This window comes from Excalfactoria chinensis, chromosome 2, assembly GCF_039878825.1.
Source record: "Excalfactoria chinensis isolate bCotChi1 chromosome 2, bCotChi1.hap2, whole genome shotgun sequence".
NCBI lineage: Eukaryota > Metazoa > Chordata > Aves > Galliformes > Phasianidae > Excalfactoria > Excalfactoria chinensis.
Window position 1 is genome coordinate 92,600,676 of NC_092826.1, and position 72,089 is coordinate 92,672,764.

Here is a 72,089-nt window from a genome sequence, read left to right on the forward strand (position 1 = left end):
TTAAGCACCCTGCAGCCCATGGCTGCTCCTTGCAGAGGATGCAGGTGCAGTGGGAGAAGCCAAGAGCTGCAGTAGCCATGAAAAGGAGAGCAAATGTCTCAAAACCACCAGCAGCTGCTGAAAGCACAAATAACATGGTTTAGTGGGAAGCAGTGATGAGAGGTGGACAGACGGTTGGACTGGATGATTCTAGAGATCTTTTCCAGCCTTGGTGGTTCTATGATTCTATGAACTTCAAGAGTGCTCCTAGGCACCTCCCTTGCTTATTATCTTTTCCTAAAGAACACTGGAGCAAATTAGGTTGCTTTTTTTCAAATTTATTTTAAATTTGGTAGATCACTGGAGCTCTTTATGTTATAATTACATTAAGTTGCATGTCACTGAACAGCAGTGTAGACAATTGCTTCATTTTTAATCCAGAAAACATTCATCTTTTGATAACAACTCCCCCCCCCCCCCAAAAAGAAAAGAAAAGAAAAAAAATAGTTTAATTTCATATAGAAAACTATTCTTTTCCAATCACAGAGCTGTTAAGGTGAGAAGCCTCAAGAGATCTCTTTGTTCAACTGCCTGTTTCTCAGCAGCTGGAACAGATTCCCTGAGAACCTCCAGCTGGGTTTTGAAGATCTCCAGAGGGAAATCCACAGCCTCTGGAAAATTTGTTTCAGAGTTCAACCATCCCCACAGCAAAAAGGACTTTGCATCTATTTAAATAGAATTTCCTGCACTTCTACCCATGCCCATTGTCTCTTGTCCTGTCTTAAAGCACCACGTCCGGCTCCACCTTACTTACTCTTCTCCACAAGTATTTGTGTACAAGGGTAAGATCCCCCCAAGCCATCTCTTCTCCAGGGTGACAATCACAGATCTTAGTCTCATCGAGAGCTGTTGCAATCCTTTAATCACCTTAATAATTTTGAGCATTAATTTCTTTTAAATTGGCTTGAAAATTTCTGTAGATCCTTTTCTGTTTGTTTGCTTGGCTAAAATACCCATCTTCCTTATGGCCTTTGTTGGATTATGTTCGATTCTTACTCTCTTGTTTGATTTTAGCTTCTGGCAGGCAGTCATCACTCTGAGGAAAACCATGAAGTAGTCAAGCTGCTGAGGGCAAGGACCTACTTACAACTGAAGAACAACAAACAAGCAGTGTTTAGCAGTTACATCACTTGCACCTAGCTGAGTTGGATTTGATGAGTACAAAGGGGCTGTATATACCCCATGTGTTTTACAAACAGTAGTCTGTCTCATGGAGAGTAAGCAGGTCAAAACATTCTTTTTCAGGCATGCTTCTCCACTTATAATAAAATTTTGGCCAACTCACGAGCCTACCATTTCACTCTAGCTTGGGCAGGTATGTTACATTGCACAGGGACTTTGAGTCATTTTGGTTCATGTTCCACACAGAAACAAGGATGTATCTTTCACACCAGTTCTTTTCCACCATTTTCCTGCATCTTATCCAGTTGTCAAAGCAAAAAAAGTTTTCTGCAAAGAATCAATGCAGTTAAGTTCCCTGTGTTTACGGGAATAAAAATATAATCCCTTGAAGTAATTCAGTTTTTTTAGGCTTTGGGCCTAATGCTGCATTTCACTTTGAAAAATTCTAACCTATTCTTAACTGAGAGAGATCTTAATCACACCTATTTTGACTCAGCTTCCTCCCCCCCATTTTATAGAACTTTCAGGTTATATTTTTATGGAAACAAATTTTACAAAGCAATATAGTTGCCGGTTGTCTTGGAACAGGAACGATTAGTGAAATTACATATCACAGAACCATAAAGATTGAAAAAGACCTCTAAGATCACCAAGTCCAACCTCCCACCTACCAACAATACTGCCCACTAAACCACGTCCTTAAGTACTGCATCTACCCTTTCCCGAAACACCTCCAGGGACTGCTACTTCCCTGAACAACCTGTTCCAATGCCTAACTACTCTTTTAGAGAAGAAATTCTTCCTAAAATCCAACCTGAACATAGTGGATTAATGCTGATCAGCACCTGCTCCACCATGTTTTGGACATGAAACTACCCCAAATTTCACACCTTTAATTGCCAATTTAACTACCATCTTTCCAGTCCTTCATCTTCAGTCACCTGAAGATCAGACATCTGATGTAACAGTCCTAAATTTAAAAGCAATGCATTTCTAGGTTTAGTATATAGCAAGAAAAAAAATATCAGAGTTTACATGGGTAATGTAGCAATTAATCCCAATGAAAGATTAATTCAACATCTATAAATGATGCATCATGAAGATGACTACAATGTCCACTCTAAAGCAATATTATATTGCAATATCACTGGCTTACCGTATGGACCAAATGTAAATTGAACAAATACTTAATACAGAAAATTAAAATATCACCTATGTGGCTGCCAAGAAAAATAATTTTACAGAAGTTCTTACAGAACAACTAGGGCATTAGTTTGAACGGGAGACTCCATGCTATGATCCAGTTCCACCAATGTAATGTACCTTTGCTTCTTAGCTAAAGCCAAGCACAGGCACCAAGCACAGAAGAGTTTAAGTTGTAGCAGCTTGTAATGCAATACTTGAGCTTTAATATTGATTCCAGTAATATTCCAGTTCTGCAGCAGAGGCTTGCATACCTTTTGGAAGTCCCTTGGAAATCAGTGAACGCTGACTTGCTGTGGAGTCCAGTAGGGTGAGGGCTATCTTTCTCACTGTCTCTTGCCAGCACCACCAGCAGAGAATGGAGAATGGGCATTTCTTAACAGCTGTCAAGATTCACCTGGTAGATTACAGGTTGGAATTTGTGTTTTGAACATTGGATATTCAGATTGAAGAGGGCAAGAAACAAAATGAATGGCAAAAAATTCCACTCCAGAAAAAAAAAAAAAAAAAAAAAAAAATTAAAAGATTTTGTAGAAGATTTGTAACAATGAACTATAGACTTTCTTTCTTTCTTAGTGGTGAACAAAGCAATGAGTGAAGACAAAAAGCTGCTTTCAAAACAACATTCAGTGTTTATCCCAACAGCTGCAATGTGGACAGACATGCATACTTCAGTCCCACTCCTGCTGTATGTATACAATTCACACCTCTCACATCTTAATGATAGAATGACAGTTCTCCAACCATGCATGAGAGCATCTGTACTTCTCTATAACGTCTTCCACCTTCCTGCATCCAAGCACACAGCAGTCATGCTCCCAGCATCTCTAAGGCAGCCCACATGCTGCTGCCCAGAAATCATGTCTGGAGATCTGGAGAGCAGAGACTGAAACAAAGAACAAAGGCCAAGGAGTTGACTCCTTTCCCTGTCTCCTCTCTCTCCAGTACTATACAGCATAAGCAGCTTTTTTCCTGAGGAACGGTATGTACATGAAGTCATTCAATTCCAGGATGTGCAGAGGATCTGCTCTCTGAAAAAGCACTTGATTTGCTCTGTCTGAGCATGTTGACTCTAAGTAACTAAGTTTCTCAAAAAAATTAGTCTCAGTACCCCATTTCTACAATGTAGGGAAGGAGTGCCTCTCTTACAGCTTTATTCAAGCTTAGAGAGGAATGCAAATTGCTTCAAATGTGTGGGAGTGGCTGACAGTCTTGCATAATACATCAGAGAAATTTTCCAGTTGCAGGGCTATCTCCAATGCCTTGCTTATACTATTAAACTTTCCCAAGTTCATATAAATTCTTAATGATGCTACAAACACTGTACAAAGCCACATTAAGGCACAAAAAGATAAACAAAAAATGCAGCCCAGTGGAGGTCTCAAAGAGCCAGTTCAAAAGAAGCTGGCCTTCTAAAAGTGCATACTCCATTTATATATATTAAGTTTCTTTGTTAATACTTATGTAAACACTCAATGTGCAACTCCACAGAAGATTAAGCCAGATAAAAGACAGTTTAACTCAGGTGTGATTTTTCAGATGTGTGCCTTTCAAGTGGTGACAACCAGACTCCTGTCAGTGAAACATCATGGAAAAATTCACATTGCCCCATTTCACGTCACAGTGCTTCTTATTCAGATTTCTTCTTTCCTAGATCTTTTTCCTACTCCCCCCTTACAAGCAATGCTAGCCACATCACAGCAGCATTGTCTTTGTTATTAAATACGCTGTTCTAATTTTGTGTGAAGAACAAACTATAACGACAGAGTGCTGAATCTTCTGTTTCCTATAGTTAGAACATCCCCAGTACATTTGAAATGGGAAAGTTTGCTGCAACAAAAAAATCCCAAACACTTTAAGAGTTTCTATTCATTGTTTTAAAGCAAGAAAACTTTTGTCAGAGTTTATTATAAAGGAATGGCACATGAAAACCAAATAAATAGTTGGATGGTTAACAGTATGCAACAGTATACCACTAAATTTCCATTACATAAAAATTAAACTTTGGAACAGCATCAATACAAAAGGTTTCTTAGAAGACCAGGACTCAGTCCAAGATCCTCAGATGTGCACTGCAAAACCAGCCAATTCTGATGCCTGGTTTTATACCATGAGGGACTGTGTCCACTGAGAAGTATGACCCATCCATACTGCTCCCTAGACCAACTCCACACCATCGTATACGTATGGTTTTTCCAAGTGTCTAAGGGGAAGTGATTAGGAAGCATGAGGTATGAGTTGTGCTTCATTGTTTCAGAGCTTATAGCATCTTCTTCCTCGTTTGATAGCTACACTGAAAAAGGTTATGCAATTTAGCCTAAGGATGCTTCTTTCTTTCTAAAGCAGCAGTTAGAACAAAACAAAAAGCAGGCAGTGACTGACCATGCTCCCAGTAAAACCTCAGCTGGGTTTGGGAGGGCAGGGAAGTAGGGGCAGAAATTAAGGGCCGATTTGACATTAGATGGACAAACTGCCTGAACTAAGAAGTTGAAGCAAGGAGTGAGAACTTCAATCACTGCTGCTAATGACTATCTCATTTTCTTTGTTGCCCACTCATCAGCAATGTGCAGACACACTGAGCTGGGTTCTGTTAGTGCACCTTGCTCAAAATAGGAGCATCAGTCTGTGGGTTCTCACGAGACTGCCATTGGGAAATTTACCACTCTCCAGAGTAGAACTTCACTGTGCTCCCAAAGTCACTACTGTTTCTGGAATTGTCTGATGATAAGATGCATCTTTACCTGTAGGACATATGCATTGTTTGCTAGAGAAGCCTAGCTCACTCTTTAACTACACACTAAATCCAAGTCTTCAGATGTGATGAAAATGTAAATAAATACATGGTGTAGTTTTGAAATCTGTCAAACCAGTCGACTTATATCATGTATTTTTGTAGATCAGTAGATACATCCACTGAAGTCAGGATTGCTAATAAATATTTGTGGAAAACCCAGCATTAAATATTTGCATTGCATGACAAAACGTATCCTAAAATACACTTCTCTTGACATCTGCCACTGAACCTCATCTAATGTCAACTTCTCCAGAACATCAAAGCAATTAACAGAATTTGTCTGCTATCCAGAGAAAGCAAACAAACAAACAACACAACAGAAATAAAAATTACAAACAAAATAAGCTTTCGTCTTTGTTAAATTCCTGCCAGCCACTTGAAATCTTTTTTATTTCTTCCACAAAATTAAAAACTTCTTGGCACATTCTCCCTAGATGCCACCTATCAAAGTTTTCTTTTATCTAGAACTTTCATTGCATATTAGAGATTCCCTTGGCTAGGATATTTTTGCTTAGTAGAAAACACTACTATGAAGAAACGCATAGTTCAATAAATGAATTCTCCTGGTATTTTTTGCAGCAATGGTTCCTCAAACTTAAATCGTTTAGAAATGGCTTTCTGCTCAGTTGCTTTTTCTTTTTCTGACTGTCTACATTGTCCCAGAGTATATGAAGCCACTACAATTAGCTCTTCTGTCATCACCGATTCTTCCTTTTCAGCTTTCTCAACATCTGCAGGTTTTTCAGAGGCAGAATCCACATTTTTCTGGATGACATCACTGCTCTCCCCTCCTGCACTCTTGCTCCAGGTCCTGCAAGTAGGTTCATCACTTTGTTCTAACCAGGGGTGCTGGAGACACTCTTCAGCAGTTGCCCGTTCCCTGCAAAGGAACAAAGTGTTTAAAGAAATGTCCCAGTGAACTTAAAGTCTAGTAAGATATTCATAGTTTTCTTCCAAGGAAATGAATGTACTAGACTGATTGAACTACTGAAAATGTTCTGAAAACTACTTTTTACCCCAAAAGTCCAACAGTCCAAGAAGACAAACTGTTAATGCTTGAAATAAAGGAGTTCATAGAATCTTAAATACCACAGTATACCAACATTACTGAGCAACTGTCTTATTCCTTAAATCTATGAAAATCATGCCTTATTTACATTTAAGTATTTCCATGCCTACCCCCCCCTGCAAAAAAAAAAAACCAACAAAAAAAAACCAAACAAACAACAACAACAACAAAAAAAAAACACCAAAAAGCCCCACCCAATTAAACCACCAAGATACAGTAGGCAATAATTCTGGTGGTTGACACGCCATGTGCACAAAAAGTACTACTTCTGTTTTGAGAGCTGGAATTTCCAATTTGCCTTCCCTTAGAAAAGCACACTAATGAACTACGGAAGAGTAAGGTACTCTACTAATACAGTAGAAACAGAAGGCTCAAAGCACAGCTCATATAAGAGACACCATCAGGGTACACATATTGAAAGCCAGAATACTGTACCACACTACGCTGCATTTACACAATCTTCTGAAATTTTCAGTTCTAATTGCTATAGTTGGATACATTCAGAACACACAAGTCAGGAGGCTAATGGAAAACTCTTTTAATATGTATGAAAAGTAATAGTGCCCAAAGTTACCTTACACTTGAAAAACAAAAATTCAAGTATTCACTTTAAAATGTCTATGCTAATGCGTAGGACTGGATTCAGCTGTGTATTTTACTTACTCAGGCTTCTTCACCAGCAAGGTTTTAATGAAATCCACAGCAGACTCTGATATGAGGTCAAAATCTTCTCCAGAGTAACTTACATTCATTTGAGATATATTTAAGAATGTTTCTTGTTTATCATCCCCTAAGAAGGGTGATATCCCTGTTAGCATGATATATGCCAGTACTCCAATGCTCCTAAATTGAAAGCAAAAAACACAAAACCAGGTTTTTTTTTGTTTGTTTGTTTTTTGTCTTAGTTGTTTTCTTTTTAAGCATTCCAGCAGTGTTATTGATGATCATTAATTTGTTCAACTTACTTACCACATATCAGTTGCTGTACTGATTGGGTCATAACTTAGAATTTCAGGAGCTATTCAGGGGAAAAAAAAAAAAGTTACATTTTTTCCTCATACACAGACACAATACTGTATTTACAGAGTGCAAAAGCAGGCATGTGGAAAAATTTTCAATAAAAGACCATCACACTTCAAGTGACTTATAAATAGATATTTATAGTCAAGTGTTTTGAATTATTACCATCATTGGTTAGTTTCAGGTAAAAAGAAAACTGATTTCTTTTTATTGTAATCTTCAGAAGCAATGATCATCTCTTCACCAATTAAGAATGCTCTATACAAATCTACTGAGAAATAATTTCAATATCCAACATTCTATATTGCAGCATGAAAACCCATACCTACAAAGAATACGTTATATAACTTAAGCTTATTTTCAAGCATATTTTCAAAGCCTGAAATGATTTTTCTTTTTAATGAAATGGATACAAAGCCTACCAGGCTAGAATACCATATTCAGTAAGATCATGTATTTTTCAATCTCTCATCCAAGTAATACTTGTCATAACTGCTTAGATTCGTCTAAAGTATGTACTCATTTTCAACACAAGCACAAAATTGTCAGTCACTGCTCTGGTGATTCCAACTTTTACAGAAATATCACGTCTAATAACTTGATCTTCTGACACCATAACTATATAGGCAGTTTGGCATTCATCAAATTTTGAGACAATTTTCCATTGTTGATAGTACCCTCCTCCTCAAAGCTACACCAATGTCATAGTAACAACTTACCTACATATTCTGGAGTTCCCATAATTTCCCTTAATTCCTCACTGTCCTTCACTATCCTGGAAAGGCCAAAATCCACTATCTTTATGTCTCCCAGTGGAGACTTACTGGTTAGTAGAATGTTCTGTGGCTGAAAAGCAAAGCAAGCAGATGTTCAAGATCACCAAAATCTTATATCTACGACACCATAAAATTGCATAATTATTTTAGAATAACAGTGATATGTTGTAACATATACAGTACCTTGAAGTTCTGGTTTTTATTTTTTAAAAAAAGGTGAACTTGGAGAGAGAAACTGGCTCAACACAACTGCTGGATTTTCATTTAAGAACTGAAAATTAAGCATCTACTTTTCTTAGCTTAGAACTCATACAACAGACATGCCAGCAGCTACCATTTAGCAAAAGGACATGAAGATCTCCACATTTGTGCCTTTAGTCCTTCATACCACCTTTCTTCCCTCCTTGTTCCTTCCAATGTTCCCTCCCTGTTACTTAGTGTAAGATATTTCCTGTTCATGTTTTTTAAATGTTTATGAAACTTCTTTTGACTATACCTGTTTATACCTCTGATGCAACTGACCTCAGTCTTGTTCAAAGTACTAACAACTATATTGCGGACTATCAACTAAAGAACAGTTAAAAAACCAAAACCAAAACAAAGCAAAAAAAACCCAGCAGCCTGAAAAACAGGTTTTTAAGACTTTTGGATAAGCTTGTTTGCTCTGTTGTTATTAGATCTTGGCTGTCATTCCTCATCACAAACTCTGCAGTCATTCAGAAGTCCCTTTCCTTCTATTTTGAATGGCAGCTGCTGAATTTAAAGATATTTAAAAATAAAATAAAATAAAAAAATCTTTAAACTATCTTTAGTCAGTAGGTCTTAGTTTTTTGCAATTGAAGCAATTCATTGCCAGACCAAGTCCCTGTCTCCCCACACTGGGCCAATGATTACACTGTGCTCTATCATTAACTTCTACAAGCAGTAACACCAACAGTTCATGCGATGTTCATGCTTCTGGTAAGCTTGACTTCCACGAAAATGATGAAGGCTTTATTTACTGAGAACTTCGATTATCACATATTAGTAGTGGTTGAAAAGGGAGGACAAATGAGTATGAACACAGAACACTGAGGGATGCAATCCAACTGAATTAACACCAACATCTATCTAGGAGAAAACTATTCTCCTATTCACATTTTTTCATTCCCAAATTAACTGTGATGATGCGATTTCACATTAACATCCTTCTTCTTAATGACATAAATAAAACTGTACAAGAATACATCATAATCTTGGCCCAGATCTTCTTGCTACAAGACCTGAATAAATTCAAGTTCTTTCATTCCTGTAAAGTTAAGCCACATTATTTAAAAGGAACTCCAAGACATCTATATATTTTCTGTTTGTAAATGGATGTATTAACAACAGCTTATTTTTGCTTATAAACTAGGATCTGGTGGCCATACAAAGGATTTTGGAGCGGTATATATACCATATTCACATTTTCTATTCTGCATTTGTATTAGAAAAGCAAACATCTGAGGAAAAAAAAAAAAAAAAAAAGTGGCCATGCCTCCCTAATTATCCTCTCAGATGTTCTTCTCAGTGGGAAATTTAGTTCTGTTCTGAAGAGGCAAAGAGAACACAAGAGAAAAGCACTTGCTCTCTATATTTAAATGAGGAAAAGTTTTTAATGACAAGAAATTGTCTACAGTTCAAAAAGACTCATAACCCTAAATCTATTTGTACTGAAATAAGACCAGTTTTCTTCTTTTAAGGAATGACTATATGGTTCAAATGAAGCAACAGTTCAAACCCAGCTTTAAATCCTGGAGATGCTGTAGCATTAGAACTACTATCACTTCCAGCTCAACACTCAATTACTCTCATACTTAAAAGAAAAGGAAGAAAAAATTATTAAACCTATAAAGTGATTTCTCTCTCTTTTTTTTTTTTTCAATATACTGCTGGGCTTTTTTTCAATATACTATCTGGGCTTGACAGTACATTGTACTCCTGCAAAGAGCAGAGATACCCACCCATGCTAGAGTCTCTCCTAGTAGCCATTTTGCAGAGGGCGTTGCACTCTTACTATCAAGCAGTAATGACATGGCTAATGTAAACTGGCAGATTTATAAGCCTTCCTCCCTACTGCAGAGAGGCTTAAAGGTTCCAGTTAAGATCCTTGTATGATGTATACTGAACAAAAAGACTAAATGGACCACTTTACAAGATTGGTATGTAGACAGAGTTCACATTATATCGTCACCTATGTCCACCCTAATGCCACATTAGCACCACTAGATACACGTACCTCAGGAAAGACGATAAAAAGAAAATGAGGCATACTACTAGCATCAGAATCTTGGCCTTTAGGAATCTGAGACATTAGTTGTGCCTCTAGCATCATGTACAAGTAACAACAGTGAAAAGCATAATTTGTTATTGCAAATGTTGGCCAAACTTACATTCCTCATTAAGTTAGATTAAACTTCTGTCACATGAAAGGGAGCACAGCTCTGTTGATGTTCTGAACTTCAGTGGAAAGGACAAAATAAGACAATACATACAAAGATCTGTTCTCTTCTAGCAATTTAGGTAAGTTACACAGATCATTTGTAGTAAGTGCACTTAGTAAAATGGACACCCTTAAAACCTACCTTGTAAGTAGGTTTTGAAGTTTTGTAAACTGATGATATAATGAAAAAATCCATATATTACAATTTATCCATTATTCTAGAAGTCTCTATCAAAGTTTGGCCACAATATTTCTTGTAAATTTAGCTGTCTTTTAAAAGAATATGACTAAGGATGCGTAATTAAGGTTATCTCTTTAAGCTAAACATCTCACCATAACCTGTAAAATTAATGAAGTTAACCACCTTTATTCTACATAGAACAAATGATATGATTCTTTCACAGTATATTCTTAAATGAGGATTTTTTTTTCATGAAACCCTTGAGTACTGTATTACATTTTAGCAGACAGTAGTTGACAGAAGTTTCACTGTTTCTACACAGTTGTGCGGAGAAAAATGTACCCCAAGCTTCCTGAAAATGGGAAGTACCCAAGAAATTATGGGAACAAACTGGAAAAATAGGCCGGTTGAAATATTCTGACAACATTGTGTATAAAAATAGTTAAGCAGGCTGATCAGTGTGCCCTAAGAAAAGGTTTAAGGTCTCAAATACCTTTAAGAAAAGGAGAATCTGCTTGGGGAGGTTTACTTTTTATGGTGAATGTATTCAAGTACAAATAAAAAAAAATGTATCACTCACTAAAGAACAGACATAACAGGGTCTAAGTTCATGATTTTCTGTTAAACAAACTATGTATTGCTTGATAGAGGAACCTACTGGTAGCTTTGTACCAAAATGCAATGAAGCATAAATAAGGATTCCAGCAACAGAAGACAGACATATGTAGTGCCTTACTACTCAGTAAATAATAGAGGAATTAGACATGTAGGAGAATTAGAAGATTTTAACATAAGATTCTTTTAATGCTGGTTTGCTTAGAAAAGTTAGTTCAGCCTCTGAATAAAATTGCTTTATTTCACAAGAAGAACACTTGGATGAAAGCTGTATAAAATTAATTTTAGCATACTAAAAATGGAAAGCAATTTTCTGTATCCCTAGGTTACAACTTGCATCTTAGCTATACATAATACTCTGGATTTCTTATGACAAAGAAACTGATTTCTTACAATAAAACTGTGTATTTATTACGATGTGACCAGTAAGGAAGCCAGAAGTTTAAAAGTAAGAAAAGTACTGCAACAATTTTACCTTTAAGTCAAGATGAACAACATTGTTTCTGTGCAAGAATGAAACTCCTTCTAAGATCTGCTTCATAAGTTGTTTCACATCTTTCTCTTTGAAGGCCTCCTCTCTTTCAGCAACACACTGGTCAAAGATTTCACCTCCAGCAGCACTATAGAACAGTACAAATGTTATTATTTCAAAAACTAAGCTAAAACACCCATTTTATTACACTAGCATAAAAAAAAAAAAAAAGCAGGTGGAATCATCCAGTGGTGATATTTTCAGTTATTAAACATTTTGCAAGCTCTAATGGCCAAGGAAGGCTTCCATTCAGTATGTCAGCTTTCAAAAGAAGCAAAGATTAATATTCCCTGACTTAAGTAAAATAGATTCTACAGAAACTGTTGAGACTGTTTCGGAAAAATTAGTGACTGTGCTCAAGAGATGAATGCCACATTTGTTTAAGGGCAGTGCTTATCAAAGATGTTTCTTTTGCTATTTCTACAAAACTATATGGAAATTTGGCCAAAGTAAGCTTTCATAAACACAATGCAAAATAGCTCTGCCTCTAACTCTCCTCACTTTGTTAAGAACTCAGAAAAGCCTAAATATAAAGTTTATAATTGAGTTGACTGTGAAAAATCTGGTGTACTGGAACACATTAAGTTTCTACACAGCTTTCATCTCGAAATATCTTTGAAAATTTTAGCTCCCAGAGCTTGAATCCTTATCTTTTGCTTATGTATGCTTAAATAAACAACAGAAGAAAAATAAGAAAATAACTACAGATGAATAAATGTGCTTCAAGTACTCCAATGCAAAATGCATGATTATCTCTGTAGCAACAGAAATAAGCATAACAGAGGCTCCATCTTAGAACAAGAGTAGGCAAAACAACATGAGAATGGGGTGACTGTACATAAGGATTGCTGAAGTACTACTAATCAATGCATAGATGAAATCAACTTTTGTGTGAAATTCCATAATCAGCTGAGTAATAGAAACCCTGTAAGGACTGTTGTCTTCAGTTACCTCACAATGACTTTGCACAAGTGTTGATCTTTACTGATACAAAACAACTTCTTCTACCCTGACATGTTCTTTTTTATAATAAATTAAAGTACCTAAGGCCACCCAGAAGAGAAACATTTTCAAACAAGGACCAGACAAGCAAACAAGGCAGTTCTATATAATGGTGAATCTGGATTACAGACTCTTGAGGAAAAAAAAAAAAGAAAAAAATCATTTAAATGTATTCAGTTTTTTAATTTTATGAATACTAGCTTGGTTGATGTATCCCTTGTGCCTTAAAATGCTTCACGCTTTACATTTTCATTTATTTTTATTTTACCTTCCCAGATAGTCTCGTGTTGTTTAGAACTCTCCCTGGAGATTGCCTTGCAAACTAAATGAATTCGGAAGATGGTTACATCTAAAGTGTTTATATAAAGTTTTGTATTTCTGCTCAATACATTGGCTAACTGACACAGCAGTACGATTTGCTTTATTAAACTAAGATTTATTTATTTATTTTTTCCTTAAAAGAAGAAGCCTATTAAACATTTTTCTTAACCTTGTACCAAAGATAACGGAACTAAAGAATGAAAGGAGTTTTCATGAAGTGAGTGTTAATACTTGACTTCTTGAAAAATACATACTCCTGACAACATTCAGTACATTTCTTCAGCATGTTTTTATTTAATTCAAGGAAAAAGGTAGCTGTATTCCAGCTTCGGATGAAATTCAGAAACTAATCAGCTTTTTAAAATGGACATAATTTATTCTAGCATTTTAGATCACATTCCTTTTTTAAAAAAGCGATACCACTTGAACTTCAAGATAAATATTAAAAAATGCCTTCTATAATCAATAAATGAAAAAAAATCAATTTTAGGAATGTCATAATAGGTTACTTGGAAGACTGAATCTCTCTGCTGCTTGAACCAAGACAAGCGTTATTTCTGCTGTTTTTGTCTGTGTGAAATACAACTCATTCCCCTAAACATCTGCCAAACAGGGATCACACTTATTTTTTTTTTTTTTTTCCTCTAATAAGCTTTAATAAACTCAGCTGAGAATCAGCAGGAGGTAGGCCTTATAAGGCCCTGTTTGCTGTATGCCTACTTAATACACATAATACGCTACAATTAAGTTATGCTAACAAATTAGAATACTAGACACCAAGCTGAACCACAACTACATGGAATTTTAGCATTACACTTAAATTTTCTTAGACGTCAAGGCAAGAAGAATTTGAAGCAAAAAATATCCCATTACTGAAATGAAAAGAGAACATGAGTAGAGAACACTAGATATAAAAAAATACTTTTAATTTTAAATAGTTCTAAGTACTCTGCAGTACTTTTTAAAAGATGATGAACCTAAACATCTTCAGAAGTGAAACAAACAAAACCTTTAGACATACACATTCACTTCATGATTTAAGAAACATGGCTGTCCCCAGCCAACAGGCAAAAGTATTTTGCTTTACAAAGAAGTTTTACACAGCGAAAAAATGTTTTAACACGCAATGTTTCTTTTTTGTTTGTTCTTAAATAAAAACTTCTTACAGACAATTCATTTCACCTCAAAATTGCCACATTGGAACATATAATTAGTGATTCCTTAGAAGAACATGGGAAATTTGTGAACTTCCTCACTGCAAGATTGTTTTGTGTAGTGTTGCTGTGAAGCCAGCTTAACAGACTCCTTTAAGCAAAACAATCTGCTGACTGTGAGCCAACTCAGTCACAGAGGTTTGAAAGCACAGTGTCAAAAGGAATTCCAAGAAGATTCGCCTACACATGTGCCAAATTTTGCAATGCTGCTTAACAATATTTTCAACTTAGCTATTCTCTAACTAGAGGTCAGAAAAACAAGCAAACAAAAAACAAACAAAAAACAAAACAAAACAAACAAACAAACCCTGAAGCACAGAAGAGATGAAAACACCTGTAAGCATTTCAAGTACTTCATTGCTATGATTTCAGTATCCATGCAGACCAAGCCTTCTCAGGTGCTTACCATGTACTTTTTTTTTTTTTCCCCCTCCAAGAAAACATCTTCCAATAAGTTTTTGCTTTTAAAATCTTAAAGTAACTGCTCTGCAAGTTACTGGGTACCCTGACCCTCCTCCACAGAAAATTTCCAAAGGGGACAAAACCCAAAGAATTGTGTTTAGGACAATACAATATTTAGATGAACAAGTCATCTTACTCTGGAAAAATTTAGGGGCACAACTTCTTCAAACTCAAGAACTGTTTAGAATATATGATTTCTCTTGTACACCTTCCCCTAGCAAGGTGTAGAAATAAGGTATGATTTATTTCCAAGCTTAAAAGCTGCCGTGACCAGAACCTTTCAGAAATGCATGTACCTATGACAGTACTGTAGTTGTACTACTAACTTCTACATAGTCTCAAGCTAAACCCAAGTGCTTATAATCACTGAAACCATGCTAACATTTATTTACTCCTTATCAGAATAATTGGAGAGCTAAAGTCAGATGAAGTCTAGAACATGAATCATGACTACAACTATACTGACTTTAAATTCAGTGGAGACTGAGCCCCTTCCTTTTAATATTATCATACACTGTACAAAATTCTACATCCTTCTTCTTTCAAGTGCATTCACAACACATTAACGTTTCCTTGGTGAGGTGTAGCAATGATGGCAAGTAAGAGAGCAAATATGCTGAGAATTTTTTAGTGTAAGACTACCCTAACTTACCAATGTGCCCAAAGACAGGGATAACTGAAAACCCATATCTGATGAGGACATATGAAGTAGAAGAGCATTCATACACATTAAATTGCATAGACTTTTTTTTTCCCCCCATTAAATTCTCAGTTCCCAGACAAACACATACTTCCCCTGCCCCTGTGGTCTTTCTGATAAAGGAGCCTAAGAGCTGAATGAATTGCAGAGTGCAAAATAACCAATAAAGTTTAAGAAGGTTCTCTCCAAAACTGCACTGTTGATCTGAGATGGCCATTATGTATTAAATCTTTGTTAACTGATCTAATAGGTAGACAAGGTGCAAACATTGGAACAGCACATGTTATTATCATGACAGTACAGGCAGTAACATTACTCAGGTCCAATAGGTGGAAAAAGTACTTAATATAGTGTATCAAATAAAACCCAACCATCTCCTCAAGATGATGAAGGTACTATTCGTCTTGCTTGAAGTAAGCAATATGTAAGTCCACTATATATACACACACACTATACACATACACACATGATTCTGGCAGGTAACTATCCAATTCATATCCTATTATATGTATCCAACAACACTTTCCTAGATTTTGAAGTTACACACACAAGTTTGTTTAAAATGTAACCCACTAACAAGCTAACATCTATTCCTTCCATAGATGTATAAGCATATAATTATGAACACTTACAAAAATGCCTGCTCTGAAGCACTAGATGCACTGTTTTTCTTTCAAAAGAATAAAAAGTCATTATGTTGTACACAATTATGGGGCCCAAATGCTGCAAGAAAAAAAAAAACAAACAAACAATTTTGAAATCTGAATGTGTGAAGGTTTTCTGGACTCTTATGTTTTTCACTAAACACCCAGGTTTTTATTAATTCAATTTTCACTAAAATAGAAAAATGTCACTGTTCCATATAGTAATTCCAGGCTTTGCATACTACCTCTTTAGACTTAGCTATGCAATTCTCTGCAGTTCATTGGCACATAGCCTCAAGAAGTCAGTGTTTGTGTGGACACAGAGTTCTGCCATCCTGCAGTCAAAACTAAATCCTCATTATTTTCTATTGCTTGAAACCTACATTAACAGTTTGTGGTCAATTTTTTTAAAAAAGCTGATAGTATTTCAAAGACAACCCTCCACGTGACTAAGATTTCTTCCCACAAAGGCGAAACAGTAACAGCTCACCTCCCTTACAACAGATCCAACCTCAAGAGAAGAAACTTCTAAATCTTAGCAGATAAAGTTATTGAGCAATGATTAAGTATTTTTCTCCTTTCCATGACAAGGATCTGCCACAGAGACCATGAAGCTTAGTAGAAACTGAAAGGCTCTACAGAAGCTTACAGTTATGTTCTTTAATCCTTTGCATACAGAATGTCAGAAATCTACTAGCATTCATACCTGTGTTGTTGCAACATGCCTCTGGAACATGCTGACATTAAAGAAGCATCCAGATGTATTTGCTGAAGTCAGTAAAAGAGTGTTTTTTTACAACTCCAACACAGCTATTTATCTCTAACAAGGTATGACTGATGCATATAAAAATAATCATGATGCTAATTACTAAACAACTTACTTAATACTTTACATTAAAAATGTTTTGTAGGAGAACTGAGTTCTAAATGAAAACCAGCAATTTTACGTAACAATTATCACAATACCTATCCCTTGTTTCAAGCTTTAAATTCTACTGCCTGTGTTATATCCCTATGGGAACCAGAAATTTAAACTGTATTCTCATTAAATCTGTATTACCAGTGTTTAAAACATATTTTTTCATCACCAGTAATGGCAGTCAGACTCTAGAAGCCCTGTTATGCTTTTGTATTCTAATGAAAATTGGAACATTTTATAAATCACTAATGCATAACTGCACAACACAAAAATATATACAAGAAAGAAGCTTGCCTTCATGAAAAACAACAACAACAACAAACAACAACAAACAAACAAAAAAAAACCCCATAAAAACAATACACAGTCACTGAACTTCAAAGGTGCAGTTTCTTTTGATTTCTGAAAAACATCAGATTAGGGCACAAGATTTCTCACCATTCATTTCTGTTATCAGAAAAGGGAACAGCTGAACAAACCAAACTAATTTAGCAGGTAGGTCAAGTCACTTCTCAACTATAAAGCCCCACTGTTACTCTCACAGTTATTTTAAATCCACAGAGTCTGAACACGGTCTTAACTGAGCTGCTCAACAGCAAAAATCATTTGCCTAACTCTTAGAATCTACATGAGGAAAAACTAAGCCTCTAGAGATGAGCATTCATAGCTGCAGAAACTCCCATCTGGACAAACTCAGTGCAGGGAAGAAAAATATTTAAGTGTAGAGTCACAAGTTAAATGCAAGGTGAATGTGTAATACAAAAGATTCAGAATTCAAGCAATTTCACAAGCCTTATTTTTCTCCAAAAAGACACCAGACTGCTATATTTGGGATATGTCTTGAGTGCATGCCCAGAAGATAAAAGTGCATGCCCTTCAAATAAAAGATGATATTGCTCTCTTGCCTTTTTCCATCAAGTGGAAGACAAGTTCTTGTCTGTATCATATTAAGAAAGAAGTATTTAGCCAGTCTGCAAGCACTGAGTATGGGAATGCTTGCTGTCCTAAGCTGATATACTTCTTGAAAGATCTTGCAGTTGGAATACTTAATAGTTTAACCAGATAGAGCAGCCAAGAGAAGGAAAATTCCTACAATAAATTCCTTAGTGTTAACTGGTATAGGACACTTCTAAGTAAACTTCTGTTTACTTAGATGCTTACTTTGAGAAGTGTTACATTGAGAAAAGTAAAAAATTCTGATGCTGGTCAGCTTTGTCTACAAATAATTCCAACCCTCCCTCCTCAAAAAAGAAAAATCAAAACAACAACCCAACAACAAAAATGAACCTCAATAAAACATCTTCAAAGCTAACATTCTGTTTAGGTACATTTTGAAGATATTCACAGTTTTTCATAGAGGGTAGAAAAGACCTGTTAACTACGAAGTCCTTCACTCTTGATTGCAGCAGGTTTTGATACTTTAAATATATGATGTTAAGTTTCAATACCTTTTTCAAAACAGGTAAAATGAACAGACTTCATTCCATTTTGTCACTGCCAGTAACAGAAGCTTCAGTGTTTCAGGAACAGGTACTTGTTGCTTCTCTCTGCATCTTCTATAAGTGTGCAGATACACTGTTCAGATTTCACTAAAAATTTCTTCATTAAGTATATAGTTTATATTTCAGCTTTGAAAGATACTACATAACTGAAAAATTCCTTATATTCTGCTGTAGTTACAAGACTGCACTAAACTTCCTGCAACGCTGATTTTTGCAATTTTTTTGAGCTCAAGCAGGTGGCAAGCAAGCAATAAAATTGTGTTTCACATTATTCATATGGATGCAAAAGATTTTTATACTACAATTTTAAACAAATACTGCAGAAGGTTATTCAGAAATTAATACTAGTACTTACTATTCCAGGACTAAAATAATCTCCGTTGCAGTTTCATAAACTTCATGCAGGTTAATAACCCAAAGATTGCATTGTGCCAGTTCAAGGACTGCAATTTCATGGATTATTTCCATCCGACAGTCTTGTCCCTTTCTTCTTTTTCTCATGAATTTTGCTGCAAATTCTCTTTCAGTGTCTTTTTGGATACATTTCTTCACCACTGCAAATTTTCCTCTGAAATTAAAGAATTTGAGGTTAGAACCAAGTCCCTTATTGACAACTTTAGTATAACCCTCGCAAATTAATATTTCAGAAAATCTGAACTAAATCACACTTAAGGGACATGTTTACCATGTGCTCTGAAGTTAGGAAGATGCCTTGCTCACTGATAGCCTCTGCTCTAAAGAGTTAAGGTTACATTTCAGATTGTGATGTTCTTATCTCCAATATTAACACTGATTTTAAAACAGAAAACTACAACAGCAAAGTATCAGTTCAAGTAAATTCAAATCTTCAAACATGTAATAGAAATGAAATGTGCTTGTTAGGAAGATTAAGATATCCCCAAGCCTTTCATAAAAAGCTAGTAAAATGGTGCACGAGCAATAAAATTATGCTTTTTGTGACTATACTTGAGCAAACTAATTGTTCAGTTACTATACTTACCACTATATTCAAGGCAACAGCGGACAGTATCTTCATTGAATAAGTGCTCAAGATCTCACCCTATTTATGCTATACTCTCACCCATACTCTTTTTTTTCAAATATAGCACCTCGTGCTTTCACCATGACATTTCTGCAATGACAACAGCCATAGTTTTGATTGCTTAACAGTTCTCAGAAATCCCCTATTGTCTCATTGTTTGAGGAACACAAAACATTTCAAAAAGTAAGGAAGCTTGGCCAACATAAAACTTTCTACCAGTTTTTGCAGCAATGACAGTGTGAATACAAACATACACTCCGCAGAACTGAGTACAGTGCTTAACCCATGTTAATGAGTATCATTTCTGACAAAACACAGCGGATGAACTACACTAAGCCAGCAGACCAGCTAAAAACAAACTACAGCACTTTCAGAAGTCTTCCCCCATAGTGGTTTGTGCTGAAGTACCTTCTCTAAACATCCCAAGCCACCTGTTCCACTCCATTCATATAGTACTGATTTTTAGACTGAAAAGGTCTATGAATTAGAGTATCATCTAACGCGATGATGAATCCTCATCTCTTTAAATATAGCAATCTTTTAAAATTCTTACCATACTGATATAGACAAAATGATTGTTTACACTTCCATGTCAACAATTTTGCATAAAGCTGCAGGAATAACTTGGAGACTCTTTACTCTGTTTCCTTATTTACCTTATTGCAGGGCAGCTGAAAATAACAAAATTAGAGTCCTCATCTCGTTTGGAATACAACCACTTGAGTCTTGCCTTTCCTACATCACAAGCTGAAATGCACAGAATTAACTAATTCAGCTTATGTCAAACTTTTCACTCTCCCAGCTCCTAACCTAGCAACAGACTACTTTCCACAGAGTAACTGTTGAAAGCATTTGTGGTCAACCTGCTTATAACAGAAATTTGTTTCAAAACCACCCACCTGCAATTAAGTAATAAGCATCCACAAAGTGGATATCTGCTAGTCAGGCTCACTAAAACAATCTAATTTATAGCTACTGATATAGTCACAGTTACTCAGGATTGACATTTTGCATCAGCACCCATTATTTGCAGAACAATGGGTATAAGAAAATAGACCAGAACATACCCATATGTGAAGGCTGACAAACAGCAAGAACACACTTGAAAAAAGCTTTGCAAATGCATGAAAATACAATGGGATTTTGTAGCACTAGGAAGGTGTAGTCAAAAGGTCACTATACAGTGGTTTAAAGAACACAGATGTTACTACAGAATGGTATGGGAAAAATAGCCACCCGAAGCCTAACAAACAGCTACGCGCCTGCTGCAGATATAGCAAAAAGCACCAAATGTTTGTAGTGTGTACAGCTTATCAAGAACACTGACACACTCCAGAGACTATGCACTCTCGATCCCCAAAATACTGTAAGGATGGTGTTTCTTTTAATCAGAGTTCCAGGAAGCCTGTGATTAGTATCACAACTATAACAGTAAATATCCCTCCAGTACTGCAAACCTAACCACAACTGAGAGCAACCTTCCTGATGTAGCCAGGGAAGAGCCTTTTAAGTTATTAAAAATGAAGATGCAAGTCCTTATGACTCGTGTATAATGTAAACTTACGCATTTATCGAAAGTGTTCAAATCGCTACTGAAGCTGTGTTTCAGCACAAAAAAAACCCCAAATAGCACACATGAAGAAAAGTAGCAACCATTTCAAAAGAAGTAATAATTAAGAAAGAAAGAAAGAAAGAAAGAAAGAAAGAAAGAAAGAAAGAAAGAAAGAAAGAAAGAAAGAAAGAAAGAAAGAAAGAAAGAAAGAAAGAAAGAAAAAAGATAAAGGAACAGAACTTGCTATTAAATGGTCTTTTCTAATATCTAGTAGATATGCAGATACTGTGCTTTTACACCAAAAATCTAAGCCACTGAGTTCATCCGTATCTGTTTCTAAGTAGAATCACTCATGCAGAATCACACAGAACAATTTGATTCATCGGGAACCTTAAAGCCCTTCTAGTTGCAACTCCTTGTTGAGGGCAGGGAAACCTCCCACCATATCAAGTTGCCCAGGGCCCTATCCAGCCTGGTCTTGAACATCTCTCTACTCACCACCCACTGAATAAAGAATTTCCTCCTAATCTAAAACTCCCGTATTTTTAGTTTAAAACCATTCTGCCTTGATCTATCACTACCAGACAGCATAAAAAGTCAGTTTCCCCTTCTGATCATAAGCTCCCTTTGAGTACTGGAAGGCTGCAATGAGGTCTCCCTGAAGCCTTCTCTTCTCCAAGAGAAACAAGCCCAGCTCCCTATGTGTTTCTTCATACAAGAGGCGTTCCAGCCCTCTGATCATCTTTTGTGGCTCTCCTCCAGATGTGCTCCAACAGCTCATGTTCTCATGCTGGGATCTCAGACCTGGATGCAGTACTCTAGATGTTGCCTCACAAAGGCAAAGTGGAGGAGGACAATCACCCCCCTTGCCCTGCTGGCCACCCCTTTCTCTTTTGATGCAGTCCAGGATACAACTGGCCTTATGCTTTGCAAGAGCACACTGGAGGCTCATGCCAAACTTTCTATTAACCAGAATCCCCCCAAATTGTTCTCCATAGTGCTCCTCACAGTGAGTTCTTAACCCAGTCTGCATACACAAATGGGATCACCCCAACCAACATCTTGATTCACAGGGGTTCACTTTTAAAGACTGTGTGCACAGCATCTCTTCCTTCCATTGTATCAGCTGCACCACTCAGATTGGTGTCATTGACAAACTTGCTGTGGATGTATTTGAAAGGACGAGGATAAATCATTTCAAACTAAAATAGGGGAAACTGAGATTGGATATAAAGAAAATCTTTTTTTTAAAATAACGACGGTGAGGCACCGCAACAGGTTGCCCAGAGCTGTGGACCTGTCCTTGGCTGGACCAGGTTCTGAGCAGCTTGATCTAGCTGTAGATGTTTCTCTTCATTGCAGGAGAGTTGGGCTAGATGGATCTTTAAGGGTCTCTTCCAGCTCAAAAGATTCTCTGATTCTATGATTAACCCCACTATTCAGGTCACTGATAAATATGTCGAAGAACATAAGTCCCAAGACTGACCCGAGGGAACAAAAGTCATCACTAGCCACTACCTGGACACAGAGCTACTGACCACAACACTATAGGTGCAACTACCCAACCAATTCCTTAGCCACCAAATAGTCCACCTTTCAAATCTGCATATCTCCAATTTAGAGATAAGGATGTGGCCTGGGACCACATCAAAGTCCTTGCAGAAGTCCAAGTAAATGACATCAATTACACTTCCTCTGTTCACCAATACAGTCATACCATTGAAGAAGGCCACCAGACTGGTCAAAAGTGAGCTGCACCTGGTGAAGCCCTGCTGGCTGTTTCAGATCACCGCCTTATCTTGTATGTGCCTTAATATAGCTATCAGGACGATATGTTCCATAATCTTTTCAGGCTCAGATGTGAGGCCCACCAGCCTGTAGTTCCCTGAGTGTTACCTTCTTAGCCTCCAAATGTACAATTTCCTTCTGAAAGAATGTCTTTCTAGTGCAGAGTCAAAAGCTTTAAATTCTATTACCACTGAAGCAACCAGTAAGAATAGTTCAGGAAAGTTTAAAATCTTCCAATTGGCAGAGTGTTGTTTTGAATTAGATACAAAGCCTATCTGTAAGCAAGCTGATCAGCCTAACAAGTCCAATATTGCCAATTTATCACACAGTAGTCACTACAGAAATAAAACAGAATTCAGGGAAGAGGAAGAAACAGTGAGAGACCATGGAGTGTGGCCACACTCATTCTGTTGACAGCACTAGACAGAAGTTGGCTATGTGATAGAACTGAAAAGACACTGCACAGGAGTTCTGCTGGTTGACAAGTATTTATTACAAGTTGTTCAAGGCTAAAAATCAAGAATACCTTGACATTATTCCTATGGCTATTATAATACCTAATCACTGTCTGTAAAACTCACCTTCTGTTAATACAATCCCAGAAAAGATCTGACTTGACAAACCTGATACTTCTAACTAACAGAACTAATTACTATGCACCTACCTAGAATCACATCTTTGACTGTTTCAGGACCAAAGATACTAATCACTGGAACAAATAAAAAATAATTAAAAAAAAGTCAAAGTAAGAAGTTAAGCCAAGAGATAAATTAGTATTTCCTTTTTGATAGAGATCACGTAGTAGGCAGAAATAAAAACAGATATGAAAAAGCTTTTTTATAGAGTACACCCAGATGGTGCATCTTAAGTGTTTCTTAAGATGCTGCTTATTGAAATTCCTTTCAGGAAACAGATCTGCTATTAAATTGTGAAAACAATATTAAACATCAGCAATGCCAGTTTATATATCTTGAGAAGAGCTGCCAGGGAGAATGTTACATTGAAGGAAGAAGTTTTGAGAGGTAATATTTCATGTTTCTCTCCAAAGTTAAAAAAAAAAAAAAAAAGTGACTATCAGTTATCCAAACAAACAAAAATGCTTTTAAGGGTGACTTAAATAGGAAACAAGTTGTTCTCAGTCTACGCAAGAGCTTCAGTTGAGAATTATGATTTAAGATACCATATCTGATCACAAAGTATCTTAATGCCATATTTCAAGACTGCCAACAGAATTAGCATTATTTTATCTGACACATAGTATGGCTTAAAGGAAAAGTCATGTGTCACAAATCAAATGTCAAATCAGATAAACAATAGCATTTATGTCACACCAATTAATTCTGTTTGTCATAGGCTCAGGGAAACAGAAAACTAACCTTACTGTAATAGTTTTAAGATAAGCTAAAAAGCACTGTCACTACTACAGATATTAGCAACTATTTTTAATATGTTTATTTTACAGAAAGCTTAGAAAAATTTTCTGAGATCCATAACACTATATGCAATTTATTACATAATTCATGTCAAACATTTTCTTCTGGGGTGATTTTTTAATACAATTTTTGTCTTCCAAAGAGCCAGGTGAGGGGAGGTTCCATTTCTGATGTTTGTGAACATTTCTTTACATAAGTTTGTTCTCAAATGGTGGAATCAGCTACTTGCAAGCCTTGCCTTCACCTTCTCACTTCCCCAACTGTTCCACCCAAGTCAAGAGCTGCTACGAAGTGTGACAGCATAAATGTGCATTTTTACTGATATATCCAACTGTACAAGAACCACATATGACTAAGATCTGAACTCCTGAAAATAACCTGAAAAGTAAGCAAGCTTATGCCAGAAATCTCAAAAAACCAATTAAAGTGCTAGGCCATCTTTCCATTAAACCATAGTAAAAAATGAAGAATATAGAATTATTCTGTTCAGTTTCTTCATGTGATTTAAATAGTTATTTGTAACTCTGTTACATGCTTGTTTATTAAAAACAAAAACAAAAAACATGGAATGAGGAAAATCAACTGAATTGAACATTATATACTTTTACTTGTATGCACTGCACATATTTCACTGAAAGAACATTGCTTGGTTTAGAGCAGTCATTTAAGAATATTCTTATGTTCCAGAGAAAAAGCAACGACAACTGTTCAGGCCCTTCTCCAACTTACATCTAAAACCAGGAGTGTTATTTTTAGTACAGAAATTATGGCTAACAACATGTGCATAGCTTGTTTTGCATTAAAAGAGTGCATTTCACACCAACAAGCTGATGAACTTATAGCCTAATGGTATTTTGTGTGCAATTATCTAGGGGGTATTTTGTCAAGGAAAAGGAGCAAAACAACTAAATACGATTATACTGGACATTTCAAAGAAGATTTAGGTAATGTGAATCAGTGACAAGAAATTTTGATTGAGGCTGTGTTTCTGGAATATGGAGCTCAAATATACAGAGGATGTATTGTGTGCATACTCAGAAATATGCGCCAAGGCTGTCACCACAAAATAATTAAAATATTGTTCCCGATTTTACAGTAAAATTATGCAGTGTAAAGGTCAAGCAACTGTTGCCTTTTCCTGCACAAAAGACACAATACTCTGGAGCTCATCTCAAATCAGTACTGTTGAAATCACTTAAGAGCATGCTGACCAGAAGTGGCACCCTTACAAAATTAAGCAAAGAAAGTTCAACATTAAACACCATGCAGCATCAAATGAAAATGTTATCTGTAAAACAAATCTGATTTGGGGACAACAAAATTAATATGGCTGAAGACTAAGCCAAATGTCAGTCTAGGCAACTTAAGTTTCCCACCCAGAGTACCCATGCTTTTGCTATTTCCCCTGAATTAACTGCTAGAAAAAGCAGGTTCTTATTTGGGTATACTTGCAAAGGCCTGTTCAGCATCCAAGCCAGGCCTGTTTTGAGCCAGGCCTTACATCCCCAAAGCCTTCCCCTCACTCCCCCTCCCCCCTCACCCCACAAGAAGAAATAACAAAGCCTGGTTTCCTGTAGTCTTGTACCAAAGTTTTTCCAGTGACATCACAGCCAGTTTCCTCCCCTGGTAGCCTGTGGTTCTTCCAGCAGCGTTTGTCCAGAACAGCCACTCCTAAAAGCCACCAGGACCTGCATCTCTCCTCCCCATTTTCTGATCACCACATGGCCCCAGCTGTCTGCTTGTGCTCCTGGCCCCTGACAACCTTCTGCACAGGCAGGAATGGGAACCAGAGCACAAGACTCTTTCAGCATACCCACTCTGACACTCGGGCTGGAAGCCAGCGAGCAAAATGCCCCGACAAGCTCATACACTCAGCGGTTGGGCCGCATCTGTTGCCTGCTCTCTCCTTCAAGCCCAATGTATACAGTTCACGTTCTCTTCAGAATTCCCACCTCAAGTTCAGCTTTTAAGCACTTCCCTAGGTCTAGGAAAAGAGATGAACACAGAGTGTATGAACTTCCTTTCCATAGCTGTTTCCTGAGCAAATTCAGCTGCCAAATAAATGAGCTCTGTGAGCAAAGACTGCCTTTTGTCTTAAGCAAAAACTTGTCCTATTTGGTTGCTAATTTGTCCAAGCCCTCTGCAAAGACAGACCTACTCAAAAGTAAATGTTTGCACACTCTGCAAGCAGATAGAAGCAAAACAATTTCTGCTAAGTGTATGTTATCAGCAAAATGCCAAACAAAGAGACAGCTTCAAGTATCAGAGTGACTTTCTATGTGCCTTTTCAGTTTGCCGCAATAGATTAGCAAAAATTTCTCTTTAATTGAAGTACTCTTCACATGTGTGAAGTAGTCACTTGTTTTCAGACAAACCTAGCAAAAAAGATATTTGAAATTGAAAGAAAAGCAAACACACACACACACACACTCAGAAGTACGAACTTCTGTACTGGAAGATGAAAACCTTTGTGGAGGTAGAGAGAAGGCAGTTGGAACTGAAACACATTCTGCTACTGCACAAAGGCAATGCCACCCTTAGGAACAGACACACAACTCATTATGACACAACTACAGGTGCAGAATCTCAGCCATTACATAAGGATCACCTTTAAGTATAGCTCTGGTCACTGATGACCCCACACAAACAGACATCTGCCACTGGTGACCCCACACAAACATACTGAGAACTCTGCGTTCAGGGTTTGCTGTTTGCATCCTTGTTCACAGTGCAGAAGCAGTCACTCCAGTTCTGCCTGTGTGTGCTAGAAGGAACCCTCACCAATTCTTCAATTAGGACAATGGCTATTCAGCTCCCAGTGCACGGTTTTACTTCAGGGCAGAGCGGCAGAGTTTCTGAAAGCCGCTGAGCTTTGAATTTAAGCCACAGAACCGAGCTCAGCCTCCTCCTCTACCACTTACCTACCGTGTCTCCACTGAGCTGCGGGGCTGAAGGGCACTGCTCGTGGGTACTGCAGCTGCTGAGCACTAAGCCAGCAGAGCGGCGTGCCTCTGACAGCCCCACCACACAGCTGGGCGCCTCGCAAAGAACGCAGAAAGACAGCTCATCTTGCAGCACATGCTGCGGTATTTCACCTAATCTTCGCGACTGGAAAACTCGCCAGATGAATCACGTCTAACCCTAAGCAAGAGTGCTGTCATTGTTTTTTCCGGCAGAGAGAGTTTCAGATAGAATCACCGGTGTGGCGGCGCAAGGACCCCCGGGTACAGATACCGAGCCTATCCGCCCCAAGCCAACGTGCCCGCCAGCCCGCTATTCTACCCACCAACGGGCCCAGGGCAGCTTTCACACCGCGATGTTTTAACGAACCTTCCTTGAGAAGCTCTCCGCCAGGTGACCCTCAGGCACACCCCGGCGGCCAAGTTCGTTCCCGACCGCTTCCTCTCCACCCCGGTGAGAGAGACGGCCCCTTGTGCCCAGCTCGGCGGCGGCTCCAAGCGGGGCTCTGCGCGCTGAAGCTGCTCTCACAGCTCCCCGGGGCCACCCCACGCAAGGACGCGGCCGCACACCCACCTGCCGAGCTCCCTGCCGGGGCTGAGGCTGTAGCGCTGCTGGAAGGGCTCAGTGCGGATAGGCGTACGGATCTCTGTCAGCAAACCGCCTCGCCTTCGGCCCCGGACGGCAGCAGGCTGAGGCGGGCACTCGCGGGAGCAGTTAGGCGGCGGCTTCTCCTCGGGGCTCATAGCTTTCCCCCGTGACAGCAGGACGCCTCTACCCGCTACACTACACCCCAGCTCAAGGCAGCTCCCATCCACCCAGCGCCCCTCAAAGGAAAGAGGAACTCAGAACGCACGGAACCCCGCGGTCGGCAGAGGGGCGTGGCTACGGAGCCCCGCCCCTCCACCCTCACCTTGGCGGGCGGGGGGAGGGGAGCGCGGGGCGGCACGGCTGTGAGGTAGCGCCACCTGCCGATGACGGACGTGGTGAGCGCGGCTGGAACGGGTACCTCACGTGTACCCTGAGGGAGCCGTGGGGAAGAAGGGAGAAGACCTGAGGTAAAACCGTGGGAGCTGGCCGGGAAGCGCCGGCCCTGTGGGTAAACGCGACGGAGTGCTGCCGGGACACTGCGGTCAGGGCGCGGAGAATGGTGGGGGCTGCCTTGAGCGGCAGCTCCCATTAGAGAAACGTAACCGCAGGGGAGCGCACCTCATGAGTCTCCTCCGCGTGCGCATGAGCGCAGGGTGGTCGTAGGGGGCTGTGGGACTTGGAAGGGCCGTGGAAAAGTCAGGCTGATTTCTGCAGACTTTACGGTAATGCATTAAAAAGAATTTCGGATTTAAAACTTCATGACGTAAATAAGCTCCAAAGTTTTGCCCTCGTTATAGTTATACGAGGGCTGCTCTGAAAGTAATACCCTCTGTTATGTTGACCATGACAATAGGTGGATGTTGGTATGGCAGTAGGGGTTGAGCCTTCCCACCAATATTCTGTTATGTTTTATTGCTGTGTGATAGATACTAGCAGAAGGCCAGTCTGACAAATTGGTATCTGACATGGAAGTGTGTATGAAGCAAAGCAAAATTTCTCCGTGCAGGAAAAATAGCACACATTGACATTCATCAATGCTTGCTGAACATTTATGGGGACCATACAGTGGATATGGGCAGCAGTGGCGATAGTGGGTCACCTCATGCAGGCTTTTGTTCATCACTGTTAAAAATGCAAAGCTAATGTTGGTGACAGTGCTGAAAAACACTGTTTTGTAGCTGAGCTGAGAGTTTGCTATATCAAGTAGGGTTATTGTGCTCTTTGTATCTGTTGTGGTTTCCATGGAAATAAATAGGAGGCATTACTTTCAGAGCAACCTACTTATATAGTAAATTTAAAAAAATTAAAACATTTAAAACATTTTTGCATCTAAATTATGACAGAAGAGAATGTGCTTTGCTATCTTTAAAACTGACCAAAATAAAATTATCTCCCTCTTTACTATGCACTAGCCATAGAACAGACTGTGATTTGTTCAGCAGTGCTGGAATATTATTGAGTCAATATATGGAATTTTTTTTCCCTATAGAAGGATACTCTTCATGACTTGCTGTAGGTTTACCCGTGTATTAAAATAGCACAGTTTTAAATACTGCAGCACAAGCTTACACGCAAAGTCCACAGAAGGAGAAATGTGCATGTGTGGATAGTGTCTGATTTATTTGGAGATAAGTGAGCAGATGTATCTAGGCTGGTTACTCTCATGTATTATCTACTGAAAAAAATAAATAAATTCTTTTTGTTTGGATGTTCAATCACTACAACGTTACCTACTGTATGTACATGGATGGCAGAACATTGGTTTCTGTGTATACAGATAACTGTTTAATATTTCAATATATTTTTTTCTTTTCTGCCAACAGCATCCAAGGAGTTCATTCTCATAGCACTGTTTGGCCTGCAGGCTGATGAGCAGGAGGTAAGGTGGAAGACACCACCAACAGTACTCTGTTTAAAAGAATGCTCTTTTCCACTTGAGTCTGTAAGCACTGGAATGAAGGAGGGATCTCAGTTCTGTTCCAGAGATGTGTTACATAGGGACATAAGTTTTGCTCAGCTGTAATTATCTGACTTCAGCTTGGTCTTCACAGAGCCTTTTCCTTTCCAATATGAAAGTGTTCAGGCAACTTGTACACGATCATCCTAAATGATTGTCATTATCATTGCGATCCATTTACAAAAGAAACATGGAATCTATGTGTCCACAGCTTACCATGTAGAACTTGCTTAAGGTTGTTTTTCACGTGCTAAATTCATTCATTCTTTCAACTTATGTAGTCACAGAGTAATATGATCTTCTGTGGCTGGAATTTCTGCAGGCTGTCTGAGCTCCATATGAGGTCATTTATTTTGCACTGATGAACCTCTTATTTCTCCATGTGATTGTTTCACATGTGAGTGAGCCAGCAGGAAGAATTAATCACCTGAATTGTTTCACTCCTGTATTCATCAAATTCTTTTTGTCATCATGTAAAAGCACTTGCACAAGAGCTCAAAGTACCCAACACCACTGAAGAACAGTCCTATGCTACATCTGTACAAACTGAAAGTACAGACTGAAACACATTAGAAGTGTTTAACAACAAAAAAAATGTTAATAATTTTCACTTTTCCAACCTAAGGACACAAAGCAAAGCTCCACTAAGTGGCAACGCTATGCATCATTGTTGCTAGATTTGTGGAATTATTTTTACATTTGTGTAAGTTTTAATATAAACTACTGCTCATGTGGCAGTAATTCTTCATTTTGCTCCTAGGGTTTTATTTCATTATTTTCAGGACAGATAAATTAAGTTTGCACTAGGAGGAATAACCTTCTCAGATGCTTTCACAGGTTCATATTTTGCAGTTTTCCATTTGAACGGGAGTTTCATATATATTATAATAGCACTCAATTACCAGTTGGAAAACACATCAAATGGGTCCCCAGTCAGATTGGGTGCTGCTCAGATCATTTTCACTGCTCTGCAGAACTAAGTCAGTCCCAGAGGCTGATTTATCTTCCACAAATAAGGAACACTTTATATTTTACAAAATTAAGGGTGCAATTATATTTACTTCATATCTGTGCCCTGTGTTTCGGTTTGTACTTTAAAATACTTTAAATTGAAGCACAATTATGATGTTTGAAAGCCATGTTGTGTGCTTTACACAGGGTAGTAATGGTGATGTTCTGAGGTCCCAGTTCTGTTAATCAATACCTGAATCACAAAGGATGATTAATTCCAGGCCAAAAAACAGTGAAGTTTGCATTTACTTGCCAAGGAGGCCAAAGTTGTCATCAAACACATCTTCACACATTGCAGGTATAATCTTGTAGGGTAATCTGTATTACTACTTCCAGTCATTCTGAAAAATTCACCAGTTGGATTTAATACTAAGAAATAACAAAGACATACTGAAGTCAAATCACAGCTTGTACCAGTGTTCTTGAGCAGATTCCAGTGCTGGCCCAGCTGCATTCCTGAAAAGCTGTTATCTAAAGATGATGACTCTGTGAGGCAGATATACTGCTTTGTCTACTTGCTGAAGCATACATTTTAATTCTGCAAAAAGAAAAATAGGAGTGTGTGCAATTAATCACAGCAACAGTTCCTAAACTTCAGTTTGCTAAAATTGTCTTTTATTTTGATATTGAAATGCATTAAAGGTAAAGGTATGTTCCCAAAGTGTATTGATCTTCACAGAAGGGAACACAGGTGATCTCAGTATTACTCTTCTTTATCACTGACAAGGAAATCCGACACGCTAGTGATTAAGGAAAAAATATCATTGGGTATAGTGTACATGCATCTGCTAGCTAGAGTGGCTCTGAGGGAATGAATGTTGTTTACAGTAGAGTTATGATGATATAAACCCACTTCGCAGCCTCATAGAAATAAGAATCAGGCTTATGTTTCAGACAGAATAATATATCTTTTTTTTTTTTTTTCCTCCAATATTCCAAGAAGATGGGAACTAAACAAACAAAACCACACACTTCATTTTGATAAACCCATGAAAAGTATTTTCAGGCAAAATCAATTCTGAAGGCTACCAGAATTAAATTAAAAAAATAAGTGAGAGTAGTTTTGCACTTCATGAAGGATTTATATTAGAGGAGACACAATGTATCCTTTGCAGCATTGTTCTCTCTTTTTTGTTCTCACTCTTCTGCAGAAATGACAGTTATTGTCCAACTTCCTTCTTATGTGAGAACCACAGTCACGCTTGGAGCTGACTTTTTGTGTATTAAAAAAAAACAAAAAAAACCATGACTTTGCTACCACAGGGTGGGATGGGACTATTATTGATGAGTCCTATAGGCTGTTGTGTTCTGTAGGCTGACAGAGTTTTGCTGGCATCCCAGGACATCTAATGGAGGCTTCAGGTGGAATATTGATGTATTTTAGCAAAAATTCAGTTTCACAAAATGAGTTATTGGAAGAGAGATAGTTCCAGCCACATAAACAGATCACTGTTGCAGAAACTGATGTCTCTGATCCACCCTAACAATTAGTAGCTCATCTCACTGCTTTTTACTAATGTTGCTTACTGTTTTCCTCGGAGAGTCTTGTGATTGTTTCTATTTTTCCCTGTAACTGTTCGTATTTGATTTGAGCTTTCCAGCTATCCTTTTCTACCATTATCCCTCATGAGGTGCTGTTTATGTAAGAAAACAGGTATGGTCAGCAAGGTGTCATGTATGGTCAGCTGTTCATATATCTGAGATGTGTTAATTGTACCTAGAACGTGCTAATGAAACATGCCTGAGATACTACAGTGATGAGCAGCAAAGAAATACGTGTGACATACTGAGAATTCCACAGCATATGGTAATTATTTGCTGTCAACACTTAAGGCAGACTCAGCATACTCTATTAAGAAATCATCTTTGCACTTGCTTTTCATACCTGTAATGCAGCAATTAGATGTGGAAGTGAGGTAAGTACTTCTTTTGTCCTTGTTTGTCCAGATGTTTTCTGGACAGGCAGAACTTGTCTTAGGGTGAGTACAAGGGCTTTGGTTATACACAGTTTTGGGGAAAAACTCAAGTTTTAGACACGTACCCCAGGAAATTGAACAAAAGCAGTGGAAAGGCCTAAATGCAATGAATGGATAAGATCTCGTCCTGGCAGAGGAGAGCAGCTTAAGTCAGTGGACGTTCACCTATGCTAGCTTCCCCCCACCCTAGTAAAATACATCCTCTACAAAAGAAATTATTTGAAAGAGACAGTCCACACAATACCATAACAAAGTGATTTTATTGACATTCCTCTATAGTGATATGGTCGAATAGAAAGCACAGCCTATCATGTGACATTTTTCTGTCAATATAAGCAAAATCAGTCCAACAATGAGGACCTTTCCTGCCATTGACTTTATATAGTCTTAAACAAAAACTGTAACAGGCATATCTTTTTTTTTTTTTTTTTAAGAGAAATTGGAAGCTGCAGGGGATTTGGCTAATGATACAATATTTACTATATCTAGTAACTACTATGTACAGGCATCTGTTTTTCTACTAGAACAAAGGAACTACATGACCCACCAGAGAGAAAGTAACAATCCAATCTGTTGGACCTTGTGATGACTGGAAATCCTATCATAGATTTAGTATATTGCAGCAGTTTTTTGTGTTTTGTTGTTGTTGTTTTTAATAATGAACACTGAGGTACAGCAAGAATTATAATAGAAAAAGCACCGCATTTATTATAGAAAGATCTATTGGTCTACATTTGACTGAAAGTGTTCAATCTTGACTGGGAAGCTCTATTAATATTACTATAGAGACAGGGCAAAAAAAAATTATTTCAACAGAAATGAAAGAAATCTCATCACATTCATCCTTCTGGATTTCTATAGACTGCCACAGGATTAATAGCAAAGGGCGAGTTTAACTCCTCTGCAAGTGTATATTTGTTAGTCAATTTCCATGTCAAAATTCAGTATCCTACTTCTTTTGACCTAGAGATATGCCAACTATTTGTTACTGTGAAACAAGAATAACAAAGCATAAAGCCAAGGCTCTCTCAGACCAGAATACCAACTCAAACCTTAGCTACAGTTCTCTAAAAACTTCCTGGGCACTTGAACAAACTTGGTGAAAAAAGCCCTGTGTCAGACTGTACAAAACTCATGATTTCTTCATTAGATGTTTGGTGCAGTTTGGACCACTTGCTCCTTGCCTTGTCATAGCCACAGAACTCCCTAGAACATAAAATCAAGTTCCAAATATGCACAGCCACATGATTAAGACTGGATGCTCACAGAATATACTGCAGACTGAAATGACATTTGTAAAGTTTAGACCTGATGCAGACAACAGTAAGGTACAGCTGTGATTGTACTAGATGAAATTCTACATTTTGTGCTTATGAAGTAGCATGACTACTTCAAAGCAGAGGACAGACCTTCAAATACTTACTTTCATTCTCTTACTGTACTGCAACTGTAGCACCAGGATTTCAGCAACAGCAATATTCGGTTTCTTCCTTCTACCATTAATACCATCACAACAATCACTTTGAGAAAAGTAAACCCTCTGAACCCAAATGTACAAACTACAATCATCTGTTCCTCCTGTCAGAAATTGCATTTCAAAAAAGCTGTCAGATTGCCTATTCCACTTTTAGTTTGCATTTTAAAATCTGCTGATGTTTTTGTCATATCTTAATCTAGCCAACACCACGCGCAAAGTGAACTGAGGTGAAGGAGCTGAACAGATTTTTTGAATGCCCATTGCTCATGTATTTCATAGTAAGTCTGCTTGATACAAAATTTGAAAGTCCTTCCTATGTGTGTGCCTCCGGTGGCGCAGTGGTATAAGGTGCTGCTTGCAACACCAGAGGCCTGGGGTTCGAATCCCCCCTGTGGCGCAAGTGGCAGAAATGCTGCTCTGCTACATAGAAGGGCTCGAATCCCGGGAGTTGGACTCGATGATCTCTAAGGTCCCTTCCAACTCGCACGATACTATGATACTATGATACTATGAGAAACTGAAACCAGAAATTCTGTAATTAACAGTCATATATTACAAATGAAAATGCAGACCTGGGAAGAGAGCACAGATACTAATAATAGCGTTTGAATCATAAGATCAACAAGGAAGGCTGTATACCTTGCATATGTAATAAAGCAAAATAAATTTATTATGTAATGGGCAGGTTTAATAACAGAGCAGAGAAGATGGTTTCTTTCCCTCACTTGTTATCACCATTCTCTCCCTCGCTCCAACATACAGGGGCACTGAGGTGCATGTCTTCCTCTTCAGATTGCGTCTAGACTCAGGCTGTGATATAAATGAAAAAATGCCCTGTGAGGTATAGATCCAAATACCCCAGAGATGATCTCAGTGTTTGAAAACATACTGTAGTACAGTGTTTGGGAAGACAGATGGATAGAAATGGAATCTGAAAGAAATGCAAGAGTAGCATGGTGTTTATCTTTTAGAAAATATTTGTCTGCTTTCCTCCATGCCTGACTTTAGACTAAAACAAATAAAAGCTAACAAAGAACTACTAACAAACAAACAAACAAAATCCTGCAATGAAATTTGCATGATCTTGTTACTTTGATGTAATCACAAACACCTACGAATAAAAAATTTTAAAAATACTCCTAGCTTGTGCACTTGAAAGCTTGGACTAAGAATTTTGATGGGAAGTAGCATGTTGTGCTGTATATTTTCTACAGCAGAAGCACACAAGCTGCTTGAGATGGCATTTGTCAAATATGGAGATGCATGGCACCTCATTTAGATCTCAGTGTGTGGTGAGGGCCAGGATATGTTGTGAAGAAGAATTTCAGGAGAAAGCTTTTGTTCTTTCAGTCAGTGGGTTTTGATGCTGCCTCTGAAATACAAATATATTATGCTACAAAAAATAGTTTCACTTTATCTTAAAAAATAGAGTTTTAAATACTTAAAAAAATTAACTAACTATACAGCATGTAAAGATTTTTATTTTATTTTATTTATTTATTTTTTTTACTTCTTTTACTCTTTTACTTTTTATTCTTTTACTTTTTTTTTTTTTTTTTTTTTTTTACTTTTACTTCTTTCTCAATGAGACAGCTCTTTATGCACTGTACTCTTTTGCCAAACCAATTGGATACTTATCTGCCTTTTCTTCTATTGTTGGAAGATGCCCAATGTTTGACAAAGCACAGATAAACTTGTTACAATAATATGACCAGGAATAAATCAGGAATTCACTGAACTTCAGAGCTCAGTGGCGAAGAGGCAGAAATAATATGCACTGGTAGATTTTGTTCGGTCTCTTATTCTTTGACTCACCCTTATGTAGTTCATATGCATGTGACAGATGTTCTCAGAAAAGATTCCATCTTTACTCTGCAGTGGGGCTGGGCATGTGCAGTAGATGCTCGAGTTCTGTGGAAATAACAGGCATAATTTCTGGTGTCTGGTATAAGAAAGGTGACGTAGTTAAGGCATCCCTACACAACTGTACTCAATACTAATAACATTTATTTTAAAATAAGATCTCAGTAAAAGCCAGACAATAAATTACTATAAACAAGGCAGAAATGTTACAGAAATAGAATGAATGGGTCAACTTAAGTATCCCAAATATTTTCTATATCACTAATAAAACCTACTGTCTAGAAACATACTTTTCCCTCACCTTGCAGGTGTCCACTAACATAAGAATCAAAGCAGAATGGCATGAAACTAAGAATGCAGTTTTTCAAGTGTGATGAGTTTGTGTAGCCACCATTAAACTATGTGAGAAAACAGGGTTCAGCTCTTTTGTCTGGAGATAAAACTGGGAATGTGTCAGACACTGAAGTAATCTGATTTTAATTATTCTGGAGCACAGCTAGCACACAACTATTACAAGCCCCCAAAGAAGTGTGGTATTTCATGTGAATTGCTAGATACTATGAGGTTACCTTCCTACTCACCTTCACTCACCCTTCACAAGACTCTCACTTCCTATTTCATGTATCCTTTCACATGTTTAGCATCAGAAGTAATTATACTTATTTTCTTTTCCCAGTGAAGACAAACACTTTCAATTTGAGATCAGTCTTGGAAAACAAGGTCAGCAAGTATTAATAAGTAGAACACAACTGAGCAGCGATGTTGCCTGTAATAGCCTCAGCAAAATTCTTCCAAAAACAAGCCTATTGCTGTTTTCTTTTTCTTCCCTGGTTTCAGAGTTGGAATGCAAAGTACACCAATTTGAAGTGGGTTCTGTCTGAAGTAATAAGAGACTGCTCTTAAGTTTGGCCATACTTAACATGTCTGGAGGGCCCTTAGGCTGACTCCAAGAGGAGCTACAACAAAATTTTAACCATAACAGAGTTACAGTACACTTCATCCTTGACTAGCACCACCATTCACTGCAGCTTCTCATTTGATGTATCCTAGACTAAATCTTCCTGTCTACAACCATTCTGAAGGTTATGGAAATTTGCACTGAACAAGAAAAGAAAAATGACAAAACCAAAACCTGTCCCCAGCAACCATACATTAGTCCAGTCTGACAGACAATAAGTGGCTTCTAACACAGGGGATAGAATCGTCTGTATTTCCCATTTGGAAAGGAGCATTTTAAACATCAGAGAACAAAGATCTGGTAAACAGAATCCAATGGTATTCACAAGAGTAGAACATTCATCTGATTTCCCCTTTTCCTTGCCGCATACAATACTAAGGTAAAGGAGCCTGGTCTTTATGCTACATAATAAGATATCCTTTAGTGTGCACAAACTTGTACTTCTTATGTGGTAAACATTACAATAGAGATGCCCCTCTCAATATCTCTGAAGTGCAGGTTCTCTTCAGTACTGGCAAAGAACAATTGTAGCAATCGTTGTTTTTTAAGCATTCGAAGGTCTTATCTGCACTGTGAATCTGGGCCAGTTCCAGCTGATGCAACTGATATGAGTTCATATATAAAAGTACTGTTCATTAGTGTCTCTGAGATGGACAATATGTACAGATAAAACAAGAATGGGTGAAGAATTTATTTGACCAGCTCCTCGTACTGTATTCAACTGTTAAGAAGTAAGATGGGCTGCAAATTGATTTAGAAAATGTGGGTATATAAAAGCTTGGAATGCTTGGTTTTTTATTTTTTTATTTTTTAATCAATGTAGTTGGAAGTAAACAGTTAATAACATTTGATCAAGTGTAGTGTAACTTGCATTTGTATTTTCATTGTTATTAATGGAGGTATGTAGAGATATAGAGAAACCTTGAGACAGTTGTTTTTCTATTGCATACAGACTAGCAGTCCATAGGAAACAGGATGAAAGCATGAAGTTTAGATCTTGGAGGGTGGCAGTTCTTCATGCACAGCCTTTGTCAATCTTGATTCTTTTTTAATTTAATTTTTAAAACGAAAAACATGGGAAACCAATATTAAATTATGTTGGACAGATGACATCAATAGCCAGAAAAACACCAGAATTGCCTGAACCCCCTCATTCAAGTCCAAAGGTACTAGTTTCTTCAACAGCTGTCAACAGCTTTTCATACAGCATAGAATATGAGGGGTAAGGTGGAAGATCCAAACGGTTGAAACATGTGTGTGCCCTGTAGAAGGAAAATATGCTACATGTTAAGTTTAATTCAAGTAAATACAAAAGGAAACAAATATTGAGAAAAGAAATTCCTATTGAAACTGAAGACATTCAAGTTCACTTGAGAAAAAAAAAAATAGTAACTATTAAAGTAAAACTGTAATTCCCCAAGAGTCTGAGGTACTGAAATACATGTGCACATACAAATGAATATTTCAAATATAAGACTCAAGCTAAGTATAAACGTAATCATAGAATCTTAGAATTACTCAGCTTGGAAAAGACCTCAAAGATCATCAAGTAATGTCATTCTCTGCTATTCCTGCATTAAATATTGCAGGTATCTGTAGAAAAATGTCAGAGGTCACTAAGGAGCTGGGATCTAGGCCCTGATGCAGAAAAAATTCCACTACCACTTCAGTTGCCTTGAGTTCCCCCCCAAAAAAAAAAAAAAAAAATCAATAAATAAAATGCAACTCAGCTGTACATCTAACATGAGCAGCTAGTAAGTTTTGAGCCTGTGGACAGACATAATATGATCCACTATACTGAAATATTCAGAATGTGCTTATAATGAGGCAGAACTGACTGGTGAAAAACTATTCAGAGATCTGCTAACTGGAAAAGAAAGGCTGCTAACAACGTTCCTATAAGTCAACTGTCAGATATCTGTGCAAGCCTGGCTGTTAAATGTGATTTATTTGTAGCAGACAAGGCAAAAGCAGTGCAAGTTGCCAACATGAGAACTCTCTCTTCCCAGTTCTGTCATTACCCCCAGTTGGCAGCATCTTCAAAAGAAGCCATGGAATGGGTTCCACACGTGCTGCCACCTTGCTGCAGCTTTACTGGTGGCAGTAAATTAAGACTCAAATTAGACTCAAATGCTGATTGCACTGCATGAGGTTCCAATATGAAGCAATGACAGTGTCCCTACCCCAGTGGTTCATCCATTTCAGCTGACAGAAAAACATAGAGCTCGTTCATCAAATTGGGCTATGAGGCAGGCACACTTTCATTAAATTTTCTTCTTTCTTTTTTTTTTTTTTTTTTTTTTTTTTTTCAGTCTGCTGGGAGTTTTACATGATGCTAGAAATACTTCTGTTCCTTCTTGCTCCCTCTGATAAATGTGAATCAACAAAACTCTACAGAAGGAAATGCAGCTTCAGCATCTAATAATGTCTACGTTTCTGATCCCTAGTATTTTTAGAAGCTGTGAAGTTGTTTTACTGTTTTCTGTGTAATACCTTTACTGCAATGTTATTTTCTCAAAATAGAAGCAGAGAAGCTATATTAAAGAAACTATTTAAAAATCTGCTAATCATCTCTTAGCCCACCCACAAAGCGTGAAAAACAACGATGCTGGTATATGGGCTGGCATGAGACTTACAGATTCAGGGGGAGAGTTTTATCAAGCACTGATTCATTAAAATTGCCAGAGGCATGTAATCTTCACTGCATCACACAACTTCAATTAGGAGAGCTTTTACCATCCCCTTTTTACCTCTTAAATGAAGATTTGTTAGCTGCTTGTTCCCAGAGAGAGCACACAATAAACACAGAATTTGCATAAATCAACTGGGAACACAAGAGAGCTAGTGAAAAATGAACATTCATAAGCCATTAATATATCCTTTGAAATCAAATGTTGTAGATCACATCTGTTGTCCATGAGTAGCCCTGCACAGTTTATTTATCTCTGCAATCTTTGGCAGCATAAGTTGTTTCTACAGTCCATTGTCAATACTTATTAACTACTTGGAGTTAATTAACTGAAGGATTCTTGTAATCCATTATGGATGCGTTTTCCATGGGCAAGAGAGTGCCATTCAGAAGGCTGTTCCTGAGGTGCTCAGCTGTCTGGCTCCAGAACTGGAAGCAGCATAGTCATGAAGGCTTGGAACTGTGGACTATGCAATGTAACTTCCCTAAGCCTAAAGCGTTATTGCCATCTGGTACTCAACCACAACACATTTCACTGTACGAGACCAAAGCCTGTATGAGACTTACACATTATGTATGTAAGTATATGAAGGGAGAGTATAGAAGGGATGGGGCCAGACTCTTCACAGTAGTGCCCAGTGGTGTCACTTACTGCCTGAAACACAGGAAGTTCTGACTGAACATGAGGGAAAACATGTTTCCTGTGAGAGTGACTGAGCTCTGGCACAAAATGCCTAGAGAGGTTGTAAAGTTTCCTTCCCTGGAGATTTTCAAAAGCCATCTGGAAACAGTCCTGGGTAATGTGCTCTGGGTGGCCCTACTTGAGTGAGGAAGCTGGACTAGATGATTATCAGAAGTCCCTTCCAGCTTCAACCATTCTATGACTCTACGATAATGTGAAAGCAGAATTGTTTTCGTGTGTTCTACTGTGTGGTGCGGACATAGCCACAATCGCTACACCGACATTTACTCTCTTGTGGACATTCATCTTGACTGATCAACATCCACCTCATTTCATATCATTTAAGCAACAGTCTTGCAGAGCTGTTGACTTCCAGTCATTCTTAAATTAGTGAAACTCAGAAAAAAAATCCATTCTCTCACCTACGACAAGATTTACTGTAGTGATCACATGGGAAGCATGACCACCAAGGATAAGGCTGATGTTCTCAATGCCTTCTTCATGTCTGTCTTTAAAAGTCAGACAGTTATTAGGGTTCTCAGCCTCCTAGGAAGTCCAGAGTGGGGAGCAGAATAAAATCCCCTCTATTCAGGTGGAAACAGTTAAAGACCTGCTACTCCACCTGGACTGTCACAAGTACATGAGGTCAGATGGGATCCAACTAAGGGTGCTGAGGGAGCTGGTGTATGTGACTGCCAAACTGCTTTCTGCCATATATCAGTGGTCCCGGTCAACTGGAGGGGTCCCAGACGATTGGAGGCTTGCTAGTTGCCCATCTATAAGAAGGGTCATAAGAAGGATCTGGGGAGCTACAGGCCTGTCAGCCTGACCACAGTACCAGGGAAGGTCATCAAACAGAATCTTGAGGATAATCACATGGCATGTGTGGAACAACCTGAGGATCAGGCCCAGCCAGCATGGGTTTGTGAAAGGCAGGTCTTGCCTGACCAACCTCATCTTCTATGACATGGTGACCAGCCTGGTGGATGAGGGAAAAGCTGTTGATGTGATTGCCTAGAGTTCAGCAAATCCTTTGATACTCTCTCCTACAGCATTCTCCTGGAGAAGGTGGCAGTCCATGGCTTAGAAAGGTACACTCTTTGCTGGGTACAAAACTAACTGGATGGCAAGACCCAGAGAGTGGTGGTGAATGGAATTAAATCCAGCTAGTAATCAGCCACAAGTAGTGTTCCCCAGAAGTCAGTTTTGGGGCTCATACTATTTAATATCTCCATTGACATCTGGATGAGGGAATTCAGTGCACTCTGAGTAGGTCTGCAGATGACACCAAGTTGTGGGAAACTACTGATCTGACAGAGGATATGAATGCCCTACAGAGGGTCCTGGACTGCCTGGATTGATGGGCAGAGGCCACTGGGACCTGGGGGTATTGTCCAACACTTAGCTGAACATGAGCCAGCAGCATGCCCAGGTAGTCAAGAAGATCAATTACATCCTGGCTTGTATAACAGTATTGCCAGCAGGATCAGGGAGGTTATCATCCCCCTGTACACAGCTTTGGTGTGGCTGCACCTTGAATACTGTGATCAGTTCTGGGCCCCGCACTACAAGACACTGAGGTCCTGGAGCATGTCCAGAGAAAGGCAATGAAGCTAGTGAAGGATCTGGAATACAAGTCTTATGAGGAGTGGCTGAGAGAGCTGTGACTGTTTATACTGGAGAAGAGGAGGCTCAGGGGAGACGTTTTTGCTCTCTACGGCTACCTGAAAGGAGTCTGTGGTGGGGGTCAGCCTCTTCTCCTGTGTAACTAGTGACAAGACCAGAGAGAATGGCCTCAAGTAGCACCAGAGGAGGTTCAGGTTGGATATGAAGAAGAATTTCATCTCCAAAAGAGTGGTCAGGCACTGAAACAGGTTTCCAAGAGATGTGGTAGAGTCAGTGTCTGTGGAGGTGTTTAAGGAAAGGGTAGATGTGGTATTTAGGGACATAGTTTAATGGGCAATATTGGTGGTAAGTGGATGGCTGGACTAGGTGATCTTAGAGGTCTTTTCCAACCTTAATAATTTTATGATTCTATCATCTTTAATCTCATTCATGGTTCATAGTGCTACACTGTTTCTCTCCATTTAAGAATACTCTCTATAAAATTATGTGCATAAGGTTTTAAGCATTTTGCATTTTTTTTTCTTTGTTACTTCCTTTAATCCCTTACAATAACAGGAGTGCACAAGCAGTACATGTGCACAGAACTTCCTTCTATTCTGGTTATAGCTTCAACCTATCCCAGGAAAGAAGAAGCTCCATGCTTCAGAAAAAGCTCTAGCTGGAAGAATTCTCCATTCTACTCAATCAGCCAGAGAATCCAAGTCCTTTAAAGAAGTAAAATATGTAACTTTTATTTCAGGATAAACCTTTGCATATTAAATAGGGAGAGTAAAAGACAACTTTGAAGAACAAGGGCTTGAACCTGTTGCCTGCTCGGTGCTATTTCATCTGAAACTCTACATTAGTTTGGAAGAATCCATGATGCAAGTTTACAACAACAGAATCAGACTGCCAGAATCTGACAGTATACTTGGAACCTGCCTTAGGGTTGGCCACTGTCTGGAGATCTGGGATTTCTGGAGCAATCTTTCTTATATGTATGAACTTAAAATAAATATTGACAGCAATAATGTGCCTGGTATAGACATCCTTCAGAAATAAACTACTGGCATAATCTAATTCTTGTAGGAGTATATAGCAGCACCATTAGCTGGTTCATGTCAGAAAACTGGTACTGATGAACAAGTTCACCAGTAAATTTAGAATGGAGTTACTTGATTCACAGCCTTGCTGAAAAAGTCTTCTTTATCCACAGTGCTTTCAAGAGGTATTCTGCATGTTACTTGTTAGTGGTTACTCTTTGAAAAATAATGCATTCTAGAAATCTGCACCATGCATCTCTTCTGCGTTTGCTACATTGCTGTTGCAAGTGCAACAGTGTGGCTGTCTTTGGTTCTGTCATCACATCACACTTACTGTAAGCAAATGGCAGTTGCATGCTCCCTTGTCCAAGTAAAAGGACAAGATGTAAGGGAGAGTTGCTTAACTACTTAAGCATTCTGGAGAAGAAGTGAGAAGATGCTGTGTCTGATGCACGGACTCAGATGTGAACGATCCAAATCATTTATTACAAGTTCTCACATCACTTATATACCTTCACAAGTTTTCTTTTCCTAGCTTTCCCATTCGCCCCTACATGTCAACAGAACATTCCACAAACACTCTTCAACTGTTCATGCAGGCGCTTATCCTATCAGAGCCACAAGCTGTTTGTTCTTCTTCTAGAGGTGTCCTTGGTTCTCATTTTGTTTATCTTGCTCCTCAGCTGCTGCTCTGTACAGTCCTTTTTGTATTCCAACAAGGAGACACACAGAATCACAGAATCACCAAGGTTGGAAAAGATCTCCAAAATCATCTGGTCCAACCGTCCACTTGCCATTAGTATTTCCCCACTATACCATATTCCTTTGTACAACATGTAAACATTTCTTGAGCACCTTGAGGAACCACCTTCCTGGGCAGCTCATTCCAGCATCTGACCACTTTTTTGGAGAAACAATTTTTCCTAGTATCCAACCTGAACCTCCCCTGGCACACTCTTCTGACGCAGTCAGAAGTTATCTAACACTTTGAGAGAAATTAGAAAACCCAAGGGCCAGACCAGCCTATTCTCAGTGACCCAGCATCTACATGGACAGCAGAAAAGCCAAATGCATCAGCTCAGTGCCAGCTTCTCTAACTCCTTACACAGCATTGCATTTATTGAGCAGGGGCTAAGAACAGTAATTAAGAGGTGCAGTCCATATTTGAGCGCACGTATGACCAAAACTGATGACTGCTAAGAATGAGAGAGCTGTTCTAGGACTTTAAAAATGTCTTACAATGTAACTCTCACTTTAAAATTGTAGGAATTGTTAGAAGGAGAAGGGAATAATCAAAACAGCTAAAGTTTTTTACAGTCATACTATATGACAGAGGCCAAAGGCCCATAGGATATGACATGACAGATGACTTTTTTTTAACCTCTAAGCCTCAGTAAATATGTAAGTAAATACAAATAAACATGAGCAAATCATAATCAGGCATTTTTATAAAGTTTAAAATAACATCTGTTTGATTGCCTAAGATTTAGAGAGTCTCCGAGCCTGCATGTTTTATGTATTTCTTAACACTGTGTATACTTGGCAGCACTCCATTATTTTATAAAAATACAAGTAATAATTCACAATGATCAATCTATATTCATTCCCCATGAGCAAGTGTTGTTTCTCTTTCCCCTGGCTAAAATGAATGCAGAGCTCTGAGACTTCTAAAAGGTGCTAACAACGTTCACCTGGAAAAGAGGCCTCTTTCAGTGATTAGTAGACAAACATGAAGTTGTTAATGTGAATATCCCAGGGCTAACTGGATCTAGGTCATAAGTAATGCCTAGGTTCATAAAGAAAGTTAAGCAGAGCAGAAAGAGGCCAATTACTTTTTCAGAACTTGATGGGCCAGCCCAAGGTGTTTTCTGTGCACGTGCCAAGGTCTTCCCACCCTCCCCTATTGCTCCTTTCCCACTGTGGGAAGCAATGCAGAGAGCACTTTGCAGAAACACTGCACAGGCTCTGACTTTCAGCTGCTGCCTGGCTACAGGATGCATTGCCCCTGGTCAATTCCAAAACCCTTACATGGAACCACACCATATATATGCCGCAAAATGAAGATCAGGCCTACGAATAGCAAGTTGTAGCTCTCAGGCTTTCCAAAATGCTTTCTGAAGCTCAGAGCACACAAACCATCTCACTGACCTTACATTATTCCATCTGTTTTTAAATCTTAGTTTTAAATCTCTTAGCTTTCTAGCTTTCTCTATAGTGTCAGTAAGGTCTTTATAGTGAATGGAAATAAATCAGAATGTAACACAAGTGTGATAAAAACAACTTATTTTAAAAGACAGTTTTAAAGTGAGATAAATTATGCCTTAAAAACACTTCCTTCCCTTTTCCTGATTTTAGTGGGGAGTCCATGTAAGATGTCAGCTCAGAACCTCTGCTGACATGGTGCCCTGGTCCAGATCTTGTGTGTCCCCGTGTGTCTTCATAAAGATGCATACACTTGGACTAGGATGATGAGCAGATTTGGACTTTTCCTCTCAGCAGTATGACTCTAGGTAAACAACATGGATGGCAAGTAACTAGAAAACTGGGTCACAGCCACAGTTAATTGACTCTGAATTTATCTGCAGGTCTATGAGAACAATTTTTTGTAGTGTGCCATGAGAGTGGTTAGTCTCCTTGGGACTGCAGCTGAAAGCTCAAGGAACTCTCTGAAATTGCCTCTCTACCTAGGTGGTGTGGAACCTTCCTACATAAGACTTGTTGTGATTCTAGGCAACTCTGGCCTGATGAGAGTCACCAGAGCAAACTCTGAATGCAGGCAGGTAATCTGTAAAACATGTTTGGGTACTTCAGTGTTCGCTTTGGCTTCCAGTTTGTTTCCAAGATAATAATTTATATATGAATAGATAATGAGGGTCTTCGAGTGCAGGAAGAAAGCATCCTTAGAAGGGCAAATGTTATGTAAAAAACTCACTTAGCAAATTCATCTCAGAGGTGCTGAGATGTGGACCCATACTCTGTAATGACACAGCCTAAGGCAACTGCAAGGACACTCAAGAAAAGGTGTCTCATTTCTGGGGGAAGGATGACTGCTGGTCACAGGTATGAAGAGAACTTAAAACTCAGTGTTATTGCTAGCTGTGCCACAGCTCTCTGTGGTAGCTGTAAGTAAGGCCACCTCTTGGTGCCTCAGTTCCTTCATTCTTAAAAATAAAGATGATTCCTCTATAGGAAAGCATTAAGACACTGTATGACATCACAGCTCATTTGATCCTAGTTGACAGAGCTAGATGTAACAAATTGAGTATGATCACCACACAGTTTGAAGTTCCTCCACTAAGCTTCCTTGTGATGAAAAAGTGGAATCATCAGAGCAAATGAAGCTGAATTACACCCACGTCTCTTGCCAAAACGCATAAGTAGATTCTGGCTTTCGTGGCTCTGTAACTTCACAAGTATTTTTATTAGTATTTTGGGAGCAAAAGGAACAGAATCAGCTGACAGCTGCTTGTCTGGGCCTGATGCAGAATCAAAATAAGGCAGCAAGGTTTGGATATGTGGATTTCTTCACCTTAACCACTTCCCAGGACTGAAAGTAGTTTAAATTGAACCCACAATAAAAAAATTAACAAAATAAAATACCTCTGAATGTAAATACAGAACAAACTGATAATTGTTTCTTTGTTGCTTCAAGATGTTCTTAGAGATTCATCATCTCAGTCACACAAATGAAACAAAGTACAGGCTCATGCCTCACATCGAACCTCTGTTTTTGTACTGTAGTTGGGACATACCTTGGAAGGGATGTTATTTTCCCCCATTTCTCTATACAGAAACGCCGAAGCCCATTGCTTCCTCGGAGAGCTGCAAAGCCCTCATATGGCACACTTGATGTTCCAGTAACAAATTGCAACAACCGAAGTCTCTGTTCATTGTTAAACCTCTCCACTGCTGCCCAGAACCACCGTATTACAATGTGTCCATCGTGGTAACCTAAACCAAGAAGCAATAGAGAGAAATTAAATTCATACCTTCTAGTGTAACTAGCCTGGGGCAGAAAATCTCATATAGAAAATCTCCTGACCTAGCAATATATCTCATTCTTGATTATTGATAGCCCATACCCCCCATCTTATCCTGGCTCTGGATACTATAATATGACTAACTCACTTGGGACCCTAAAATTCAAATATATATTTATTGCACATATGATTCTTACAAACTCCTTGGCAAGAACCGAGGCTATGTATATGAGATATAAATGACCAGTTGTAATACACTACACAGTTCAACTTCTAGTGGCTTGATTTCTGGTTCCCAAATACATTCTCATTTGAATTGAAAAAGTGTCCAAAATATAGAGAAGATTTTGGGTCTGCAAGCTCTTCCCTGGCAAACTTCCCACATGCAGGGCTCTATGCCTCAATTGGTGCTTGTAAAAGCCAGCAGAAAACCAGGCTAACTTTGTTTCAATAGCTAAACTAAACTAAAAAGACAAGAAAAAAAAAAAAAAAAAAAAAAAAAAAAAGGAGAAAAAGGAGGAGGATAACTTGGGGGACCAGATGTACTTGTGATTAGCTGTTTATTTCAAGGTAACTCAGAAGTTAGGCAGTCCTTTTGTGATGCAGAACTCATGGATTTTGCATTTATTTATCATCCAAGACAGCCTGGATAAATCATGCTCAGTATTTAAAGCAAAAGCAGACCATACATTAGAGGAAAATGGAAAAAGTCCTGCTTGACACAGGTTGAGGGGATGGCTAAGCAAGCTCTGTATTCCATACAAGTGTAATTGGGAGCAGAGGAGTTCTACTCATGAACCTTCTTCTCTGCTGAAGTTGAGAGGACTTGTTATATTACTTTGTTATATTACTTTCAAGGAGACCATGAGTTCATTCACAGTCATGTGAGTAAGTAAGTTTTAGACCTACTACTGCAAATTCTTTTCAGTTCTTATTAGTAAGAGCTCCTGTTAAGTTGGTAGTTGGCAGAAAGTGAGAGTGGATAAAATCTGGACAGAAATAGCAGAAGTAATTTTAGTGTCATTATATCTGTCGATTCAAACATAAGGTCTTACTTATTGTTTCTCATTAGTTAATCTTCACAAAAAAAAAAAAAATCTGAACAGGGCATATCCTTCAGTAAAGAGAGGTGGAAAAAAGTGGATAAAATCTTTCATGTTTTAGACTGAAAACATTCAAAAATATTGGTAAGCATCAGCAGGCAGATTACCTCCTCGATATTCTGTGTTGTTACGCCAGTCATTGAGATCTATTTCTGCAGTGCCAGCTATAACCAGCTCCAGTTCTCTGGCATCAAAAACAGAGACAAGCCTGGAGTCTACAACCTGGAACATAAAACACTTGTAAGCACAGTTTCAGTCTGGAAATAAAGAGATGCAGTGCCTCTTAAACCTAGGGCTCTGACAGACAGCTCTTCAAGTGTTGGCCACTGAAGTCTGCATGTTGATGGCAACTTTCACTCCTCTGCTGATAAATCTTTACAGGTCTGTTGATGCTTTGACCTGTGAACAATGACAGTACATATGTTTTGACCTGAATGAGGCAGTAAGTAGCAACCCATAGTCTGTGAAAAAATTCTTCATTGTTAACATTGATTCTGAGTGATTTTGATGGTGCACTAGATTTGTATATGAAAAATTTGCTTTGTACTGGACTTTGTTTACAATTTTATACAGTGGCCTTAGGGCTGACCAAGTCTATACAGCAACAAAGGCACCATCACTGGCTTCCTCTTTCAGTAAACTTTAGTGCATGACTGCTCTGAGAGATCAGTTATTGTTACCATTCCGTGTATTCAGTATGTGCTACTCTGCTTTCCAGAGATCCTATTTTGGTTTATTTCCCTCTGTGAGATATCCCTCAACTTCTGCTATGTAACTGCTGCCAGGGAAAGACACATGCTTGAATGTGATTAATATGGGATATGAATAGGTGACTACCTGGAGGGGCTAGCAAGGCAGCAGGTTTTCATCCCATCTTTGAAAGTCCTTGTAGCAGCTCTGCCACAAAGATGTCCTTAGTTCCAGGTCTTCAGCAGAGGTAAGTTAGAAAAACTCAGGGACAACAACAGAGCACCAGTTATGAATATCAGCAAGACAGTCAGTTGACTGTATCCCAGGACTAACTTTACTGTAGTGAGTCCCTAAAAATGCAGGCACACCAGCTCCTTACTGAAATGATTCTGCTACAGATTCAGACACTCCGATTCCTTGCCATTTGTGTGTTTTTGACTTCCTAGGGTACTGATGAAACATGTTTAACCAATGTGTCATTCAGATGATGAAAGCAAGACAGTGGTTACTGTTACTTACTTCATAGAAGCCACGGACCAGGGCCTCTGTTTGTTGAACAACTCCTCTTTCCACTCGCCATTTAACCATTCTCTCAATGTACTCCTTTTTGTTCTTTTCTGTCACTGCTGTATTTGCTCCTCCAGATTTCAACTCTCTCTCTGTCACCTACAGAACAAAGACAAACAGTGGAGTAACCATGTATGGATCACATCGTGTTTTAAATTTAAGGTGTGCTTTGAAAACATAAGTGCAAAATGTAACAGCTATATTTCTAGTTCTTTCCCCTGGCCTCTTGTCCTTCAATAGAAAAAAGAGCAATAATGATGGGCACTCACCTCCATTCCCCAACCACTCCTGCAGCACATACAGAGAGTGATTCAAAACTTTTGGTTTATCACATATAAACTTAGCAAAACGGGAAACTTTCAGAAGGTATATACAGCTTTCCTTCCTCTGTTCCTCTCTCAGCTCTAGCTCTAGCCTTGTCCCCAGATGAAGCTGGACTGATGTGCAGGTGACTCTAAACTGTACAAGCAAAGATTGATTCTGAGTGCACAATTTATAAGATATGCACAATATGCCATTCTGGCCAATCTTTTAATCTTCTCTCCCAGTTGCTCCCAAGAGAGTGATATTCCTGCCAGCTTGCTATTGCTGCAGGCTACTCAAGCAGTAGTATGGGAAACAACAGGATGGACACAGTTCCACCATTGGAACTTGGCAGACCATTTTGCAAACTGGAAGTGCTATGTATCTACTTGTGACAGACTCTCTTAAGCAACAACTGTTACACTTACATCCAATTGACATAGAATAGGTGTTAACTCAAAAATGCCAAAAACTAAGAAAATTCTCACAAAATAAATAGTTCCAACACACTACCTAAACAGGAACTGGCAGTGGATAGCACCTCACACAGATGAAAAATACAGTCACTGTGGCATTCAGAGTTTTATATCAGACATCCAAACGTGAGAAGTTATAAGCTATTTAGGAGTAAGAAAATGGCAATCAGTATGTACTGTAACCAATTTTTTTTTTAAACAGATTTGCATTGCATTTTAATGGTTAGTTTAGTTGGCCTGGGTTACTAGGGCTTGAGACAGAGAAGTGATTTAAGGAATCAATCAAGATTCTGCTTAGCAAAAATATACTCCTTGCAAGTAACAGGATATATTATTTATTCGGTAACTATTTTCACATTGAATCCAGTGGATTTTAAAGGAAGTATGTTTTGCTCTCATCTTCAGTTTTCTGTTCCTATAACAATGATGTCTAGTGCAGATATTAAATGATTTGCATGAATACATGCTCATTACTTGTACTATTTATATTATTATCTATTTGTTAGCTCACTAGAGTGCATGCAGCGTAAATTTAATATTTACATCATTTTGCAGGAAGGACACATAGAAAATTCTGAATTATGGAAACACTCAGTGAGCCATCTAATATGTAGCTTTGCTGAGAAACAACAAGAACAAGTAAGGTTGGATGTTAGGGGTTCTTATCTGGTTCAGGCTAAATTCCCAAATGTAAATCACTACATCACCATTTCACAAGCAAAGCTACATCATTCAGATGCTGTGCTGTACTTTCCTATACTGCACTGGTAAAAATCAACAATGAATAAATGCAGTCTAACTTTAAGCATGACCATAAATCCAGTTCCTCTGTATTTCCTTTCAAGGTTTCCCACAAATACCTAGATATACTCATGATTTCTTCAGCTTATTTATATAATTTCAAATACAATTATTTATCTGGACTTGGAAACAGCAAATCAATGACAGTGGATTCTCCCTCACACCCCCAATCTGTTTTTTTTTTTTTTTTTTTTTTTTTGTTTGTTTGTTTGTTTTTTCTTGGAGGTATTAGCCACAGCTTTGAGCTAGAATTAGGAGGAGCACACTCAGAGCAGCAAGAAAACACTACAACAAATCTAACACACTTCTTTAACCTGACCAGAACAATTACCAATGTATCCACATATAGGGCTTGGAGACAGGCCTGGAAGAACACTTTCTGCAGGGTAAGAGCTTGGGAAGTTACTTAAAATCACAAGCAACCGTCACCTCTCTGAGTATTATAAGCAAAACTCTCAAACTGGCATCCAGTACCCATAAATAAAAATGTGGGATGCTTGCATTGATAACATATATTTGCTCCTGGCACCAATATGGAAGAGGGCTGGAGGTCCTCATAGTACATACAGTACATTCTAATTTAAATAAATAAATAAGTATCAAGAAAAAAAGATTTAGTCCTAAGGATTAAAATCTAAATACACAAGCCAGAGAAGAACAAGAAAGAAACAATGAAGGAAATAGTGACTTGTCAATAATAAAGTGATTGTGGAAACAGGACAAAAAGCCTGTGACCCATCTGCAACATAGCTTCTCAAAGAGCCACTATTTCTTGTTTCCCTTACCCAACTCTTGAAATCCAGCATCCCAACTATTAACAGAACTCCCATTGTGCATAGCAAAGCAATGTGCAGATGACATTTAAGTGGTCAGATACTCCTGGCATGCAAGAATTTCCAACTACGATCCATCTGTGAGAAAAAAATGTGCTCGAGATTTCTCGAGTATTTTGCTATCAGCATTCAGCAAATTTCATAAGGAAAACATCTCACCTTCAGTTAGGACTCTTGGATTCTCACAGTTGTAATTCACAGTGAGAACCATTTTTTCTCCCACTATTAGTTCTAGCAAGTTTAGTGTCTGGTACATTTGAAATAAAGTACTAGACAGAATGTGAACTGGCATCAAAATATTTTGTGTTCTCTAGTATCATAGTATTTACAATAGATTGCAATTTTATTTCTGTTCTTTCTGGAATAATCTCTTTTCTTCCACAGCAGATACCTATGTAATTGCCATGCTCTTTTCCTTGAAGAGTGCACAACAAATACTTAGTGTGCCGAATGCACATCTTCAGATGTATAAGGGCAATTCAAATTGACATTCTTTATCATCTTCATTGTCTTCCAATGAAAATACAAACTTTTCTCATCTGTCTTTGTGAGTATGTCTGCATGTTTCTGTTTGTCTTCACTTATTAGTTTTACATAGCCATACAATCCGGGGAAATGGCTATACTGTCAATTGAATGTCCTGCAAACTCTCAGCTTCTGAGAGGAAAACACCCTACACTTAAGTCTGTGGAAAACAATAATAATCTTTCCTATAAGTGTTTCTTACTTCAATTCTTCCGTCCCATCCTTTTAATTTCATCTGTTCTTGATTCTGGTGATTCTTCATTCCCTTGTACAACAAGTAGACTAACTTCAGTTTTGAAAATATCCTCTGAAGTCTTGCTTGATTTATCTCACCATACTCTGCACTAACTCCTTTCAACTCTCCTTCTGAGGGCTAAGCTACTGTCTGTATATTCCACCTGATCTCTCCATTCTCTTTGACACTGTGCATCTCTGCACCTTACACAGGAGTTAATTTCCTTTTCTTGAGATTCTACATTATTTGACACGCATAGTTCTTCTGCCTCTCTAGCTTTCAGCATGCACTTGGAGAGTTCCCACTGAATATTGCTTTGAGTCTTGTCAAAACTTTTTAGAGACAATAATAATCCTATATGGGTTACAACAGCAAAGGCACCAAGGCTTCAATGCAAGTCAAAGAAACCCACAGAAGACACTTCTATGTGTTCTGGTCACCAGACTGCACTGAAGTCAGTGTTGTTTCCTATTTAAAGTTGGAGATATCCACATCAGCTTGATTAAAGAGAATTGTCTGACTAACGTAGAGCTGAATGGTAAATAGTATAATGACTTAATAATTTAACAAGTTACATTATTGAATACACTGAATGCCACAATCTGTGTGAACTACACTCTGGAGAGAAGAGCTGCGCTACACTTCAGATAATTCCTCATGTTCATCAGTGTGTGGCTCAACAGGCCTGTAGGGAGTCTGCAACTGGTATTCTGTATTACAGACCCTAAGAATAAACATCTGCATTAAAACACGTGGCTTGAAAGAAACAGAAGGCAGGAAAAGAAAATGTTATTGAAAGGCTAAATGATCTATTCCAACATGAAGATGTTCATCATACTCAACTTTGTCAGCTTAAAATTTGTTTTTCAGATACTTTGCATAGCTGCACTCACCTGTCCAAACACCTCCTCATTTACTGTGAAGGTGAGATCCAGGATATCTGTGATGTTGTTATCTTTCATCCACTGCAAGCTTTGATGGAACTCTTCATCCAGGTACTCTAAGTCACTTAAATCACATGGCCTGGTTATGAGGCAGGAAAAAAGATGTAGTTGAATATATGAATCCACAACCAGTGTCAGGACGACTTACCAATTAGAAAGTAAGTAAATTTATGACAAAGATCCAACATATCCAACATAAGTCTGGTGTTTGTGCTGCTTTTTTTTTTTTTTTTTTTTTTTTTTTTGGTGTGTTAAGAAACACAAACCCTCTTAAAGTAGTTCTGCACTGTCTGCATGGCTGGGCTCAAGGCCAATTCTGGCTGCCTGTATTATTTGCTGTTGGAAGGCACCACACCCTTGGGAGTTCAATTTTATGTGAATTTTCAAGATGCCACACACTCCAGAGCACATGCTTACCTTCAGCCCCAATAGGCCCCACCATGTTGTGCCTTCTCTGTATTTGTCATCCTTGAGGAGAGCTCACAAGACAGACATAAGGCAGACCAGGCATCTATATTTTTGCTAACAAGGAGCCAGTTTTGCTGATTGAAAAGGCACATGTATGTTACAGGCAATTTGGTTTCAAACCCTAAGGGGGCAAGAAGGATGCAGGAACACTCTAGGTTTTATTCTCTTTTCATACTAGCTCAGATACATTATAAATATGATTGTTTGGAGTCCAGCAATACTAATTGTTGAAAAAAATATAAAATAAAATGCATGTTAAATAACTCTACAGACTCTTAATAAAAAATTCTTTCCTGATTTGGATTAATTCTATTTCAGATATGCTTTGTCATGACTTACTACTTGTTAATACTGCAAATTTTATGTATGTTCCCTTCCTGCAGTCTATTAACGAGAGACAGATTATCAATTAAAGTTAACCATATAAACCTTACATAACTGACAATGAAGATAATATATTACTAGTAGCTTCTGCTTGCTAATGTAAAAGACAGTAGAAGACCAAAAAGAAACATTCACTCTTTCCATCTGCATTAGCATTCCTTAATTTAGTTCAATTGTGAAAAACTACTCCACTAGTGAGAAATCATGTATCTTTATTAATATGCTCCCCCCCTTTTTTTTAAAGAGGAAATAGTGATATCTGTTCTACTAAAGATGATTTTCAGTTTTCCATATATTTTAATTGCTTTTATAACTTTAATCAATATTAAACTTTGAAATTATGGGTCAGTACTTTCAAAGGCATATTCCTAAATATCTTACTTACTATCCACTTTTAACAACATAGGCAGCATCTACCAAGGGCAAATTTTTGATGAAAGTCAAGAAATATTAAAATGAGTTTGTTTTTTATCATGAGCAAACCATGAAACAACAGAAAAAAAAGGGAAGGTTGGAGTGCTCAAAGCAGTTCCATGAAGGTCTGTGTTTCTGTAAGATCCACTGCTAGATCACTGCTTCTGCATTGTTTCTGCACAGTTGTATGCTTATACTTACAGCCTTAATAGTGCTTTGTAGAACGGCCTTGTGAAGAAAGCATCAAGAAGGTACTGATGAATGAGAGCAAGACCAAGAATACGACCACTGAACCTGAACCTGAGATACAAAAATGCAGAGTAAATGAAATATAACTCAAGACATTCAGCACAGAAACTTACAAAGGTAGCAGCTGTTCTTTGTTTCTCATGTAATTTCTTATATTCATTCATTTATCTATTTTTTTTTTTTTCCCCAGCAGATATTTAACATTATCCCTCACATCTCTGACTGATCAATAATGGACCTTTCCTTAATCTATCTCCTGTAGTACCCATATGTGTACCTGGCATGAGGTGTGCTTGCCTGTGCCAAAACAATAAATGTTTTGAACACTCAGAATCTGTGATCCTTTTTTGGTGAAGCAAATGTACTCCATCAAACACAATGTTTAGACACTGAAACTCTGGCCTTAGCAGGAGAAAACATTATCAAAACCCTTTCCATAGTGGGACTTTGAAGTATTATACAAGGGTAATGAGTTGACTTCATAGGTGAGGAATTGAGATTCAAACAAGATAACTGTTGTGAACAAGGACATATATTAAAATCATGAGCTAAAGCTCAGGGAAACTGTACTTAGACCACCTTCTTGATAATGATGCTCAGCATTTGCATACTTTGCGCTGTTAAGAACAAACTCCAGCCCTATTCCAAGTACACTCAGAAAGTACCCTACCCATTACAGTCCACAATGTGATGATAAATTGTAAACTTTTTTTTTTTTTTTTTTTTTTTTTTTTATGACTTAGACATTCTTCCATCAAATCTGGTTTCAAATCAATAACCTCAGACAGAAAAATACAGAACTGATGGAAGTCCAAGTGGGATTGTAAAGGGTATATTGTATATATTGTAATTGTATATTGTATATAATGTAAATTGTATAGGGGTAAAAACAACCCCTATAATGTTCAAGATTTATTTGTGAAAAAGGAAAAAAAAAAAAAATAACACATCCTAATTGCAAGTACTTGAATTTTAAGCTGATTGACATCATAGTGAAGTTTTACTGCACAAAAGTTGAAAGAGAACAAAAAGCTGAGAAATCATTCCTTCTACTATGGGAACCAGAGTAAAGACTCTTCCTGCATAAAAATTCAACATGAATCTCATAAAAAAAGCAACGTAAAATATCCATGCAGTCAACTTTATGCTCATGGGACAGTACAAGTGCTTAGTTTGTCAAATGGGTCACAAAATAGCATGATGTGGGCCCAGCTAACATCTATATCACCTCAGGAGCTGTCTCAGGATCCCCTGTATCCAAGAAAGGTGCTTATGGTATGCAGCTGACTGGTAACAGAAGAGTGGTTATATTACTCACTTACAGCTGTTTCCACAGCAGCAACAATCAAGTCTCTAATCAAGGTGTTTAAAATCACAAGCATACATTATGGTAGCTGTTAATGGAAATTCAATTGGAATCAGTGCTTTATGGCAGAACTGTTTCAAGCAATCCAGACCATGGTCAAAGTTTCTAAGTGAAAAGACCAAGTGTGGTGAGTCAGTCTAACCAAACATATGCAGAGCAACCCTATGCTGTATAGTTCACTCTAAGTGGGGGCCTGACTGTGGTTCTACAATCCCACCCCTTGTGATGGTACAGTGCTAACGGGTCTGGATAAAGGATGTGAAATAATTAACAAAACACTGCCACTTTTGTTGCTTTGCAATACAGTAGATTTAAAAAAAAAAAGAAAAAAAGAAAAAAAAAAAAAAAAAGCCATAGTGAAAATTATAGTTCTTGAAAGCTCTGTATCACCTCAGAAGACAGAATGCTTCTTCTCTACCCTGAGGGGCTAAACCAGAGCCTACAAATCCTCTGTCCCTTGCAGCCAGCTTTGATATCTCTGTAAAAACTTACTATACTCAACTTTTTGTGCTGAAAAGTGGTTGAAGAGAAGGTCCTCTGGTCCCTTGTCCATTTTGGACACTGGGACCATAGGCTTACACCCCTTTGATCCAGCAGTGCACCAAGTAACATGGGCTGAAGTAAATCAACAAGTAACTGTCAGAAAGGAGGTCTTTGCTGAACTGCTCACAGGAGAACTATATAGTTTGTTGACATGTGTGTCTATGGTCCTTCAAGTTGAAACCACTAGCAGCCAAGCACAACAGTACCACCAAATAGATATCAAAACTTGTAAAAATCAACAAGAAGCCTTCAGTGCAGAAAACTTGAGGACAGCAACAAGAAATTTTCTTCTTTAAAGAAAGACAATTAAAACAAAAATAGATCCTTGTGTTTACTTCTTCCTGAAGTAAAGTGCACAGGTGAAAGTCAGAGATGGGTGAGACAATTCCTTCAGAAAAATAAGCTTTCTTGATGGAATAAGCAGCACAGAGGTAAATCCTGGCTGGAGGGCACACACCTTCCTTAAAGTTGATTTGCATATATCTTTCTGAGGAAGTATAAAATGCTTACTCCATTTCTTTGTAGCAGAAAAAATATCCTAAGAGAGGTGAAGAACACAAATTCTCATTCTATCTTTTTCTTTCAACACCTTTCCCTTTCTAGGACAATCACTGAGTCTGAGCAACGCACTCTAACAGAGAAGGGAAACACAGGAGGGAGTTAATGAACAGGAAATGGTAGAAGGAGAAACAGAAATAATGAGCAGTACAGCTGCTCTGGTTTCCTGCTTCTTGACACCACTGCTACACTCAAAAAGGACATTGTGTGCACCTGCTTTCTGGCTTTTAAAAATACTACTCTTTGACCTGTGAACAGGAGTTTCCACACAACCCAGCTCTTTCCTTCTGGAAGCTGCAGGTGCCCCTGAAATGGCCTATTTTCTTAACAGCCTGTTGCAAGATAACAGGCTTGTTCTCCTCAGTGGGATTCTGCTTATTTACAATATCTGTGCACACAGATAGACAAATCCACATGCTGTAGCAGGGACTAAGCAATATTTTTCCCTACAATTGCAGGTGACTCACAGGAAATTTAATTTACTCTGCTCCTTATCACATATCAGCAGAATAAGGGAAGATCAATAATAACTCTTTGTTACAGGATTCTCTCTTAACTGGTTGAACTTGTACAGCTGTACCTGACATGACAGTCCTTCCTTATATTCAGATGGAAAATGATGTACAAAGTTGTAATCTATGCATACAGTAGAAGAGTAGTTTTTGTTTATCATTCTATAGAGGATGCTTTGTGGGCTAAATTAGCTATGGTATGACAAAACTTAAATCCTAAGGAAGTATTTTACAGGATGAAAAAGACTGAAAATCTCACAAATCTTATCTCCCTGAAATACATCAGCTGGGTTTAAGTGTGCCCTTTTTGATACAGTAGCTTGTGCAATAAATAAATAAATAAATAAAAATAAAAGAAAGCCTTAGAATCATAGAATCATAGAATAACCTGATTTGGAAGGGAACTGCAAAGAATCGTCGAGTCCAACTCCCAGCTGAACACCTAAATCTAAGCCCAGCGTCTGAGAGAATTGGCCAAATGCTCCTTGATCTCCACCAGCTTGGGGCTATGCCCACTACCTTGGAAGCCAGTTCTGGGGCCTGATAACCCTCTGGTGAGAAACATTTTCCTAACACCCAACCTGAGTCCAGGCCACTCCCTTTGAGAGTGCAAAGATCATCACAGTCCCTCTGCTCCTCTCATGAGGAGTTGTAGGCTGTAATGAGGCCTTGCATCAGTTTCCTTTTCCAAACAAACCAAGGGCCCTTGTATTCTAAAGACTAGAAACCATCTATTAAAGGAACCAACAACATGTTCTTATAGCCTAAAATAATATGACTTTGAATGGAAAGTTGACTGATTGATGATTTCGCAAACTTGCTGGATTCACCAGCACGTTTAAAATGAAGAACACTGTTTCCCCTAAAGAATACACCATATTTTGGGGTAGAAGTAATACAGGACAGAATGTATAGAATGTAAAAAAGAACAGATAGTTATAGCAACTCTGCCTGGCCCTGCACATCCTCAATTTTAAGCAAAACCAGCAGTGTGCCAGGTATATGCACTGGAGGCATGCGTCAATAAGTTAGTAGCACACATCCTTTTGTTTTTTCACTGCAGGATATAATCAACATGTCCTGTAATGAGCTACATCTATAGAGCAATAACCTAGCTTGAGATCAAATCATCTTCACAAATCCTTGTCAGCAGACCAAATCCACACCTTCTATCAGCTTCATTAAAAAATGCCTTTCTTTAGTTTATTTAACCTCTATTCATGATGATAGAACTTTCAGAACTTTTGAGTGGACTAACGTGATAACATGAAGTTATCTCCTGTAGAAAGGTCAGGCGGGAAGGCTGGAATAGCTAACACTGTTCTGTTTATCCAAATTATATTGAAAGATTTTGCAGACTGCCTTTTTGCCGCCATGTCATTTGATGTTGTGGCAAATTTGATCTGTACACCTGCAGGCTAAGAGGTGGATGCTGTGGCATTCCAGTGCCATGCCTTTTAGTTTCAGGAATTGTATGAGTTCATGTGTCATTAATACCAAAAGAATGGCTCTTGTAAGAGGCCAGGAGACAAAAGTACACAAAGACTCAATACATTAAAGACAGAAGGTAAAATAATTCCTAAACTAAGTCCTGAAGGAGTATTCTAGCAGAAGGAGTAACAGGGATGGCTAATTTTCTTTTCTTATATCTATCTTCAATGTGAAGAATTATCAGTTTTATCTCCAAATGGAATACAACATTCTGTTTATCAGTATTAAAGAGAAATAACAAGAAAAAGAGCTTCTGCTTACACTTTATGGAAATATGAACTCTTAATGTCCTCTTAAGTTTCTGGAGTGCATGTATTCTGAATTAGTGATTAAACCTCAACCCATTAATTTACCAGAACTGGAAAACAATGAGGTTATGTAAACCTCATCTCTGCTTTATTTAATCTAATCGAGACCTTCAAAAGTGTCTTTCTCGTCTCTAACCTAGCTAAGCTGTATTTTCACCCAAATTGTCTTTTCATCTCATTTATATACTGGCTATACCAAACACAAGAAAACTGTTAGGTATGGCTAAAACACTAATCGTGTTACAGAGAAAAAAAACAACATGCTTTTACCAGGGAAGCTGCAGGCAGTTGTACTTAATGCAGAAGAATGATAGGCAAAATTGATTTAGATAAGGGAAATGTATGTACCCCTTTAAGTTTCTTTACAATGCAATCCATCAAACAGTTGCTTCCAGAAGGACTCCTTGGTTTAAGCATACTGTGGCTGCAACTACTTGTTCACACAGAGAAACAGTTACTGCATTTGCATGTACTTTGTCTGAGTTTAAAAGCCCTCACAGAACTGAATATGTAAGAAGAATCATGCCAAGGCACATGCACTGGCTTCTTTAATGCAAATACAGAATAGAGTAAATCTGCCTCTGGCACCTCCAATGCATGGAGTCATCATAGGTATGACAGCTTTGGTATCACAGGCTATCTGAGAGCCATAGAATCCAGGTATTTGAAAAGAATTGTCTACCAATTCTGTCTTTCAATCTAGTAAGGAGATCAATAAAGTAGACCGACTTTCTATAACATCAAATCTGTGCAATGTATCATTCTAATAACAGCAAAGATGTTCTATGAGCTGTAGCATTTTGGAAGAGGAGGAGTGTGACAGAGTGCTGGAGTGCTTGTCTCTGCCAGCAAAGCTATCAGGCTTATGAACCATAATGTACAACTGTCCTCCTCTGGGATAACCTCTGGTAAAAAAAAGACTTTGATTTCTTAGTTATCCCTTTTGGAAAAGCTAACAGGACACTTTGTACACTTACAAGTTGGTGAAGTTTTATACACTGCATGATTTATGTTTGCTTTCCATAGCACTGCCAGAGGAAAATCCAAAGATTTTGTCATCTGCCAGATAAAAGAGCCATAAAAGCACAAGCCAAATGACTGCACATTTTCCTTTAACGGCTAACAAAGAAGACTGATGCCACAATAATTGAACTAGTTAAAGGTAGTATATACTTTCCAGTCTGGGAGTATTACAGCATAAGAGAGACTGCTTATCATAAACTCACTGGTAAACATCCAGGAATGTTTACACCATGTTATGAAGCATGATGCAGACATCCTTGAGTGAGCTAACTACTAACAGGTCATCTGTATTGCAGAGCCACATGGATTTACAACTTCAGATCCAGAAGCTGTACATTGCAATTGCACTGTGCTTCATTTCAGCTAATGATCCCCACCTCTTAGGATAAGGTTACTCAATTGAATAAGCTAAGAAATCTGTGTGCTAAAATTCAGCCATACTATTAATTGTTTGGCGACCTGCTTTAGGTCTCATTCTGCAAAACACTGAACACCTTCAACTTTTATTAATGCCTCTGAAAATTGACAGCTATGATTCAGTCCTAGGAACATGCAGAAAGTGGCAGACCTGGACCTTTCTTCGCATTGCCTGTTCTCTGAACCCAAAGAAAAGTTTTGACTTTTTCATTACGAATCCTTCCAATACAATAAGATAATTCCAGCTTCTAGTCCTCCTTTTCTGGAATACAAGTAAAGAGACAATGTAAAAAGCTTCCTTCAACTGAACACAATATACTGAACATATATTTCTATATTCCTGTTATTAAGCAAATATTAACTCATGGACGATGGAGTGGTCAATATTTTTGCTATTCTACACAGTTTCAAGATCTTACTGAGATTTGGAAAAAGGTTCCTGTCCCAGCTTAGGTCCAACTTGCAAACTTAACATTACCTTTCTAAATACAAATATATTCAGACCAGATAAATTAAGATCTTCAATCTTCTTTCTTTCTGAATTTTGATGTAACACATACCTAACATACTGAAATGAAAAATAACTGTCAAGGGACAAATGAAACTTTAGCTTCCAGAACAACTCAGGGAAACAACTACACAAAGAGAAATATCGTTTCTACTGAAAAAAAAGAAAATCAAGATAAATGGAACTGAGTGATTTACTGAAAAGCATCCTGTTTTTGTGGATTTTACCCTTTTTTACTCTGCCATATGCATGGTGGAGACACCATACAGATTTTCATGTGAACATTCCCATCACTGGGCAAACTCAATAAACAATATTGCAAAAGACTATGTGGTCTTAAGCAAGGGGAAAAAAAACAACTTCCATAAAATCACAACAAAGCAATTGTTTCTTCCTCCAACCAAACAAATTATTATAGGCCAGTAAGCCTCACCTCTGTCCCAGGAAAGGTGATGGAACAGCTTGTGCTGGATGCCATCTCCCGGCAACTGGGAGAAAAGGAGGTTATCAGGAGTACTCAGTACTACATCACTCATTTGCTTTCTTTCTATTTACCTTATTCTTGACTTTCTGTTGTTTACTGGTGACAAGTTAGCTTACTGGTGCCTTGATTTCAACCTGAATGTCAGTATCAGAAAGGTTGAAACAAAGGTTGTCTCCTACAGCTTCTTCTCCTTTTCCATTCTCTGGACCTCCTGTTGTCTAGCACTGCTTCCATAATCACAGAATCACAGAATCACAGAATTGTAGGGGTTGGAAGGGACCTCTAGAGATCATCGAGTCCAACCCCCCTGCCAAAGCAGGCTCCCTACACCATGTCACACAGGTAGGCGTCCAGGCGGGTCTTGAATATCTCCAGAGAAGGAGACTCCACCACCTCCCTGGGCAGCCTGTTCCAGTGCTCCGTCACCCTCACTGTAAAGAAGTTCTTGCACACATTCGTGCGGAACTTCCTATGCTGAAGTTTCAGCCCATTTCCCCTAGTCCTGTCCCCACGCACTACTGAAAACAGACCAGCCTCGCCACTATGGCTCCCACACCTCAGGTATCTATAAACCTGGATCAAGTCCCCTCTCAGCCTTCTTTTCTCAAGGCTAAACAGACCCAGTTCCCTAAGTCTCTCCTCGTAGGGGAGATGCTCCAGGCCCTTCACCATCTTTGTGGCCCTCTGCTGGACTCTTTCCAAGAGATCCCTGTCTTTTTTGTACTGGGGAGCCCAGAACTGGACACAGTATTCCAGATGAGGCCTCACCAGGGCAGAGTAGAGGGGGAGGATCACCTCCCTTGACCTGCTGGCCACGCTCTTTTTAATGCACCCCAGTATGCCATTGGCCTTTTTGGCTACAAGGGCACACTGCTGGCTCATGGCCAACCTGTCGTCCACCAGGACGCCCAGGTCCCTCTCAGCAGAGCTCCTCTCCAGCAGGTCTTCCCCCAGCCTGTACTGGTGCATGCAATTATTTCTACCTAGGTGCAAGACTCTACACTTGCTTTTGTTAAACTTCATCCGGTTTCTTGCTGCCCAGCTCTCCAGCCTGTCCAGGTCTCACTGAATGGCAGCACCGCCTTCAGGCGTGTCAGCCAATCCTCCCAACTTCGTTTCATCAGCAAACTTGCTGAGGGTGGTCACTATCCCCTCATCAAGGTCGTTGATGAAGATGTTGAACAAGACCGGACCCAGTACAGACCCCTGGGGGACACCGCTAGTCACAGGCCTCCAGCCGGACACCGCACTGCCAACAACAACCCTCTGCACTCTGCCAGTCAGCCAATTCTCGATCCACTTCACCGTCCACTCATCTATCCCATACTTCCTGAGCTTTGTTATAAGGATGTCATGGGGGACCGTATCAAAAGCCTTACTGAAATCAAGGTAGACTACATCTACTGCTCTCCCCCCGTCCACCCTGCTAGTGACATCTTCATAAAAGGCCACCAGGTTGGTCGAGCACGACCTCCCCTTGGTGAACCCATGCTGAGTACTCCTGATAACCTCCTTTTCTCCCAGTTGCCTGGAGATGGCATCCAGCACAAGCTGTTCCATCACCTTCCCTGGGACAGAGGTGAAGTTAATGTAGTTAATGTAGTTCTGTTATGGTTTTGTAATTTGGTTGGTGTTGGTACTCCACATCAGAACATCATGTAGGATAATGGGAGTTAAGGGGACAAGTTTTTTTTCTGTGGACTGCCTTAAATGGGCATGCGGGGAGCGGCACCGGAGGGGAGGTCGGGAAGGGGACGGGGTTTCTAGCACGGCTCCCGGCGAGGAGGCAGCATGGTCGGAACTTCCCGGCTCCTGCAGCCCGTCGGTGAGATTTGGGATTTGGTTTTCTCCTTGTTGAAACTCTTTCGTTCTTGTTTAGTGTTACTGGGTTTATTAAACTGCCGTTCGTTCTCTGATCATCCTTCCTTTCTTCATTTTTTTTCTCCTACACCCTTCCCTTCCCCTCTCCCGGAGCGCACGTGGCCGGGCCGCGCCGCGCCGCACCGCTAGAGAAGGGAGGTACTTTTGTTCCTGCCCCCCTGGGTTTGTTCCCCTGTCACTGAGGGAGCTCTAGAGAGAACTCCGTGACAAGTTCTTTAGGATACCTCAGCAAGAAATCAGTCTACAGTTTATGAGGACCTAGGCTACTGGATCTCACAGTAACACCATCTTTATGTTCTTCAGTAGGGTTCTGCACAACACATTTTTAGTCACAAATCTTCAACTTTCTAAGAAATTTCTGCTAAATAAATGTATTAAACTTCATCAAAAGGAAACAAAACAGAAAAAAAAACAAAAAAAAAAACAGGATTTTTCTGCAATGGATAATGGATGCTGTCATTAATTTGCTGTGAAAACACAGAATATCTTTCAAGTTAGCATCCAGCAGATCTCCAAATGAACGTCTGTGAATGATTTTATCTGTCTAGGCCATCTAGTCTTTTGTCCTGGGCTTCCTTTCACATTTCTTGCAGTGGTTCTAAATTTACAAACACACAGTGAACTAAAAATTCTATAGTAGAAGTTGCTAGTTAGATAAAAGTGCAAGCAAGTGATCTGGTGACAGAGTGGGGTGCAGGTGATCATGCTGTGACTATAGTTCTGTGTCTTCAAGAACTGTGCATTACATTATCATACTGGATTTCTCTAAAGACAGGAATGCTGTGATGGAAAACTCTAGCTCACTCAGATGATACAAAAATAGAGATTGGATTTCTGCCTGACAGCAGTTTGTAAACAGATTTTTGTGAAATGAAAAGACAATGATACTTTCATTGTCATTGTCAGATTATGTACTCATAGCAGGAAGAGATAGTTCTCAAGAAAACACTAATAGTTTTATTCTAAGAAGTAGAACTTATGATATTACAATGACAGGCAAATATTAAACATCTGAAACTGGTAGCCACAAGAACAAGATAACATTACTCAGGTGTGGTAAAAACGATACAGAAATAACCGCATATATATAAAGAATATATATTCACTTTACAGTGTTCCTTAGCTGGACCAGAGTAGGGAAATACTATGGAAAATTGCAGATAAAATGAAGGTCCATTTTCTTTTCCAAAGAACACCATAGTGCATTACTGCATGGTTAGACAATTTTTTCTGTTACAACACAGACTGAGTGAGATGCGCTGAACAGACACTAGCCATTTTCATTGTTGAAAATGCACCATGAAGACAGCTGGGAGAGTAACGCATGGCTTGCATCAGTATTTGAGATTCTGCAAAATCTGAAACTAAATATTTTGTTTCCAGAATTTAGAAACCTATTTCCTCTATCAGACAGTTTGTGGTATCCTACCTCAATTGCCCAAAATACCTGACGAACTGTTGACCAATTGTGAAGATGAGAATATACTTTCTGGGCCAAACCATATCCTTTCACTGGAATAAAATATTGCACCTGCAACCATATTTTGCCCACTTCTTTGGAGAAAGGTAAACTATCTTTAGTAGGTTTGTACACAGTATTTAGAAGATGTTTTCAAACATTCAGGAAAAGTGGTAGGCATGTTACGTAGATCTGATAGAATGGCTCATTTGCTGGCATGGATTGGAAGCAGTTCTTCTATGAACATCAAGTACATCCTGTAGCACACAGATAAAAATATGTATAATCAAACCTTGTAGGTCTAGACAGATTTAACTGTGTTCTTTCAGGTAGAGAAGGATTGAAAATAATTTTTCTGAAGACTGAAAATGTTCAGCATGCACATATGTTAACCGCAGGAAAAACTCTCACTCAATGGAGGCTTGCAGGAAATGTGTTAAGTCTCAGTTTCTCCATAAATGTGAAATTTTCCAGTCATTATGTCTCTTTTTTTACTTTGCATACAACTACTCTGCATTTTGATGTGCTCATTTTGGATTCTGAATGTTGTTTGTACAAAGAGCAGGGCATTAAATAAGCTATCAACAGAGGATGAACTTTTAAGCTGGTACTTGGGGGGGGAAGCAGTGTATTTTTCAGTTCTGCCAAAACTTCGCATCTTTGCATTTTGTCACATGTGTTCTATCTCAAACTTACCACTGTTCACTTAAAAAGGGAAAATATTAAATACTTTTGAGGGAATTTTTCTACTATACGATATCTTTACAAGTCTTGCAGAATCACTCTGCAGAAAAAACATGTAAAAGGTAGCTGCCACACAAATGATAAGCCTCACAGCATCAAAAGGCAAACAGTTCAATAGATCTGCAAATCTAAAACAACTGTGGTTGTGACTGACATTAATCTTCAGGTTTTAAAAAGACAATCAATCAACTGTGAACTCTGAAAACGATTTAATCCATGTTTCTACCAGTTTTGGAAACAGGAAAATAATTTATTGCAAGTTAGAGAGAGAAGACTCTGCTGGAACTATATCAACAAGTAAATCTTCAAACAGAAGATACAGCACTGACTTGGATGAGAACGTGGTTAGAGAAAGGGAGAGAACTTCAAAAAACTCCATTCCTCATGGAATGCAGGTTAGTACAGTGTACTCAGAGAAACTACTGTGCAAAGAGTTAATAGAACAATCCAATTATTTCTGTTTTAAAACGCTTAATCAAAACATCATCCTAGCTTATGACCAGACTTCTGAACATTGTCCTCCAGTTATACATTTATAGCTGAGTTCAGTCAACATAAACAACATTACAAACTTGGAATGCCTGCATATCTACAAGCCAGCCGTGAAACCTATCAGGCTAATTATAAACTGCTGGTCCCAGCCAGTTGTTTCCGTAACAGGTTCAAGAAGTATTACTGAGGACTTACAGGATTGCTTATCTTTCCCTTGGGTTCTGCAATGTTAATCTACTTAATGCTATTATATGTACACGCATCTTTGTTCACAGAATTTATTTCACTCTACAGGCCAATGGACTTCATCTCTCCTTCATTAAAAAACAAACAAGAAACTAAAAATACCTTAAGTTCAAACAACAATCTGTATACAAGTAGCCTCTATCTATACAATTAGTTGGAGAAATATGATCCTAAGTGTTTAACTGCTACTGATTTCTCATTCAAGTAGAAACAGCTATAAATAAATATATTATGTGCCTTTCCACCTTCTAATATGTCCTGACTACCTTTAAAATCTGCCTCTTCCATGATAAAATCTCTTAATGAGCAGAAGAACAAAATGGGAGTAGAGAACACTTCTGTTAAAAAAAACTGAAGCTGAACTTTTTTTCAAACAGACACTATTTGCAACAGATATAAGACAGGACTTATTTCGAACACCATGGGATAACATAGTATCACCAACTTTGGAGAAACAGGACTGAGTCCCATTTATTCACAGTATAGGCAGAAGAGGTCCTGTGTCCTGGAATCAAAATACTTCCTCACAAATACAGCCTCTGAAATCAGAAGTTTATTCATGCTGCCTGTTAAACTGAACAAAGGACAGTCTGTATTTTTAACTTGAAAACTGGGAAGCCACTGCATTATGGTTAATTAGTAGGGTTTCAGAGGGAGACCGACAAGCTTTAAGAACTATGCCACTCTCTTTCTGCTAATGACAGCAGAAAAATGGTCCTAGTGCAAAGATCACTGTTATCATAATGCTCCACTGCTGGAAGTGGCAATAGAAAAAAACAATTCAGAGACCATTACTATGCCACAGCAACTCATCCTTTCTTCCACTGCAAATCTAGTAGAGATGATGATGCTTTTTGTTTTTCTTGACTTCCTGCCCACTGTAAACCAAAGCAAACAGAGAACTTTCTAGAAGAACAGAGGGACGTGTGCTATTGGTAATTTAAGAGGGCCTGAGTGACCTTCCATTTAAAAAAAAAAACAAAAAAAAAAAACGAATTTCTAAGAGGAATCAGTGAGATTGGTTAGATAAAGCAAAACATAAGAACAGACAGATGTTTCAGTACTTCTTCGAAACAGTGAAATGCCAGAAGTGATCAAGCATATGCTTCACTGAACCACACCTGAAACTATCAGAGGGAATGCAAATTGCAAAGGTGGAGTGATCTAGAGGCAGATAGAAAAATAAAAACATCACAATATGCATTCAGAATTTTTGATGAAGAACCGAATTGACTGTCTGCACACATACAAGTTAAAGTGAAGAACATGTTTTTGCTCTACTGGCCATGCTGTACACAGGTAAAGACACTGGCAGAAAGAAAAGGTGTACTGCCTTCTCTGGTTCTTTTTAAAGGCCTGTAGTAGGTACAGAGCAGCAGTAAGGCGCTTGGAGAGCACTGTATAGCTTCCAAGCACCAGGCTCCTTGATGTACTAAAAGACTACATATGATATTCTTAGAAAAAGATTCAAAAGATTCACAAGAGCCCTTATTCCCATCTTTTTCATATTCACAAAGAAGAACAAAAACATCAAGTTCCAAGTAATACAACTAGAATATCTTAATAATAGTACCTCATCACAATTCCTTTTTAAAAGCTTGCTGTTGTATTTACAATTACTCCTCCTCTTTCTTCTCCCAGTCTACTTTTCACTTCTTCCCAACAGCAGCAATGACACTTGCATGCAGTCTAGCCTAAACTGACAGCTTTCGTGTTTTGCATTTCTTTTTCTGAACTTCTCTACAATGATTGTTCCGTTCTGCATGAAATGTCCTTACCATTCCAGGTGATTTTCAACAAAGGCAGACATGGGGCTGATCTGTACAGTGTAAGTGTCATTGGCTGAATACTCAAACAGCCCGTAATATGGATTGAAGAGCTCCTGAGACAGAAGGAAAAAGAATTCTCGAGAGGGGCCACTGTAGTCCAGCCTGGAAAGGAATAAGTGAAAAAAACATAAAAAAAGAGAGTCATTCACATTTGAGCAGATTTCCTTGTTTTTGCTTACATTGGCTGCTAATACCTACCTTTGCACAATTAAGTGTTTCTAACATGATATAGTTCCTCACCCAAAACTTGATTATAGAGCCCAGAGGGCAGAGAGCAAAGACTCTTTTCTCACTTTTTAGCTTTTTAGTGAGTGGATTTGAACTGCCTATGAGCATCTGGGTTCTCAGATCAGACAGCTCAGACAGTAGCAAAAATTGATCCTACTTCCCTACTCCCAAAGATACAATCTAGCCCCTGATATGATTTCTTAACAGTGTATTGACCTAAAGGTCAATATTGAGGAAGACCAAGTCTCAGACAAACTCTCTTAAGATGGAATGGTGATCCATCAGTTATTCTATTCAAGTTCTTCCAGTTTCCTAACAGTTTCAAATACATGTAGTATACTTCAAGTTCTGCTTCACAATTGCATGTTTTTGCTCTGTAGAGAGTGAAGTCTTTTCTTTTTTCTCTTCAATTTAATTTTTAAATCAGTTTCCAGTAATACTGAAAACAAACAAAAAGTCATCATGAATGAATTAATCTCAATTGTGATAGATTTATTAACACTAGATAATCCTTTAATACTGATTATTAGGCAGGCTTTTCAATCTGCAATATATCTACATATAGCAAAATGAACAAATGATTTGCAGCCATACATCATGCATGCAAAATCAGTTTCTGAGGCGGACATTATTCCTTATGCTTAATAAATGTCAAACAAGTGGAAAACTGCAGCTGGATCAGAATGTTTTGTAATATGTTTCAAGTTACGGAAGCATAATCACAAGAGTCTGAATGATTGGTTTGTGTAACAATAAAGATGATGATGGGCAGGTAGGTCCACCCCTGTCTGTTTTAGATTTGAGGGCTCACTACCATTCCCCTTCAGCAGCTTTAGGCCTAAGATCATGTGAGTGAGACTAAACATACAACAGCAAGAGGGGGTGGTAATAACCCCATTTGAACTATTAGTGCTAAACATGCAACGTATCTGGTTCAATGGACACTGTATTTGGCATTCATGCTGATTGCTAGCGTAAAGAACAGTGAACAATACCCGCTTATAATCATAAACCTCTAGAATCAGATACTGCATTTCAGAGCAACATATTAACTCATCATAAAGCTTCATGTTTCATCTTCAATATCATTTTAACTTTGAAATATGTTTTTGTTTTGTTTGTCTGTTTTTTATTAAATGAAACCTTATGTACAAAGCTATTGAAAAATATTATTTCAAGCCTTTGTTACAAGGAACAGTGGAAACATGCAGAGTGATTTCCCCATTAAAAAGCATAAGAATTAAGCCTAAATTAAAGTGTACCTCTAATAAAAAAATGTTCATTGGATGGCAGGCAAAGCAAAAACATTTGAAGCAAATCTAGATTCGTTTTTAGAGTAAGAGTAATAAAAAGGGTAAAGGCTTTGCCACTAGTTATAGTCTTGAGAGTGATTCAATGTGTAACCATGGGCCTGTAGTTCAGTTTTGTCTTCCATCCAGTCTAAATATTTATGGCAACAAGGTGACATCAGACTTAACCACTTAAATTGTCACTTTGAGACATCTAGATGCTATAAGAAAACAAAGAATTTTTGCTATTCTGATTTTTAACAAATGTTTGGTCTAAGATGGATCGTTAACACAGAAGTAAAACAAAAACTAGAATGTAAATTATATAAATTATAAATATAGAATATATATATATATTCTATATATATATATAGAATATAAATTATATAAATTATATAAATTAATATAAATATAAATGCACAAAAGAATGCTCAGCCTTAGTCAACTCTGTAACTAGCAACATAACAGCTACTTCAAAATTGAGAGCATTTAGTGGTTTCTTACCCTTCCTCTCCTACAAATGTGATGTAGAGTTTGTTTCGTTGGAGCTCCTTGCGTGAATATGCCATCACCTGGTTGAAGGTGCCTTCCAGTAGGTGGTCACGTCGTATAATTAACCTGCAAAGGGAGGCAGAAGTAAAGATACAATGATTGAACCTTTTGTGAGTCTGTAGGCCTGAAGGTAAGCAAGAGCTGGTAAAAAAAGAGATTCAATTCCAGAGAAGTCAAATGAAGTTGTGTCCACTGGCATACATCTACTTGACTAGTATGGGTTTTCAGTGAGTTCTTTCATTAGTCTTTTCTACATGCTTCAAATGTTAATTTCTTCACAAAGCTATGATGAGGTTCAAAGTGTTGCTCTACTAACACTCTCTGCTCTCTGCACCCTCTATGTATAAATTTGTATGATTGAGGGGGCTGTGAGTTTCCTGTGTATACAAGGTCACAGCATTCTGGGATTGGCCCTGGATTTAACCCAGTGAATGCCTATGGAATTATTGTTTCTGTAGCAGGGTAAGCAAAGGGAGTATCACCCTTCATTTATACAACACACCTCTCACTCTCGCCAGCCTCTAAAGCAACTTAATGAATAGTGTTTTTAAATATCATCTGTGCAAGACATTTTTCTTGACCATGTCATAGACTTTTTAAGACAGACCCACTAAAATATATTTCATTCTGCCTGGGACTCCCTTAGCATTACACTAAAGGGGATAACCAATGACTAGGACTCCCCAGGTCTGTAAGAATATTTTGATGATGATGCTTGCCTGGAATAAATCATTTAGTTTCAGTTCCACCCCTCTCTCCCCCCATAACAGATGTGATTTGGTAAAAGGCCAATCTGATGCAAAAATTCAATCAGGTGCTCAGGAAATACCTTTGAAATATAGAGTCTTTTAGCCAAGTTAAGACGACTCAATCAAGTACAAGTAGGTATGGAGTTTCAAGACAAATACCAAGCTGTCCCAGAAGCCAGTCCCACAGCTAAGACAATGATTGCCAAAACACATGAAGAGAGGCAGAAATCTCCCTAG

The 72,089-nt window shown here is 38.4% G+C and overlaps 2 protein-coding genes across 15 annotated transcripts in view; both read right to left on the minus strand.

The window, feature by feature from the left end:
• Nucleotides 1-4,221: 4,221 nt before the first annotated feature.
• STK17A (serine/threonine kinase 17a) lies at nucleotides 4,222-28,239 on the minus strand. Of its 2 annotated transcripts, none has more exons than XM_072330285.1 (7): nucleotides 27,926-28,239; nucleotides 18,932-19,144; nucleotides 11,756-11,900; nucleotides 7,967-8,093; nucleotides 7,197-7,245; nucleotides 6,891-7,070; nucleotides 4,222-6,038 (listed from the first exon to the last, which is right to left on the minus strand). In XM_072330285.1, the coding sequence occupies exons 1-7, from the start codon at nucleotides 28,093-28,095 to the stop codon at nucleotides 5,705-5,707; spliced, it is 1,218 nt and encodes a 405-aa protein (XP_072186386.1). In that variant the 5' UTR covers nucleotides 28,096-28,239; the 3' UTR covers nucleotides 4,222-5,704. The 2 variants fall into 2 exon arrangements, with proteins under 2 accessions (XP_072186386.1, XP_072186387.1); XM_072330286.1 differs by having other exon boundaries at nucleotides 27,722-27,945.
• A 7,703-nt stretch (nucleotides 28,240-35,942) lies between these two features.
• Nucleotides 35,943-72,089, minus strand: part of HECW1 (HECT, C2 and WW domain containing E3 ubiquitin protein ligase 1) — a 233,504-nt gene continuing 197,357 nt past the window's right edge. For all 13 annotated transcript variants that reach the window (XM_072330283.1, XM_072330275.1, XM_072330282.1 and 10 more), the window contains 8 exons: nucleotides 71,056-71,169; nucleotides 68,984-69,136; nucleotides 55,126-55,224; nucleotides 53,608-53,737; nucleotides 49,494-49,640; nucleotides 48,392-48,506; nucleotides 46,954-47,152; nucleotides 35,943-38,444 (listed from right to left, as the gene is read on the minus strand). In XM_072330283.1, the coding sequence (XP_072186384.1) occupies nucleotides 38,333-38,444; nucleotides 46,954-47,152; nucleotides 48,392-48,506; nucleotides 49,494-49,640; nucleotides 53,608-53,737; nucleotides 55,126-55,224; nucleotides 68,984-69,136; nucleotides 71,056-71,169 (1,069 nt within the window). In that variant the 3' untranslated portion in view covers nucleotides 35,943-38,332. The remainder of the gene's footprint in view (nucleotides 38,445-46,953; nucleotides 47,153-48,391; nucleotides 48,507-49,493; nucleotides 49,641-53,607; nucleotides 53,738-55,125; nucleotides 55,225-68,983; nucleotides 69,137-71,055; nucleotides 71,170-72,089) is intronic.

Excerpts from the sequence above, each read along its gene's own strand:
- STK17A (XM_072330285.1), bottom strand. The coding sequence starts at position 28,095 with ATGAGCCCCGAGGAGAAGCCGCCGCCTAACTGCTCCCGCGAGTGCCCG. Across the intron at positions 8,094-11,755 it reads TTGTTCATCTTGACTTAAAG|CCACAGAACATTCTACTAAC; the intron begins GTAAAATTGTTG and ends TTTGCTTTTCAG. Across the intron at positions 7,246-7,966 it reads GGGAACTCCAGAATATGTAG|CTCCTGAAATTCTAAGTTAT; the intron begins GTAAGTTGTTAC and ends TCCCCTGAATAG.